The sequence below is a fragment of the Lissotriton vulgaris genome, unplaced genomic scaffold (assembly GCF_964263255.1).
Source record: "Lissotriton vulgaris unplaced genomic scaffold, aLisVul1.2 SCAFFOLD_1296, whole genome shotgun sequence".
Taxonomy (NCBI): domain Eukaryota; kingdom Metazoa; phylum Chordata; class Amphibia; order Caudata; family Salamandridae; genus Lissotriton; species Lissotriton vulgaris.
Window position 1 is genome coordinate 600,901 of NW_028242470.1, and position 72,089 is coordinate 672,989.

The window sequence follows — 72,089 nt, forward strand, 5'->3', positions numbered from 1 at the left end:
GAGTCAGTACAGCTGCGGAGCGACACGCGTCTGTCTGATCAACAGAAATTTTTTTTCACAAACAATAGCATCTGGAGGCAGTTACGTGATTGCTGTTTAAACGCTGCCGCCCGGCCCTCTGCATCCAGCACGCTACCTCCTCACTTACTCTAGTTAGACACTTACACACAGTCACACAGCAGAGGTGCTTTCGACTCCCCCCCCCCCCCCCTTGGCCTCCCACTCGTAAATAACAATCGCATAAACTAACTTTGCCCGTCTGTGATTTAAAGCGTCAGGAAACCCCTCAGCCCACCTGACCAATGTTCAAAAATCCCTTACTTAGCATTTACTTCATGGCAATGTCATTTTTGGAAAAGCCTCATGTTAGCCACAACTTCGTACCTTGACAATTAACCGGCAATTAATTATTATGTAGTTTGCAGAGGAAATAAGAGTCTGTCTTTTAGAATAGCGCGGTTGAAATAAAGCATCATTCTTTTCTGCACCAATAATAACACTCTCTGTGCAGCTGAGATTGAGATTTGTATAATTGTATCGAGCGCACATTTGCATAAGTGATTCAGAGTAACTGGCCTGTCTATATTTCTTGACACACTGGCCTCTAAAACTTCCTTTTTGTCTGCTGCACAGTGTTGATCCACGAGAGAGGTCTTGTCAAGCTAAGCAAGTGTCTGTAGCGTAACAACACGACAGTAGATGATGTGTTGTCAACTATAAGTATTTTATTCAATACACAAGGGCCCTCAGGGAGCGGGAAATAAACGGCAGTCACCACGGGAGTCAGCTGTCATCTGTCAAACAGATTACAGTGACGTCACATAAATACGCATTGGACATTCCATGGTGACAATGCGTGACGTAACATGATGGAAAGGGAAAACATACAATGAGCATAACCCCTTGCCAAAACAACAAGTATAACATGTACAACATCTCCCTTTCCCCATCAGAAAACACAAAATGAAGTTATATTCCATAACATAGTCCTTAAACTTTTTCGGCAAGTTGATAACTCTACCCACTCTGGAAGACAAACCCCCAGTATGATCAATTTCAGTGTTTCTCGTGCCTGCTGCAGGAGAACCAGTTCCGTCTACATTGGATTCTACCATAGAGTCTTCCTGGGCCAGAATTGTGTCCCCACTTTCAACAGAGGAACTTCTTGAACTTTCTCCCAATGTCAAAGAACATCCTTGGCTGACATCAGGATGCAACCGGTTAGGGCTACTAGATATGTCTTCCCATTCAAGGACACTTTCGTTAAGGCTCACATCTTCTCCTTCTACATTTCTCATTATTATCTTTTCTTGCCCATGTTTGAGCCTTACCACATCGTCTTTACTGCGCCATCCTTCCCCTTCTATGAACACAGCTCCACCTGACGCTCTACCAATCTTCATGGGTTTACTGAACCTTGTTTCACACTTACTCACCAAACCTGGCTTCTTTACCAACACCCAATCTCCAGGTGCTACACATTTGTCTTTTACTCTATTTACCTTATCAGAATACACTTTGTTTTTCATTTGTTTTTTCTCTATGCTCTCTTTCACCTAGAGTTCTTTCTCACATACTTCTCTCGCTTCGATTACTGTTCCTTTCCATCCACCTATTTTTGGTGTTATGATGTTGTTACATGCTCTTCCTCTCATCAAGAAAAATGGTGTATACCCAGTGGCTTCCTTTGGCGTATTGTTGTACGCATTGATTTTCACCTTAATGAATTCTCTTACATCCATGTCATTTGCAATGGCCATTTGAATCCCTTCTTTTATGAACCTGTTTATTCTCTCTACTTGGCCATTACTCTTCGGGCTGTATAGTGGTGTCTTTTCCTGTACAATTCCATATTTTTCTAAGAACTCGACCATTACTCGTTATACTAATTGTGACCCATTGTCTGATACTAGGACCTTAGGCTGTCCCTCACTTTCGAATACTTTTTAAAGAAATTTTATGACCACTTCCGTTGTGACCACAATCACAAATTTGTAACACACCCACTTTGTATAGTAGTCTGTCAGAACTATTAGGTACTTGCACCCATTTGGCAATATGTTGAATGGTCCTGCAAAGTCTATTGCTACTTTGGCCCAGGGCCCATCAGGGATTTCCACCATCTGCAGTTCATTCTTTTCGACTCTCCAATGCTTATCTGACTTTAAGCATTGTTCGCATTTGTCCACATAACTCCTAATCTCGCTGTCTACACCTGGCCACCAATAGTGCATCCTTAGAATGTTTTTTGTGGCAGTGGTACCTGGATGTCCTCTGTGAGACATCTTTACAATCTTTTGTCTGAGTTCATATGGCGGCACAAAAACTTCTCCCCTTTTTAAGTAACCATTATCTAATGTCAGTTCATCACTCACCTGCTGGTTTTTTAGTTCATTTAGAAGGTTCCTTACATGCGGCCATCCTGTTTGCACATACATATTTACTTTGGTTAGGATGGTATCTTTTGCCATACTCTCCTCCCACTCCTTGTCAGTTATTGACCCTTCGCACATAATTGTGGCATCAATGTGCGCCACCACGCACTCTGTGTCATCTTGCTCCTCTCCTTTTTGATCCTGTACGGGCAACCTGGACAAACCGTCCGCTCTACTGTTTTTCCCCCTTTTATGTGCTCAATTCTGAAATTTAATTCCTGTAGTTTTGACATTAGCCTTATCAGTCTAGAGCTTGCATTTCCGTTGCCTCGACCTTTGCCATCCATCATACATACTAATGGTTTATGGTCGGTTACAAGTGTGAAACTTTTCCCCCACAGATAGTCCTTGAGCTTGTGCACCGCCCACACACATGCCAAAGTCTCACGTTCGATCGTGCTGTAGTGTACTTCTGTGTCGTTTAGCCTCCTGGAAATAAATGCAATCGTGTTCTCTTCACCTCCTTTTTTCTGGCAGAACACAGCACCAATTCCCTCATTACTTGCATCTACAGTCACAATGTTGTCCAATAGTGGGTCATAGGGTTTCAGTGCAGGTGCATTCGCTATCTCCTCCTTGACTGACCTGAATGCTTGTACCTGCTCATCTTTCCATTCATATGCTACATTATTTTTTAACAGTCTTCTGAGTGGTTCCACTTTGTCAGCATATTTCTGTATGAACTTTGAGTAATATTCACTGAGGCCGAGGAATGACTTGAGGGTTTCCTTGTTCCTAGGTTCTGGGGCCTCCCTTATTGCGTGTACTAAATCGTCTTTTGGCAAGATACCTTCAACCGTCAGGACATGCCCTAGGTACTCAATCTCCTTTGTCATGAATTTGCATTTATCCTTTGAGACTGTCATACCTTTCTTTTCTAAAACATCTAAAACCTTTTCAATCAATTTTATGTGGTCTTGTTCTGTTTCAGAATGCAAAAGAATGTCGTCTTGAAAGGCTTCCACCCCTTTCATCTTCCCAAACAGAACGTCCATGAGTTTCTGGAAAACCCCTGAAGAGGATGCTAGGCCAAAGGGAAGTCTTACATATCTGAACGCTCCAAATGGCGTGATGAAAGTTGTCAATTTCTTAGACCTTTCTGACAGACAGACCTGAAGATATGCAGCCCTTAAGTCAATCAGTGAAAAGTATTTTGAGCCTGATATTGACTGAAGTATGTCTTGAATTTTAGGTAGGGGATGACAGTTTACAATTATGTTTCTATTTAGTGACCTCAGGTCTACACACAACCTAATGTCCCCTGTCTTCTTTTTCTTTGATACCAGGATAGCAGAAATCCACTCAGACTCTTCTGCTTCTTCAATTACACCCTCTTCCTTCAATTTCTCAAGCACTTCCCTCAACTCTTTTCTTATGGACAATGGTATTGTTCTTACTTTGTGCTTACATGGTATGGCGCCTTCTTTTAGTTTGATGTCATGGTTGAAACCTTTAACACAACCTATTTCGTTTTTAAACACCTTTTTATGTTTGTCAAGAGTGGTATCTAAATCTCCTTTGTCCTCCTCTATGCTTATGCTGTTCATCCATTCCTCTCTTAAAATTACCGGGTCTTTCGCCCCAGGCACCAATATCACCCCTAGCTGGGCCAGATCTCTCCATCCTACTAGTATCCTCCCTTTTTCAGCTACATAAATCTTTGTTTCAATTACTCTTCCCTTGAAACTTACGGTGTCATTGAAATATCCTAGCATATTTATTTCCTTCACCCCGAATGCTTTCGGGTTTACATCAGATTCCGTTAGTTGTACATTTTTCCATTTTTCTTCAAAAAGAACATCAGATATGGTTGTTATGGGCGCACCTGAATCTGCAGTAAATTTTAGCTCAACCTCACCTATTTTCACTTCCCCAACAGGACCCTTTATCCTTCCCTCCTCCATCTCTACATATAGGACAATGTCCGCACACATTTCTTCATCAAAACTGCCTACAGCATTTATATTCATGCTATTACTCATTCTTTTAGTTTTACACAAGGCAGTATAATGACCATATTTTTTACACTTAATGCACTTTTTGCCAATTGCAGGACAATTCTTGAAATCAGCTAAGTGCTCATTAGATCCACACCTGAAACAGCTCAATTGCTTACCTCCTACCTTCCTTTCACTCATACTTTTTTCATACGCTTTACCATCAACCTTCCTCTTGTCCTGTAAATAAAATACATTAGTGTTATTCCCCGCTGATGACAATTCTTTAGTGGAAACTAGAGATCTCTCGATACCCCTAGCAATATCTATGACTTCCTGCAAGGTCGGTCTTTTGCATGCCAACAGTCTCTCCTGCACCTTCTTCGAATAGCAATAGAAAACAATTTGGTCCCTTATGTACACATCTGTCATCTCCTCATATTCACATTCTACGGCAAGGATCCTTAGACATGCAATATATTCATCGACTGTTTCCCCTTCTTGTTGTTTTCTTAGAGAAAATTTATGCCTTGCAACCATAATATTGTTCTGCTCATCGAACTGTTTTTCTAACCTTTTCAATGCCTCCTGATACTCATTCAGAGGTACAAATGTTCCTGGTGGACTCTCGTATTCGGGCAGGCTATCAAAAACATCCTGACCCACTTTTCCTAATAGCCCAAATAACAATGAACACTTCCTTTCTGCATCAAAGGCTTTCCCATCTATTGACACAATGTAATTTTCGAATGCCCTCACCCACTTTTTCCATTTCATTGTGGGCTTACCAGGTTCATCTAGAAACCGAGGAGGTGCACATATGTTATTACATTCAGCCATGTTATGCTCAAATATGTTATTTTCTCCTCACAGCAGACTTATTGCTCCGTTGGCTTTGCTGTATTCTACTTTATTTATCCGTTATATTTTGTTTGGCTTACTTGAGTCTTTTAATGTTTCCTCATATTATTCAATTTATTTTTCCCCAAACGCGATGTCTCCGTTGCGAGTGCTGACTGCCTCGCATTCGTTTGATCTCAGTCAAAAATCAATTTCAAAGATGGCCGCACGCTGTACACGTACGATGACGTGTGTTGCCCTGGTCCAATCAGCCTATGCTCCCGGCATGCTTCACGCGACACAGCTGAGGTAACTGACTGACCCTTCAGCTGTTGCACTGACAACGAAGCGCGCCAATTACTGAGGTAACACAAGACTGATTTCACAGGTACAGCGGCGATTTCAGGATTGTCTAAGTCTTTAATCATTTCGCTCAGTCAGCTGCTCATTCTTTCCACGTAGATCCTTTTCCTATATTAAAGTCTCCTCTTCACTTTTTATTTTACGCGCTGACGATTTTCTTATAAGTTTTATTTATCTCTTCATTAAAGCTCTTCTCCCAATCAGCGCTCGTCATACACCACAGTGTACTCACTCCGTACAATTCTTCCGCTCAATATTTCTTCCCCCTTGGGTGCTCCTTGGTCTGATCACAAGCTTCTTCAATCAAACTTGCCGATCCTCCAATTTATGTCCGCAGGCCCTTGTTGTCGCCAGTCCTCGTCGCCAATTGTAGCGTAACAACACGACAGTAGATGATGTGTTGTCAACTATAAGTATTTTATTCAATACACAAGGGCCCGCAGGGAGCGGGAAATAAATGGCAGTCACCACGGGAGTCAGCTGTCATCTGTCAAACAGATTACAGTGACGTCACACATTGGACATTCCATGGTGACAATGTGTGACGTAACATGATGGAAAGGGAAAACATACAATGAGCATAACCCCTTGCCAAAACAACAAGTATTTATTTTATTTTATTTTGCAGACTTGTAGAGCGCATGGCTGCCCATAGGCGTCCCAGCGCTGACAAACAAGAACCTAGTGAGAGATGTTTTATGGGAACAGCCATGTTTTAAGTGCTCTACGGAATGAAAGAAGGTTAGGTTGAGCTCTGAGGTTAGGGGGAAGCGAGTTCCAAAGTTTGGCAGCGTTGAGGGAGAACAGTCGGCCGCCTGAGCGGGCTTTTCTGATCCTGGGAACTGAGGCTAAATTGCAGTTGGAAGAGCGGAGAGTTCTAGAGGTGGTGTGGGGTGAGATGAGGTTTTGGAGTATGGGAGGGGCCTTGCCGTGCATAATCTTGTGGGTCGTGCAGAGAGCTTTGAATTGAATTCTCTCTTGGATGGGGAGCCAATGAAGGGTCTTCGAAGACGGTTTGGCTGAGCAGCGACGATGGGTACCTGTGAGAATGCGGGCTGCCACGTTTTGGGCCGTTTGGAGTTTTGCTAAAACTTTTTGGGGGGCCCCTAGGTATTGGGCGTTGCCATAGTCTAAACGAGACAGTACCAGGCCGTGGATGAGGAGTTTGCGGGATTGAGTCGGAAGCAAGGGTAGAATTTTTCTTGCCGATCTTAGCAGACCGTGACAGGTTCCAGCGGTTTTCCGTGCTTGGGCCGAGAAGTCGAGTTCTTCGTCTAACCAGATGCCCAGGCTCTTAATTTCTGGTTTGGACACAGGGGGGGGGGGGCATTGCTGACGGCCATATGGAGATGGAACTGTATAAAGATTTGTTGCCCAAGAACATGATCTCAGTTTTTTCGTTGCTCAACTTGAGGTGGGAGCTACTCATCCATTTTGTTATTTCGATCAAGCAGGTATGCAGGTTGGGAATGGAGAGGTCTTGCTGGTTAAGGGAGACCACAAGTTGAGTGTCGTCGGCATATGTCAGGAGTTTGATGCCATAGGGGGCGACGACCTTCTCGAGGGGGGGACATATAAACATTAAAAAGGGTTGGGCTCAGAGACGAGCCCTGTGGAACCCCGCAGTTGATGGCTGTGGGTCTGGACGTAAAGGTGCCCTCTGTCACCTGGAAGAGTCGGTTTTTGAGGAAGGATTCTAACCAGGCCAGAGCCATTCCTGTGACTCCAAGGTGTTTGAGTCTTTGGTGTCAGATTGTATAATGTGGTCTAGTGGCTGGGGTGGAGTTAAGAGGGAGGGACAGGAACGGGAGGAGCCAGTGACCGGAACCAGGGCAGTTAGAGTAGGGACGTGGAACTGAACACACGTGTTAATAAAGAGCTAAGAGACAAGTCGGTGTCCGTGTATGATTGATGTAGGACGCGACAGCTGGCGACGAGAGTGGGATCCAGCAGCAAGCCCACCCAAACGAGCCCCGTCCCGCGGCGTGGAGCGTCCAGAGCTCCGCTGCAACTGCGATCCTGAGGCGTCACGGGAGAAGCCTAGGAGTGACCCAGCAGACCCTGGAAGCGGGAAGAGCCGAGAGAAGAAGAAAGCGCAATGTGAAAGCGCCGAAGCGCCAGAAGAAAGAGCGCCGAGTGAAAGCGCTCCTGAAGCTCCGTGGTTGTGGAGCTAGCGCGATCGCGCGCCAAGAAGGTATTCAAATCTCACCCTGAAGCGTGAGTCCTGGAGAGGAACAGAAGTGCCCACCGGGAGCTTACCCCGGCGGCAACTGGCCTGAAGCTCGCCCTGCGTGTGGGGCTGGAGCGTGGAGCTAAAAGCGCCTACCGAGTGCCCACCTCGGCGGCAGAAGCGCAAGTGAGAACGCCCACCGAGTGCCCACCTCGGCGGCGAACAGAGCGGAGCTCGCCCCTTGCCTGGAGGCTCGAGCGTGCCCACCGGAGCCCACCCGGCGGCAGTAGCAGTGAAGATCACCCCACGTGTGAGGGGTGGACAAGAGACAACCAAAAACCAACCGGGAGCCCACTCCGGCGGCAAGGGACGAAGAAAAGAAATCTCACCTGCAGCAGTGACTCTGGCGGTGGATCGCGGCTGAAAACGACGAGTGGTGAGTGGAAAACTGCAGTCCCGAGTGAATGTGTGGCTCCGGTCGAAGGAACGAGCAGAGACGACCCAAATCTCGTTGAAAACGAGATTCCCGGCGGCCATCTTGGAGTCAGGCAGCATTGGCCAATCCCCTGCGAGGGATCATCGGCGGCCATTTTGAAGTCAGGCAAAGAGCCTGAAACATCAATGAAGCACTGGAAATGCACTAAAGACAGCAAACAACCTTTGGCAAGTGTAAAGGAAAACAAGCACAGGCTGAGGCAAGAGGCAAAACACATAAACAAGCATTGATCCATGCAAAGAGACACAAGCATTGCTACACGCAGATCAACAAGCATTGGCAAATGGAATGACTACATTGAATGAACACTGGCAAGTGACGGACTATGTCAATGAATGCGCAGTGACAGATACAAGTGAGCAAGCATTGGCAAAAGCAATAACAAAGGCAAACAAGCACAAGTAAATGCAAGAGTTGCATTAGGACACGCAAAGGTGAATGCGAGACCAATAACAAAACGAGCATCAATTAACGCAAGATACAAATAAAGACAACCGTAAACACAACAAGCACTGGCAAGTGCAAGAGACACACTGAGAGCCAGCACAAGCAAGCACATGCTTCAAGCACAAACAGACATGAGCAAAAGCAAGCCTTGATGCAAACAAGCATAAGCTGGCACGAATATCGAATGGTACTAAAGTAAGCAAATGCAAACCCAGAACGCCACGAGCACGAGCCAATACAGACCTGAACATACCAAACACGGATAAATACAAGTCCCGAAGTCAGCAAACACAGGCGAGTGCACATCTTAAATGCACCAAGCAACTCCAGATCTGGAACGTAACGAACAAAAGCAAGTACCGACGCAACCCTCCAGCGCCACGCAAAGATAGATGATCAACGGCAAGGAGAACCCCAAATCACCTGCAGTTAGCAGGCCACCCCAATAAAAGTGGGAAGGTGCTGAGCCAAGTGTCATGTGTGGACCAGCTGAGTGGTGGCCATTTCCGAAATCAGGAAATCCAAGCCCAACTCAGTAAGGCCTCCTGAAACAGTCGTGCTAAAGGCGGACAGAATACAGTAGTCACCCAGGAGTGGCGAACCTGCCCGAAATCAAAGGAGACGGCTAGACACGGAATCCTGGCCGAAGAAAGTCAGCAGACAAGACGGGAAACAAAGCGAACAATTCTACGACGATAGCAGATAAAACACACCTCCCTCATGGCGGCGGTAAAAGCAACCCACCGGCCCAGTCCTTGCATTGAAGTACCACCCCCAGTGTCACAGACTGACGGTCAGAACTTGGGTCCCGAATGGAACCGGTGGCTGGATTCCCTAGACGATTTTCTTGATGCAATCGGTGAACACAGGGATGGAAAATGTTTGACGCTACTCCTCCAGCTAGTCGGTCATGAGGGCCGTCGCCTAATCAGATCATTTCCCAAAAGGGACACAGAGAGCTATGGAAGACTCCAAGTGAAGCTACGTGCCCATTTCCATGCACTGGTGGAAGTGGATCATGCTCGCATCGCTTTCAATACAGCGCGGCAGGAACCAGGAGAACCACTGCCGAGGTTCATTACTCGGTTACTAAGTCTGGTACCCTGCTGCCACTTCAACACATTTACTAATGAAGAAGCAGTTCGGCTCCGAATAATCGAAGGCTGTTCAAGCGCAGACACGAAGCGAAAGATTCTTCAGGAGCAATGGTCGCTAAAGAGAATCATCAGAGGGGCCGAGGCTGGAGTGCGAATAAAAGCAAAAGACTTCTCGAAAGACGTGCATTCCAATGCCAGACACATGGATGTCTGGAAAGAGGCACCCCTTATGCCTAAGGGAGAGGCCCAGGAAACAAACAAAGCTGAAAAGAGGGAGGGTGAATCAGAGTCAAGAAACCAGAGACAGAGCGTCATGGAACACTCCAAGTCACCATCACAAAAGACCAGGATGAATCAGGATTGCGAAAGTGATACTGATGCAACCTCATGGAGCTATTCGACCTCAAGGAGTCAGTCAACAGATGATGATACTGAGACAACCTCCCAAAGCTATTCAACCTCAAGGAGTCAGTCAACCGATGATGAGAATGGTTATGAAACAGATGAAGTGTCAAGCGGGACAAATCACACCCATGGACAAGATGGCAGATTGCTCAACAAGAAGGCAAAAAGACGAACTACGGAAGATGGGACCTATCCCGTCAATGCCGGAAACCAGCACGCGAACAACCCCGGCCATCCTCCCGCCATGCACCAAAGTTTACAGATGAGTCCGAGGAAGCATCAAGAAACGAGAAGAAGACACCAACCACATGAGGAGTGGCAAGCCACTCAGACACCGAAAAGGGAGAGGCATATGCACTACAGACAGTTGTGTCAACGAGAAAGCGAAGGAGGGACAATTGATGTCCCGTGAAAAGGGTAAAGACCAAATGCTCCGAGACCAAACTAATGAAGTAAACGATCCCCCCACAGCAACAACACAGAAGACACAAAAAGAAACATACCCACGGAAATGCTCCGTAAACAGCTCCGACCCCAGGAGCATGTCATCCCAGAATACCAACTCAATAAACGTATCAGTCACGACGCCCTCAAAAGAACGTTCTCAGAGGAAATCGACAACCGACTCCTCCGAGTCGGAAGACATGTCTGTCCGATCATTTGGGTCAACAGGATCATGGTCCCGACCACAGCCATGGCATCAATCACCCGGACACACAACAGAACCAAAGGACAACACGTCACGTCAGTCATCGCCACATCAAGACATGAACAATATACCGTCACCCCTGATGGGGTCAGAGAGGCTGACACAACGAACTGACGGAAGGAGAACAAAGAAATGGGACAATATCTACTTAGTGGTAAAGGACTATCCCGTCACCCCGCGGGGAAGACCGAACGTGGTGACAGAGACGAACTGCCACCGAATGAGAGACAAACAGACATATAACCAGGTGGTCAAGGGTCTCGCCAGCCTCAACCACGAGCGGGAAGGGAAGAAACGAACAGAGGCAGCCAATGAGGCCAAGAATCAAGACAGGACACACATCTCAGATAGTACATTGACGTCTGACGTGCCCGACGGTGCACAGATGAGCAGTGTTGCTCCCAACCTGACGAGACAAAGAGAAATAACCTCACAGGAGGGAGCTTGGAAGAAGACCGGAACATTGCCCACTCCCAAAGAAGATCAACTGTCAACAGAACAAGAGTCACCAAGGCAAGCAGACTGCCACTGCCGAGCTGAGCCAGTAGCAGTCACACAACATGAAAGAACCATGACAACTGCGGAACTGGATAATAAGCCGCCCATACACGATGGGTCACATTCTCAAAAGTGCAATCCCATAGTCAAGGATGTGTTGGCTAAGACGCCGGAAAGATTGATGAACGTCAGGACCACCACGGATTCGACGCTACTGATGCTTGAAGAACAAGCTGTCCGCCAACCCGCGTGGTGGGCTGAAGAATTGCAAACACTGTGGAAATTAAGTTCATTTTGTTAAGGAGGGGGGAGATGTCAGATTGTATAATGTGGTCTAGTGGCTGGGGTGGAGTTAAGAGGGAGGGACAGGAACGGGAGGAGCCAGTGACCGGAACCAGAGCAGTTAGAGTAGGGACGTGGAACTGAACACACGTGTTAATAAAGAGCTAAGAGACAAGTCGGTGTCCGTGTATGATTGATGTAGGACACGACATTTGGGTCAGGATAGAGTGGTTGACGGTGTCGAATGCGGCGCTAAGATCCAGGAGGATCACTGCCACTGATCCCCCTGAGTCTATGATCTTCCTTGCCTCTTCGACTACCGCCAGTATTGCGGTCTCGGTGCTCTGGCCTGGCCTGAATCCCGTTTGGGAGGGTTCCAGTAGTTTGTTAGACTCGAGGTATAAGGAGAGATTTTGGTTAACATGTTTCTCAGCTATTTTTCTGACACCTGGGAGTAAGGAAATTGGCCTGTAGTTGCCGAGTTCTAGTGGATCAAGGTGGGGTTTTTTGAGCAATGCTTTCACCATGGCTCTTTTCCAGCTGGGGGGGGACAATGCCTAGGGAGAGTGAGTCGTTGATAAGTTTTGTCAGATTAGGTAGAATAGTGGGTCCGACTAGTTTCAGGATATTCAGCGGAGCAGGGTCGGAGGGGCTGCCGCTTTTAATAGAACTGAGTATAACATGTACAACAGTGTCTCTCAGCCCCATCAAACTTCCTTCTCTTTTGTCTTCTTTGCTGCTATTAGTTTAAAAATGTAGTTATATTACAAAGAGGTTGTAGGTTAGTGACCTTTCATTACAGTAGTTTCCCTTTATTTTCAAAATACGTTTAGAGCTTCTCATTGTTCAAAATATAGAAATTTCTGATATTTATTTCTTCCAATACACTTCATTCGATGACTTCTCGTGCTCCAGTACAGGGGGGCAGTGTCTGTCCTCCGCGCATGCTCAGCAGTTAATATAGGGCCCGAGAGCTGTGTCTGTCCTCCGCGCATGCTCAGCAGGTAATATAGGGCCCGAGAGCTGTGTCTGTCCTCCGCGCATGCTCAGCAGTTGATATAAGGCCTGAGGCCCGAGGCCCTACTCTGTCCTCCGCGCATGCGCAGTGGTTCACCTAACAGACCCACAGTAACCTTTCTTCAGGTGCTGCGCGGTGGGATCATAGTATCAGTTTTCCGCACATGCGTAGTTGTTCATCAATAGACAATCTCGCGGCCATGTCTGTCCTCAGCACATGCTCAGGTGGTTCATCCAACAGACCCTCCGTAACCCTCGCATGGGTGCTGCGCAGTGGGAACGAAATGAAAGAACTCCGCGCATGCGCAATTGTTAATCACTAGGCAATGTTCAGCCGTAGTCAGTCCTCCGCGCATGCGCAGTTAATGCAAAGCCTCTACCCCCCCCCCCCCCCCCCCCCCCCGCGCTGATAGGTTGTTTGGCACAGGCGCCATTGACAGGTCCCTGGGTGTCCAGGTGGGTCTGGGACAAGGTGTCTCAGTTTCTAGTTCCTCAGGTGCCCCATGGCGGGTGTTTGAAGAGTGGATACAGTTAAACGGAATTTCAAAGCCCCTGGCTTCTTGTTCCAGGTATAGTTGAGTGCATTCTGTCTTCTCATTTTTCTGCTCAATGTAACAAAATGTTTACAATATGAACTGATTCTAGTGTTATTTCTCACAGAAATAGCTCGATGTTTCCACAAAGCAAATGGTGCAAGCACATTAGTTGTGAAGTGTTCACAGCTCTGGGGCCTATTTCCTTTCAGTGCTTAACTCTACAAGATGCTTACACTGCAGAGTTATCAACATTATTTAGATTCTAATGGGAGAACTGTGAAAAGTAGTACATTCTACCTGGTCTTTTCTCACTGGTGCATTGCCCCAACCCAGAGAAAGATGTGTGTTCGCGCCCGTGGATTTGTAAGCGCTGGACATGTGTATTGACCTGCCATTTGCACATTTGAGTCTAAATGACCAACCTGTGGCCTGCTGAGTTATGTGCCACCCTCTTTGTTTTATCAAAAATATATGTTTTGCTTTAGCACGAAAATGCAAAAGGTGCACATGGAAAAGAGTTTGTTTTAAAAAGGTCGATATTGCTCATGGTAAATTGAAACTAGCTTTTGCAATGCAATAGGTCTCGCATTTACCAGAGTTTCGTAAATGCGACACCTATTGCATTGCAAATGCCTGTTTGTAAAAACGCCCATGCAGCGCATTAACTTTAATGTTGGCCGGGCCCCTTTTCTTAGACGAGCCGTGTCTAAAGAAAGGGGTGGGTCGCCATTAAATTGAAAGAGCAGTATGGGGTGCTTTTACAAAACAATCATTTGCAATGCAATAGGTCTCGCATTTACACGAGTTTGAGCTATTAACATTACAAATAACAATGCCTTTTATTTTTGATTCGTTTTTAAAACATAAATAAAAGGCATTGTCATTTACAATACCAATAGCTTAAACTCGTGTAAATGCGAGACCTATTGCAGTACAAATGCTTGTACATAGATTGGTAAACAGAAACAGCTGTCTTTTACTCAATGCAAACATGGAATGGGAGACAGATGTATTGATACAAAAATAGTCAGACACATCCACACAGCTCCCATTTAACGTCACAGCTACACCTGCCAATATTTGGAATAGCGGTATTTCATTTATTTCTTTTACCAATCAAGTGGCATAAAGTATGCAAAATGAAGCCGCATCCACTGTAGTTAAATGAAGTAAGCCACCCCTTTCCTCGGGGCAGTAAAACAATGCAGCAGAAGAGAAGTGCCCACATGCTGCTGCTCTTGACCTGCTGTTCGCGGGTGTCTCCGCTCCAGATACAAGCTTCCTAGGACCAGTTTCTGGCATTTCAGCCATCTTCAGCCAGGCTTGCTCGAATCCAGTGGCAAAGTGAGCAAGGGACTCACGTCCGAGCATACCCTGCCAACTTATGGCGAACAAAACAGTACAAAAGTGGGTGGTGATGGACCGCTTTGTTCAGCTGAAATGCCAGAAACCGGTCCTAGGAAGCTTGTTTACAGTCCAGGGAAGGCATGGCTTGGCATTTCGGGCTGGACTGTTCCCATAAGGCACAGGGTCAGACTGATTTACATATGGCCATGTCTGAACTGGGGTGGCAGAGTGTGCTAAGGAACAGTGATGGATTAAATCCAGAACTGTTGACTGGGTGTGACTGTTTGATTGGTTCAGATGCTCCGTCTATCACCACCCCCTTTTGTACCCATTTGAAACCAGGCCTTTTTTGCCTTTATTACGCCACTCCCTTCATGGTGACACCACTCTTTCCTCATGTGCTTCCGGGGCGAGCAATATTCCTCGCCCCAGCCAGCACATGGGCAGGAGGTCTCTGACCTGCTGTGCCCTCGTCATCGTCCGTCCCTTGACGAAAAAAAACCAGTCAGAGTCAGATTGACTGAATTTAATTTGTGACACACGGGGCAGTGAGCAGTTCATCGATTTGACGCTGCTGCATTGCGTGCGTGTGGTACGTGTCTCTCTTGTCTTCCTCCCCGTCCCGACTCCCGAGGCTAGTGGGGCAACGCCCTATTCACCCCTATTTACCAACCGCCACTGCTTATACCACGTGCAATTCATCCTCTCCAAAGCCAAGCCTCAAGAATTCCTGGGTGTGAAAGGTGGCTGATCCTGATTGGGTGCTTGATAGTTTTCCAGAAACTCATGTTCTTGATTGTTCATGTTTGTCAGTAGTTAATTAAACATGCCCAGGGGTTTTATCTCTTTAGTTGACCGAAGCTCCAATAAAAGTTTCTTTGTCCTTGCAAAAAAATATGAATGGCGAACGAGCCTCTGTCTGTCAAAGAATGGAAGGGCTGGGGAACTGTCATTCATCTCACTGCTAAGCAGAGCCATGTCATGCTTCATCCTCCGTCAGGCCTCTGATTTTGACCAACATCCCTTAGAACACTGGGACTTTAGAGCCCATCCTTTTAATGAGAAAAACAAAACTACAAGTCCCATAAGCAATAGTGGTGGAAGGTGTCACGCATGACCTGGGACAACTTCCGATTCAGCACATCCAATTCCATTTTTTAAGAATTTGACACAATATTGAATTTATAACCTTTGTTTTTTATGGTCATGAGTCACTAGGATACTAAAAACGTCTTTTATTTTCAAGGTCAATTAAGTAATGGTCATCAGCTTGGAAGCTCAGTAAATTCTTCAGTATTTGTCATTGATCTCCATGTGTGGCTGGTTTGTGTCTGCCCCTGCATCGTTCCCGATAACTCACACAGGTAAGGACCTTGTAGCAGCAACATGATACCCCCATACTCGTCTGTAAGAAGTGCGCTCTGAGGCAGGTATCCGATAATTTTTGTGAAACAAGCAAGCACCAATATCTGCTTTGTACATTTGTTAAAATAAAACACAATCAAGTCAATTCAAAATATACTTTATTCGGCATAAAGCAATACCATAAAAGTACAGTGTTAAAAAACAATATCTCATACATTATAAAAATCATACTAAAAACCTGTTTAACATCAATACATAAAATATAAATGATTCGGCACGGGGATCATCTTATAGAAATGACAAGGAGGTACCCGGTTAAAAATGTTTCATCCATAGCATAGTGCAAATCAGAGCAAATATTGAACACACAGGACCATTATTCCTCCCCTCTACTGGTTCTGAGTTTCATCGCTAATCTTAGAAAATGTACCACACAGAAAAGCGTTAAAGGTTCAACTGACAATTTCAGAAACAGTAGGGGCACTTTAGCTTGTTTGAACTTGACCTTCCTTAAAATACCTTTTAAAAATAGTCGCCTAGGGTAAGCGTAAAATGGGCCTAGTAGGACCAAATGGAGTGTATCCTGTGGAGACCGTTGGTCACAGCCACAGGAGCCCTTACTCTCCAAATGCTTGTATTACCCTGCTGGTACCGCCAAAGTATGGTGTAACAAATCTAGCCTGAAATGGGTCATGAGAAATCTGTCTTGAGGATTGTAAATAAGACACAAATAAGGTTCCATGACCAGGCACAACTTTGTTAACTGATGAGTTCCTACTGATGGCTTAGTCAGCTCTCTTGCTTCCCTATTTGACTTGGCTCTGTTTAAAAATTATGACTGAATACAGCCCTTATCCTTAGATAGCAATTTGGTCGGGTGGGTAAAATATTCAACATAACCCATGGCTAACAGGTTTTCCTTGATGTGTCTACTCCAAGGAATATTGTAACCCGGTGCCCGTGCAATGCAGTCTGATATTATTTGTTGACTTAACGCCGACTCTGGGTTTGTCCATACCTTAATCCAGCATGCGAGGGGCTTCCATTGCAGCCTATCGCACAGATGGGTTATACCCAGATCCTCATGAACCACGTAGGAGGATGTGCTTTATGGGACTTTCAGTACTCGCCTCAAATATTTGTTTTCTTCTGTTTGTAACTTAAGCGGGTCTATAAAGCCCCAGACCTCACTCCCATATAAAACTTTGGCACAGCTTACAGAACTGAAGAAGTTCAGGATTTGTTCCTGAGCCCATCGGCCTAGCCTCTTTGCAAAATTCATAGTTACCCCTGTTGAGTTAATTAGTTTATTGCATTTCTCCTCCACAAGGGCTTTAAAACTATGGCGACTGTCGAACATGATCCCCAGATATGAAAATGACTTGACCTTTTCCAGTCCCTGTGTGCCTATTGTATACTTAGTTTTGCTGGATGGTCCTTCCCTACCTCCATAACATATGATTTTATGAGGTTCGGTGACAAATCTAAGCTATCCATAAAATGGACAAAGCCATCTATGAGGCGCTGCAGTCCACGTGCAGTGCGGACCAAGAGTACTGCGTCATCTGCATACAGTAACACCGGTATCCCTCTCCTATCCATCTGCGGGCAGTCCACCCCTAGAGCTACCAGCGCCTGGGTCTAACCATACATATATATATATATATATATATATATATATATATATATATATATATAAAGGAAGGGGGCCAAAATACATCCCTGCCTCACTCCCTCACTCCCCTTGAGCATGGGACGTGGTCTGTGACTTTTCCCTCCTTATCATATCTGACCTGGGCAGAAGTATTCTGATGCAGTGTCCGTGATATATTTACCAGACCAGGGTCAACTACCAAGTCCCCAATAGTCCCCACAATTTCTTCCGATTTACCCGATCAAATTCCGCGGTGAGGTCCATGAAAGCCATGTACACCGTCCCCTCACTGGCTACGGTGTACTTGGCTGCCAGGAGATATAAATTAAGGCATTGATCTGTGGTGGAGCGGCCGTACCTAAACCCATACTGGGTATCCGTAATGATCTCATGCTCCTCCGCCCAATCAATCAATCGCTTAAGAATGGCCCTACCTAGCACTTTCACGGTAACATCAATTAATGAAATAGGCCTATAGCATTGAGGGCTATTTCTGTCCCCTTTTTTAAATATGGGGACTATTGTGGCCGTAGACCAGGATATTGGCATCATTGTTTGCACTGCGGTATTTATTACTCTGGTGAGTATGGGCACCCAGAGTTCTTTCTGGCTTAAGAGGAGATCTGGTGGAATCCCAACAGGTACTGGTGCCTTGTTACGGGTTAGCCCCTCAATCCCCGCCTTTATTTCTCCCAAGGAAAAGGTAATCTGGGGTGGGTTCACACTTTCCAGTTCCAATGCTACCATGGTTATACAGGCCCTTGTAATGCTCAAGCCAGGTTTCTGGGAGGGTGTGGCAGGCAGGCAGGCTTGGGTTTATTTGAATCCTGAAAGCACGGTTCATTAACAACTCTCCAAAAAGCAGTCGAGTCCTTTGTCTCGGCCGCTTCTCTCAAGTTTTCCCATGCCTGGTTCTGCAATACGGTTCTGCGGCATCTTAGTGTTTTATTGTACCTAGCCCTGCAGCTTGATACCTTCCCTCTGTCCCTAGGTACGCATTTCAGAGCCGATTTCAGATCCCTCAAGGCGAGGGTGCAGTCATGATCGAACCACCTTGGTGCACTGTGTTCCTTGTTGACCTTCCTGCCCCTAAGTAAGCCATCTATTTCTTTGGCTGCTCCCTCAGATGCCTTGTTCAGGTCTGCCCCCTCAACATCCAAGTCCAAACACTTCCAAACATTGGACTCGGCATGTGTCAGTAAGATTCTGTAAAATGCCTCACTGTCCGTGTTGACCCACCTTAGTCTCCTACCTTGGTCAGTGGCTTCAATCAAACCTCTGGCCCCCCTACGTTGTGATAGAAGTACCGCATTTGGATCTATGATGCACAGGAGAAGCGGGTTATGGTCGCTGAAAATGCTAACCTCTATCTCAAACTTTGTAACCTGACACTTTAACATCGGTGTAACGAAAATAAAATCAATTATAGTGCCCTTCGCCCTGCCTTTGAAAGTAGGGGTGACCGTGCTATTGCCCCCCCACCAATCAAATCCATGGTATATGTTAGGGCATGCCTGCCCAGGATCTTATTCAGTGCTCCTCCTTCCCTTGGGTGATTCAGGTGCCACCCCTCTACAATCGGGCAAGCCGACCAGTTCCCCTCACTCATTCTTAGGAAGGGGCATGGGTGACAATTGAACTCCCCTGCTAATACTAGCTGGGAGCACAGTGCCCCTTGCTCCTCCATGCCTGCCAGCCGAGCCCCTAGTTCATTTACGCTTTGGAGAGTTTGTCCTGGAGTAATGGCATTATAGAAATTTACAACAGTTAAATTAAAACCCTTATTACGATATGTGAGTCCCAGTGTTCAGTCCGAGGCCCATCTAAGTTCACTCCACCTTCCTGAGATTCTGAGATCGACATAAATAGTCAGACACCCCTTTGACCTCTCCCACTATTTGACTGCCTGCCGTGACAGTTGTAGGGTTAGTGGGCATTACAGGAACTTCACCCAAATTCTCTGCATCTTTCTCTACATTTCTCCCACCGGGCTCCATAACTCTCACATTGACATTGGAATCATCTGACTGTGTGCGCCCTGGACCTTCATTGTCTCCTATTATGAGTGACCCATCCCCCTCATGCTTTCTCGTCTTTCAGCCCCCCCACCAGTCAATCTATTTCATTTTGGGATGAAGCACAGTGGAGAGGGGCAAATCGGTTAATGAATGAAACTAGCTGCCCCCTCCCATCTGATTCAATCCTATTCCTCCTATGGTCACCTTGCATATTCCTATGGGCCATATCCTATATAGAAAGAAGCCAAGGGGAGCAGTCTGATACTGGACCCTCCATCCCCTTGGTATTGACCCCTGGATTGACTATGGAGGAGCTCATTGACTAACTCTGAATATCTGAAATTCAAAATCACACAATCACCCGCAAAGCTCTTTCTGCTACTTCCGATCCAAGCCACCCTCATTGCCATCAGAATATGTCTGTGTTGTGTGATATTGAAACCCGTGTTTTTGACTAGCCAATGTGCTGTCTTGTTAATTAGAGTGCGAGGGGATTCCTCCCTCTAATCCCCGTTAGTAGGAGCCCCTATAAGGGCCACTGTGTAAGGGCTTGAGGCTGGGGGGAGATCCAATGTCGGTAAACCTCTAGTGCTCTGCACAGCGTCCGCTATTGTTAACTCCTCTTCACTGACTATTGCCCTTCTTCCCTCTGAGCCCCTCTGGGCTGTGTCAGGACAAACCGTATTAGGTGGCCCCATTCTTTTTATGCTTAGGGTAGTCCCACTCGTTTTACCCGCCAAGGCACCCTTGTTGGTGCCCTCACTGTCTTTGCCCAACCGTCTTCCTTCGCTGTGCCCCCCTCCCTGACCCTCATAACTAGTTGTGGACTTTGAGTATGATGGGGCTTCTGCTCCCCCCTCCTCCGGTCCCCTAATTCTACCTGGCACACTATTCCCCTGATCGCATAGCCGAGATAGTTTTTCCTCAATAATCTTAATTCTCTCCAGCACCGGTCCCAAATGGGTGGAAAAAGGAGCTCTACGTTTGACCTTAATAGATCTTCCATTCCTTGTCCGCTCCCCATCTTCCCACAGTTTGAACATTGCGTGCTACAAATGGGTCCCACGGCAGTGTTCACTCTGCTGATCTTTACGGCACCCTTCTGTTTGGATTTTGGCTTTGAAACAATCGGCCCCCTCCCCCCCGATCGTGTGCCCCGGGTCCTGCATCAGCTAGAGGTGATACCAGCTGCATAGTTCATGTGTCTTTTATTGCACCTTTTGATCTTGTGATCACTTCTCCATCCCCCTTACTATGGTTCCTATACCTGAGTTGGCCCTAGAGGCTACCAACTCTGATGGCCCTTGTTCTGGCCTGTCAATCACTGGAGTGGACGCGCTGGAATTCTTCTCCACCTCTTCAATACTAATGTGAGACCGGTCAGGGTCAGAATCCGTTATAAGTGGGTCATCAGGGTACATAAGTGAGCCACCCTCCTGTGTCATATGGGGAACATGAGCCGTAGCACTAGTGATGCTGCCTCTATCCTGCTTTGATTGACCTTGGAGGATACTTTTACTTGGTGTTTTAGACCTTGCTATGGGGCCCATTGGTGATCGCTTATGTTCGAGCAGTGTATCTAGCGACAATCTTTTTTCTGTGAGCTGAATTTCGTGGACTAACAGTGATTCTGCTCTTTGAAGAAATGCATCAAGGGTCCCTGTTCGATACTCCCACCGGTTACAGCGCAGATGTGCTATAGAACTATGGTCAGGTCCTACGTTACATACAATATGAAAGGCACTAAAAATGAAATAGAGTCCACAAAGCACAAGTCGCTGCCTCCCTAACTGCTTGTAGTGTAGTTCCTATTTTCCCAATAGGCCCTGCGCATTGGAATGACATAAACAGTAGTATCGACGTAGAAGTGCGGATCTTCCAGGCCTCCACTGACTATGCTAAACTTAATTGGGTTTGTTACCAACTAGCTCAGAGGTCACTGGAAACTTTCTTGACTGAATAGGAAGTGATCAGCTTCCCTGGTACAGACAAGAAGGGATTCAGTTTTCCAACAACCGTGCAACATGACAACTTTGCTCCTCAGATCAAGAGTCAATCTCTAGGGTCGTGTGAAACAATAGACAGTTATTTTACTCAGTCAGTGGTTGTGCAGTTTAATTTCACAATATGTAGAGAATAGAGAGACGGGCGTTTCCAATAAAGGGTAACATTTATTGAACAGTCTTTCTTCTCGTACAAGAGAAATGAATTGCCACAATTGCAAGACTTGTTATTATAAAAAGTACGTACAGTAAGATGAGTATGGCGAAATAATACTGTAAAAGCATTGATATGGTTTCTTAGCCATACAATGGTTTAAAATTAATAAAACATATAGACATTCATATATACATTAGGCTAAAATACTCAACTGGTGCTTCTAACTACGCCTACCCCAGTGTACCTGACCTAAGCCTAATACTTGGGAGGGGAGTAAGTAGCTTTAAGTTAAGTTGGTTTTGCCAAGGTTTGCTTCAAGAATTCTCTCTAAGGGTTTAGTCAACACCTTACCTCTTAAATAGAATGATGGAGGTCTGGTATCTCCTTCAGGGGGTCGATATCCCAGTCACTCGCAAGAGTGGCTTGGAAACGCCGGAGCTGGATTTCTCTGCAGGAGAAAAGACAGCGTCTCTCTCAGCGCGCCGAGGAAGAGGAGGAGGGGCAGCGTCCGCGGGCAGCTTGCATCTGCTGGGCTCTTGCAGGGGGACGGCTGTTCAGCTCCTAAGTTCACCACACCATCGTTCGCTCGTTAGCAGCGATAGCAGTAGCGATAGCAGCTATGGTATCATCAGCATAACAGCAACTTCAGCAGCAGCGAGACAGCGTTTGCTTAAGGCAAACATGGTCATATTTATACCTGAAAGGTGCCTTCTTTGACGTAAGTTTTTGGACATAAGACGTCAATAAAGATGTCACTAGGAAGTGATCGTCTATCAGTGCTCATTAGAGTTCTATTACTAATCAAAACATAGCAAGCGGGGATTTCCAGGTTGCTGAGTTTTTATCTTGTTGAAGAACTCGGAGTGGTAATCTAGGAATCCTAGATAGTAACTTCTGCTATGTCATTGCACTAATTGGTTGCAAAAGAAGTGGCAGAGAAAGCGATTCTGAAATGTGGCTCTGTTCGTGTGAGGCCAGAGACGAGTTTCTGAATATTGCACTTGAACGGTTATGCCAATATAGGGAATAAATGGATTTATAGCCGTATAGGGGCATAAGGTCACAGTATCGATCAGGGTCCTAGATTAGAACGCTACATGCTAAAACTGATGTAATCAGCTATTACTTCCACTCATTCACTGGATGACGTGTCCACAATGTGTATCCGGCCGTTTACTTACTGCCACTCTGGGTCTAGCGTCCGTCCCTATGGGAGGTGTCCTGTTTTCAGACTCAAGGGGGGTGGCGCTACCCGGCCTCCTCCGGCCTTTGACGGGCACGCCCTTGTTCTGCGCCGCAGGAGCCCCGACGCTAATTTATCCTCGCTGCCCCGATGGAAATGTCGTGAGAGCGCGCTGCTTCCTGGGAACTGGAGTCCCGACAGTCCAGCGCTCCGCGATGTAGATGGGGCGAAGTCCGTCAAAGAAGGCAGCCACAAACAACAAGCAGGTCCCTGGGCAGCACAGAGCAGCAAAGGGCAGGCGGAAATGGCCAGTAGGTCAGAAGCCATCCCGGACATATACAAGATCACCCTGAGGGACCGCGGCAATCAGACCTGAGGAGGCATCGTCATCATCCAAAGGAACACCATCCGCATCACAACCAACACCGACGACAGAAGGGAATGGAGGCAGCACCAAGCACGAAGTAAAACAGGACCAAGTTGTATCAAAAAATATATTTTTCTTTTTATTTTTTCATATTTTCAAAGTGCACTGGACAGCCAACGCGTTTCGCTCCCCAACCGTGGGAGCTTCGTCAGGGCAAAGATACTGGTAAGTCTTGAAGACATGGCTTGGCAGTTCGGGTTGGACTGTTCCCATGAGGCACAGGGTCAGACTGATTTGCATATAGCCATGTCTGAACTGGGCTGGCAGAGTGGGCTAACGAACGGTGATGGATTAAACCCAGATCTTTTGACTGGGTGTGAGTGTTTGATTGATTCAGATTCTCTGTCCATCACCACCCCCTTTTGTACCGCTTTTGGCCGCCATAAGTGTGGCAGGGTATGCTCAGACGTGAGTCCCTTGCTCACTTTGCCACTGGATTCAAGCAAGCCGGGCTGAAGACGGCTGGAATGCCAGAAACCGGTTCTCGGAAGCTTGTTTCCGGTCCAGGGAAGACATGGCTTGGCAGTTCGGGCTGGACTGTTCCCATGAGGCACAGGGTCAGACTGATTTGCATATAGCCATGTCTGAACTTGGGTGGCAGAGTGGGGTAAAGAACGGTGATGGTTTAAACCCAGATCTTTTGACTGGGTGTGAGTGTTTGATTGATTTCAGATTCTCCGTCCATCACCACCCCCTTTTGTACCACTTTTGGCCGCCATAAGTGTGGCAGGGTATGCTCAGACGTGAGTCCCTTGCTCACTTTGCCACTGGATTCAAGCAAGCCGGGCTGAAGGCGGCTGGAATGCCAGAAACCAGTCCTCGGAAGCTTGTTTCCGGTCCAGGGAAGACATGGCTTGGCAGTTCGGGCTGGACTGTTCCCATGAGGCACAGGGTCAGACTGATTTGCATATAGCCATGTCTGAACTGGGGTGGCAGAGTGGGCTAAAGAACGTGATGGATTAAACCCAGATCTTTTGACTGGGTGTGAGTGTTTGATTGATTCAGATTCTCCGTCCATCACCACCTCCTTTTGTACCGAGATCAAAAACAGTGGCAGAGAAAATGAGGAACTAATGGCCCCTATCACTGTGTGAAAGTGTCGATCACCTATGGACCTATGCTGGTAAGCTGGGGTCTATACTTCAGGTCAACTTTGTTCATGCCTGTGAGAAGTTGGCCCGATATGCAGCGTTCGCTATTCTAGCGACCGCTATGTATCGTTCCAAACGACCCTTATGGTGATTGGTTGTAAGTCAACCTATAGACCAGCTATCCTAGTAGCGTGGATACGAGCAGTCTAAGGCTAAAGACTCGAGAGGGCGTGTTAAGCCAGCTGTTTACCACACATGTACCCCTTGAACACCACACAAGTGTTATGAAAATAAACAGGATATTTATTAAGATTCACAACAGCCCTGTACTATTTGTGAGGACAGGGTACTAAGCACAAACCAAATCTCTTAGGAAAATACTTCAAGTGCACAATTAAAACAAGTGTCCGAGGACACGGAAAGTTTAGTGGTCTCGGGCGGACCCGATAAGGCAAGTCGGAAGCCTTCAGGATTGTCAAGGCCTGCCATAGGAGTGACTGATAGGAACTCGTGCGTCCATTGTACGTTTAGATATAGGGCTACTATACCTAAAGCAAAGGGTGAGTACACGACTTCGCCCCAGCTGTCATGCAGCCAGTTGTGTCAAATTTAGGAGGCCAGCCAGGAGTGGCATAATACATGCTGCAGCCCCTGGCGGCCCTGGGTACACCTATGCCCTGCGTTACGGGGTCTGATAAGGTGGCCCAGTACCAATTGGTAAATGCACCTAGGGTACATATCGTAATTTAGAAAGAGAACAGCCAGGCTGTGGGTCTGATTAGCAGGCCCACAGCCAGAGAAAGTCGTAAACCAGTGAAACAAAAGCGAAAAATCTGGGTGATCATAGAATTGCAGACCCTACTCTCCTACAATGCCCTGTGTAGTCATGGAGCAATCTGTTGGCATTTCATCAGGCCCAAATATGGGAAAATGGGTAAATGTGACCTAATCTTCTCCACAGCGTGAGGAGCTCTGTAACTCAAAGCCCTGCATGGTGCATAGGTGATAAGGTGCCTATTACCATCTTACTACCACAGGTGAGCACTGTCTAACAGAGTGCACTAGATACGGTAGCCCTCCTAAAATTCAGGACATTTTGACTTATCCTTTAGTGCCGCATCAGAGGGCAACTGGTTTGAAAAGCACATGCTTCCTAGGGTGCCTGCGTTCAGTTAGAGATAATGTATGTGGTACTGAACCTCCAGAACAGTATACTGTGAGTTGATTTATATGAAGAATGTGTATACTGGACTGTCATTTTCCTCGATATCTCTTGTGATATGTAAAATAAAACACAGCACACCGGGAGGCCAACAAATCTATCATACATTTAATGGAAAAAAAATATTATTTTTTTCTTTTTTTAAAAAGTTTTCCAAAACCTTTATTGAGGAACAAAATCATGGCAGACACAATACACCAAGCAATTCCTCAGCTCACATCAGCAAGATACAATTCAAGTCAGTCATTTAGTAACAGGCAGATTACATTGAATACATTTAATGCAAAAATAGAAAAAGGCCAAGCAAACTAACAAGTGACAATTGACTTTGCAATGGACGAGAGCATCCACCCTAAAGCAATTTGAGTATATAATGCTAATGCTACACAATGTATTTTGAGAGACCTTCACTGGCTCCCGGTGAGAGCCAGAATCGAATTCAAGAGCATGTGCATGGCACATCGCTCTTACTGGGGAACAGGCCCCCCCATCAATTCCCCCCTTGTGAAAGCCTATCAGCCCACCCGTTCTCTCAGATCTGCGACCTCCCACCTCGCCTCAGTACCACGCATCAGGAAGGCCAGATGTGGTGGTCGATCGCTCTCCTACACTCTAGCCAGGATCTGGAACTCCCTCCCTCTCCACATCAGATCCGAACCCAACCTTCTCACCTTCCGGAAAACTCTCAAAACCTGGCTATTCAGCAAAACCTCGGCTTAAAACCTCACTCCGCCTCTCCCTTTCCCCCTCTCTGAACCAGTTCAAGCTCCCTACAGCGCTGGGACGCCCCTGGGTAGCCAACGCGCTTTACAAATCCTCATTCCATTCCATTCCATTTTTACACACTTTTCTCCTAATACAAGTCAATGAAACATGAACACATGATAGAAACAGTTACTGAAACGACCCTAATGAGTAGGAGGCATGATCTTCTCTTGAGAGGAATTTTAGGAGTCTGTGAGGTGCAGATAAAAGATACACAGACAAGCTGCAGAACTCACTGTTTCTGGAAATAACACTTCTGTTCGTCAATATTCAATTTACTACAAGATGCAGGAAAGTGTGCTGATGGACATCACTAAATAAAATGGTTCTGGGCCCTAATAGAATTAGGTAGAAGAGGAGTTGAAGGGTAGTAGAGAGGTAGAGGGGTAGTAGAGGGATAGTAGAGAGTAATAGAGGAGTAGAGGGGTAGAAGAAAGGGAAGAGGTGTAGAGGGTTAGGAGAGGGGTATAGGGGTAGTAGAGGGATAGAGCGGTTGTAGAGAGGTAGAAGAGGTGTAGAGGTGTAGAGGTATAGAAGAGGAGTAGAAGAGAGGTAGTGTAGAGGTAGAGGGGTAGAAGAGAGGTAGAGGCATAGAAGAGAGGTAGAGTGGTAGAAGGGAAATAGAGTAGAGGTAGAGGGGTAGAAGAGAGGTAGTGTGGTAGAAGAGAGGTAGTGGGGTAGAAGAGGGGTAGAAGAGAAGTAGAGGGGTAAACGAGAAGTAGAGGGGTAAAAGAGGGGTAGGGGTAGAGGGGTGGTAGAGGGGTAAAAGAGGGATGGTAGAGAGGTAGAAGGGTAGTAGAGGGGTAGTAGAGGGGTAGACGGTTAGAAGATGGGTAGTAGAAGGGAAGAGGGGTGGTAGAGGGGTAGAAAAGAGGTAGAGTGGTAGAAGAGTAGAAGAGGTGTTGAGGGATAGTAGAGAGGTAGAGGGATAGAAGAAAGGTAGAGGGATAGAAGAAAGGTAGAGGGGTAGAAGAGAGGTAGAGGGATAGAAGAGAGATAGAGTGGTAGGACAGAGGTAGAATAGAGGTAGAGGGGTAGAAGAGTTAGAGGGGTAGATGAGAGGTAGAGGGGTAGTAGGTTACAGGGATAGTAGGTTACAGGGGTAGTAGGTTTGAGGGGTAGTAGAGGTGGAGAGGTGTAAGGGGTAGAAGAGGGGTACAGAGGTAGAAGAGAGGTATGGTATAAGAGAGGTATAGTCGTTCAAGAGAGGTAGAGGGGTAGAAGAGGAGTAGAGGTAGAAGGGTAGAAGAGAGGTAGTGTGGTAGAAGAGAGATAGTGGGGTAGAAGAGAAGTAGAGGGCTACAAGAGCGGTAGAAGAGAGGTAGTAGAGGGGTAGGCGAGCAGTGGTAGAGGGGTAGTAGAGGGGCTAAGGTATAGTTGAGGGGTATAAGAGGGGTAGAGGGATAGAAGAGGGGCAGTAGAGGATAGAGGAGTAGAAGAGAGGTAGAGGGTCATCAGAGGGGTAGTAGAGGGTTGTAGAGCAGTAGTAGAGGGGTTGCGGGGTAGTAGAGGGGTAGTGGGGGGTAGTAGAGAGGTAGGCGAGGGGTAGTAGTGGGGTAGAGGGGTTGTAGAGTGGTAGAGGAGGGGTAGTGGGGTAGAAAAGGGGTAGAGTGGTAGAAGAGGGGTAGTAGAGCGGTAGAGTGGTAGGAGAGCGGTGGTAGAGGGGTAGTAGAGGGGAGAGGGGTATACGAGGGGTAGAGGGGTCGGAGAGGGGTAGAAGAAGGGTATAGGGGTATAAGAGAGGTAGAGGGGTAGAGGGTTAGAAGAGAGATAGAGTAGAGGTAGAGGGGTAGAAGAGAGGTAGAGGGGTAGAAGAGAGGTAGAGCAGAGGTTGAGGGGTAGAAGAGAGGTAGTGTAGATGTAGAAGAGGGGTGGTAGAGGGATAGAGAAGGGGTAGAAGAGTAGAAAAGGGGTAGAAGGTTATTAGAGGGGTAGAAGAGGGGTAGAAGAGGGGTAGAGCTGTAGAAGAGGGGTAGAGGGGTAAAAGGGGGTAGAAGAGAGGTAGAAGGGTATTAGGGGGTAGAAAAAGGGTAGCGCAGTAGAGGGGTATAAGTGGGATAGAGATGTAGAGGGGTAGAAGGGTAGAAGAGAGGTCGAGGGATAGAAGAGAGGTAGAGTAGAGGTAGAGGGGCCGAAGAGAGGTAGAGGGGTAGATGGGTAGAAGGATAGAAGAGGGGTAGAGGTGTAGTAGAGGGGTAGACGAGAGGTAGAGGTGTAGAAGAGAGGTAGAGGGGTAGAAGAGAGGTAGAGTAAATATAGAGGGATAGAAGAGAGGTAGAGTAGAGGTTGAGGGGTAGAAGAGGTAGAGGGGAGGTAGAGGGGTAATAGAGGGGTAGTAGGGTAGAGGGGTAGTAGAGGGGTACAAGAGGTGTAGAGGGGTAGAAGAGGGATATTAGAGGGGTAGTAGAGGTGTAGAGGGGTAGAAGCGGGTTAGAGGGGTAGAAGAGGGTTAGAGGGGTGGAAGAGATTTAGAGGGGTAGAAGAGAGGTAGAGGGGTAGAAGAGAGGTAGAGTAGAGGTAGAAGGGTAGAGAGAGGTAGAGGAGTAGAGGAGAGGTAGAGGGCTAGAAGAGAGGTAGAGGGATAGAGTAGAAGAGAGGTAGAGGGGTAGAGGAGAGGTAGAGGGATAGAAGACAGGTAGAGGGATAGAAGAGAGGTAGAGGGATAGAAGAGAGGTAGAGGGATAGAAGAGAGGTAGAGGGGTAGAGAAGAGGTAGAGGGATAGAAGAGAGGTAGAGGGGTAGAGAAGAGGTAGCGGGATAGAAGAGAGGTAGAGGGATGAAGAGAGGTAGAGCGGTAGAAGAGAAGTAGAGGGGTAGAAGAGAGGTAGAGGGGTAGAAGAGAGGTAGAGTAGAGGTAGAGGGGTAGAGTAGGGGTAGAGGGGTAGAAGAGAGGTAGGGATATATAGGCAAATGAAAAGGAATCTATCAACTTCAGGAATGTGAAAGAAAGCTCTCGTATTTTGAAAGCTGATGACCCATGAGGAGAGAGGAAAGCCAGATAGCTCCTCTGCTCGTGAGAGCGCGCCCGAGCGCGTAACCGTAAGCTCTAAGCCACAGTGGTAGAATATTCTGAAGCCCACTTACTAAAAGTCTCGCCAGTGCAGGGCATGCGCTGGCAGAGGTGAGACCTAAAAAGGTCGCTTTCTGACCCAAGCACTACCTTTTTGCCAAATTTGGGGTAATTCCGTTCAGTAGTTTCGGCTGTAGCCTTGCACAAATTTTCCTATGGGAAATTCTTTTTTTTACTCTTATTTTTAGGTCTCGGCTAAACGCGCGGAAGCGCGTCTCCGCCGAGATCTTTTGTTAGCGAGTGTGCTTCCCAGGAGACAGTTTTGGCCACGCGCATCCTTGGAGCCGATTTGAAACTGGAACGCGCGCTGTGGCCAGGCGCTGTCTCCTGGGAAGCTCAAGCACCACACACGCATGCGCATACACACACACAAGCGCCCATGCACGCACGCACATACATACATACATACAGAGACACCCCCCCCTGACACATAAACACACACGCGCACACACACAAGTGCACCGAGGCCCTCCCTCCCTCCCCCACCGTCGCACACATACATACACACACGAGCATACACGCACACACACACACACACAAGTGCACCAAGCCCCCCAGCCTTTTGGAACTTACCTGGCCAATGTTGGGGACTCTGCTCTCAGCACGCGGCGCCCAACCTCCTGCTGGCGCGGCCCCGGGGCTCCACACCGGTCACAGGAGCCCCGGGCGCGAGACGCATTTGACTCCGCCTGCCTCCTCTTCCGGTCTGGATGTGGCCCCGCCCCCGTCACAGGCGACCGTGCCTGACTTCCGGGGCGGCCGCGGTGGGATTCCGGGGGCATTTAGGATGCTCTCTCAGCTTGCACTGTTTTTTTTATCTGGCTGAGTTTTAGTACAATGGTAATTATCTGCAGTATTGTGAAAATTATCATGCAATAAGCAGCACAAGTTTGCACAGGCAAAGAAAAACGAAAGTTGGGAAACTTCACAAACTTCAAAGAAACGGGCATTTGCAACCTTTGCTCAAAACAAATTTGCGCCCATCCCTATTTCGGTCTTGCTTTCGATTGAAGTATAAGATGCGTCATCTTTCATTCGCTCTGTCACTTTGGTTCTCGGCCTGACACCAGAGACGATAGGGAGCGGTTCGCGTCGCGGCGAGGACTTTGAACCCGGAGCCCAGTTAAGGCACCAGTCACCGCCTGGCACTGCACACCTTCTATGCCTTTGTTTCATTTCCTTCTGAAAGCGTTTTATTGTGAAGTATGCACAGACGCAGCTTAATCGGGTGAAGTATGCACATGTGCCCCAGATAATGTGTGGTTTGACCGGCCGGAAATTGGTACGCCGCACTTTCAACAAATTCTTATTAAAAGGGGAAATGCGTCCTAAAAGCAAAGTGTGTTATCTGCTGGAAGGAAATATCCTTGTACTGAAGTCCAGTTTAGAGCTGTACAAGAGAACAAAGCAAAGAGGCCGATGTTATGAATTCCTGAATTAGGTCTCGGCCTGCATAGGCCGGAGCCATCGGGCATATTAAAGCGTTCGGCAAGTTCCTCATCCACCTGTACTCTTCTTTCAGGTAGATTTCCGAGGGGCGGGTGCAGCTTCTTCCCAAATAGCTAGAGAAAAGTAACAGTCGCTATTGACAGGCTCTAGTGCAGGAAGACACCCTCACTCAGTGTGTGGGAGGCATGGCAGTGGTTATGAAAAAGCATACACACGCTACAGATGTGATTACAAGAATGATTGTCAATGGCACAATTACATATGTACTATTTTAAAGAGTATTTGCACAGAACCATTACTTTAATTGTGAGTAAACAGTTCAAGGTTCACGAGTAAGGATTTTTTTGGCTTTAAACCTAAAAAAACTTACTGCAGATGCGATCACGTCTTTTGTGCTTGATCATGAAAAATAAAACGTTTAGGCTGGTATGTTATTCGCTTGCCAGATGTTATAGTAGTGTTGCTCGTGCTCACAGTGTTAAATTCTGCTAAAAACTTGGGTGGCTCATTTGACTGTGGATCTGTGTGTGAGTAGTGAGTGCAGTGTGCAGAGTAGTGAGTGCAGTGTGCAGAGTAGTGAGCGCAGTGTGCAGAGTAGTGAGCGCAGTGTGCAGAGTAGTGAGTGCAGTGTGCAGAGTAGTGAGTGCAGTGTGCAGAGTAGTGAGTGCAGAGTAGTGAGTGCAGAGTGCAGAGTAGTGAGTGCAGAGTGCAGAATAGTGAGTGCAGTGCAGAGTAGTGAGTGCAGTGCAGAGTAGTGAGTGCAGTGCAGAGTAGTGAGTGCAGTGCAGAGTAGTGAGTGCAGTGCAGAGTGAGAGTAGTGAGTGCAGAGTAGTGAGTGCAGAGTAGTGAGTGCAGAGTGCAGTGTGCAGAGTAGTGAGTGCAGTGTGCAGAGTAGTGAGTGCAGTGTGCAGAGTAGTGAGTGCAGTGCAGAGTAGTGTGCCGAGTAGTGAGTGCCGAGTAGTGAGTGCCGAGTGTAGTGCAGAGTAGTGAGTGCAGTGCAGAGTAGTGAGTGCAGTGCAGAGTAGTGAGTGCAGTGCAGAGTAGTGAGTGCAGTGCCGAGTAGTGAGTGCAGTGCCGAGTAGTGAGTGCCGAGTAGTGGGTGCAGAGTGCAGAGTAGTGAGTGCAGAGTGCTGTGTGCTTTTGAGTGCAGAGTGCTGTGTGCTTTTGAGTGCAGAGTGCTGTGTGCTTTTGAGTGCAGAGTGCTGTGTGCTTTTGAGTGCAGAGTGCTGTGTGCTTTTGAGTGCAGAGTGCTGTGTGCTTTTGAGTGCAGAGTGCTGTGTGCTGTTGAGTGCAGAGTGCTGTGTATTGGCAATGTAAATGACAATGCCATTTATTTATGATTTTAAAGAAAAAAAAAGAAATGTCATGAGCAATGCCAATAGCTCTACCTTTAATGATGCCGAGACCATTGCATTGTAAATGCTTGTTTTATTTTCTCAAAAACTACTGAACGAATTTACACCTTTTTGCCAAATTTCGGGTAATTCCGTTCAGCAGTTCAGGCTGTAGCTTGTCGCAAAATTTCCTATGGAAATGAACATGGAGAAAACGCGTTTTGGGACCCCGCTTTTTTCTCAGCCCCTGCTTGACGGATCACCCTCAAACTTTCAGGATAGGAGCTGACCTGGATAGACATCTTTTTGGGAAAATTTCAGGAAGATTCGTCAAACGACGCCAAAGTTATTCGCAAATCAAAAAATGTTTTGCTTATGGAAACTAGGTTTTTTTTTGGTCTGCTGAGCCCAGCAGGCCACCATCCCAGGTAGGGTTGGCATTCCCAATGGGCTCGTACATTGCGAGAGGCTCATTAATATTAATGTGCCTCGCAATTTGCGAGCCCATTGGGAATTGCAAATCAGTATTATAACAACTACTGTACATTTCATTTAGCGCCTCGCAATTTGTGACTCACAATGAGTCGCAAATTGCGAGGCGCAAAATGAAAGGGTCGTACATCTTGCCCAGGGTCTATTAACCGATCTAGTGTCGGTAGACCACCGCAACCATCGCTCGCTGCAGTGGTGGACCCCTCAAAACGTAGCAAAAGGGCAGCCTTTCATAGACCCGATTCCACAGACACATCGTTAACCGGTTGGGGTGCCCATCTTCTACATTACAAAGTCCAGGGCTGCGGTTGGACAAGCACAAACGTCTCCACATCAACTACCTGGAACTTCTTGCAGTGTTCCTCAGCTTTTCTCATCCAACTTGTAGGCATGACTGTCTTAGTTCACACTGACAACATGACAGCAATGTACTACCTACAGAAACAGGGAGGGACTCACTCTTTCCAGCTGTCGTGCCTTGCATAAAGCATTTGGGATTGGGCGATTCACCAGAAAATCTATCTCCTAGCGGAACACCTCCCAGGAGAAGACCATCAGATTGTAGACTTGCTCTGCAGACACAGGCAGCAAGTACACAAGTGGGAACTTCATCCCCAAGTTCTTCTTCCCTACATTCAAAAATGAGGTTTTCCACAGATAGATCTGTTTGCCACAGTACACAACGCAAAATACCCAAACTCTGCATCCAGGTTCCCACACCCAGCATCCAAGGGCAATGCCCTATGGACGATTTGGTCAGGGACATTTTCTTACGCTTTTCCGCCTCTCCTGCTAATTCCATTTATAGTTCGGAAGCTTAGACAAATGTCCCTCACTGATCTTAATAGCCCCCACATGTTCTCGTCAACCTTGGTACTCTCAACCTTAGAACTCTCAGTGGTTCCAAATCAAAAGCTACATCTCACATCTGCCAACGGATAGAGGAGGGCTAGCTGCCCCTTGCTTTGAGCATTACTATCTGGCTGCGCAGCTTCAATGGATCGCCCGCTGGCTGGCAGATAGAGGTAGAGAGGACACTGCTAAGACTGAGCCGCCGTACTCTTTGGGTCGTGTCACCAGGCTCTTCCACCCGTTGGCGGCGCCTGAGAGGCCCACCCCGCCACTGCTGGCAGTGGTGTATAGGTGCTTTCGTAGAGCCCTGTTCCTCACACGAGCGGTGCTCCCATACGCACCAGCTATACCCTTGTAGGGCTCTCCCGGGGGCGAGGGGGTTCTCACGCGCTCCATGCTGGAGCAGTGGGGGGAGGCGGATGTCCAAACATTAGGCGACCTTTTCATAGACGGAGCGCTAGTGGCCTATGAGACGCTGGTGTCTGAGGACGGACTACCTCCTGGGGGGTTCCTATTGCATCGATCCCTCGTGGCAAAGATGACGGCTAGATGGGGAGACTTGGCGACGGAGCCTGAGCAGCATTTAACCATGCAGTATCTCCACGTAATGGGGAGCGGCAGGCATCAGATCTGTTGGTTCGCTGAGTCACTCGGGGGCCACACAGCGACCAACTTGACCCCGCTCAGAGCCAAATGGGAGCAAGACATGGGACAGGCGCTTGCTGACAAGGAGTGGGGAAAAATCCTTAAAAGCCCGGTCCGCATCCCCCGAAATATGCGCTTTCGCCAGATACAACTCTTATTTACAAATTCTTTTTATTGTTGCATCAGGCGAATCATAAGTACTAGGAACAAGACATCGCGGGGGAGCGTCAACATTCCGCTCTACCCGCCCTTACGCAACTTTTGAAATAGTCAGTGACATTGCATTCATCTTGACGAACTTATTTTTCATTTTCTCCCCGAACTCCCCCCCCCCCCCCCCACCCCCCATCAACTATAAGTAGAGGCAGTAACTGAGAGACCTCTCCTCGAAGCCCCCCTTCCCGTCCTCCCCCCCCCCCCCTCCAGCAGCATGAACCCTTCTCCACCACTCCCCCCCGACCCTCATGGCTCTCTCGGTCCTCTAAGTTGTGATACATTGAGTACAAGCAATCCCCATGGCCCGTAACCTTCAAGGGTACAAATACTGGAATCAGCGACATACGCACCATCTCTGTGATTCATCCTACCACCCGCCCACTCCCCCCACCGGTCTCACCCTCCTACTCCAATCCATGGTAGTGCCTCCACTTGGCCCATATTTTTCTAAATATTCGGGGGCACCCTCTAGCTTTATATGTAACTCGTTCAGCTGCCATATACATATCTAGACCTCTTCTCCATTCCTCGAGATTTGGTTTCCCAGGCGCCCCTCACATTCTTGCAATGTCTCTTTTGGCGACCACCAGGGCCAGCAGCAGAAAAATGAGTAAGTATCGCGTGATATCCACCTCCGTGGACATTCCCAAAAGCGCCAGTTTGGGGTCCTTAGGTATCTCTACCTCCAGTACCGCACTCAATTAATTGAAAACCTCGTCCCAATATTCCTGTATCACTGTGCAACCCCAGATGATGTGGAAGAAGTCGCCTGTTTGGTGCTGGCATCGTAGACAGGTGGTGTTGTGAACCCTCCCCATCTGAAAAAGCCTCACTCTGTCAAAGTATACCCGATGAAGGACCTTAAACTGAATGAGGCGAAGCCTCGATTTTATGGCCACTTCTCGGGGGTGCATGAGTATGAGTTCCCAGTCTAGGTCCTCCATCGTGCCCACATCTGCCTTCCACCTCTCCCTGAGGGCCTGTAGATCACCCAACATATTATTTGTCAGTGTTTTGTAGGTCATGGATACCGCCCCCCTCTGTATCTGTTCTTGCAGTAGGCGGCCCTCAAGTGGTGCAAACTGGGGAATGTCGGTGAGAGATATGTTTTGGGCTCCCCATGCATGCCGCAGCTGTATGTATTTGTAGTACTGGGTTTTCTGGGGTCCAAATTCCTGCTGCAGTGCCTGGAAGGTTTTAAGTTCCCCTTGTGCTATGACATCCCCAACTGTGGAGATGCCAATGTCGTCCCACCTTTGAAATCCACGCAGCTTGTTCAGTTCAGTCAGCCACCTACATGACCATAAGGGTGTTTGGCGGGTGAGCCTTTCATGCCAGCCCATTCTAACCGACGCTCTGCGCCACGCCGTCAGGGTAATCTTAGTCGCAGGGAGAAGCTGGCGGCCCCCCCTCCAGCCATACAAGAAGTGGAACACCGTCTTATTGCCCCATTTAGATCTCTCTAGTGCATAGGTGGGGTGGTCAGCCGGGGCGTGTATCCAATCGTTGATCGGGGTGAGGTGTTCCGCCCAGTAATAGGCCTCCAAATTAGGCAATGAGAGACCCCCACTATATTGGTGGCGCTGCATAGTCGTGAGTGCCACCCGGGACTGCTTCCCCAGCCACAGGAAAGAGCGGAGATCGGTATGGATTTTCCGCAATGTCAGAGCCGGAAGGGGATAGTACTCATTCTGCAGGGCGTATAAAAACTTAGGGAGTAGGATCATTTTATACAGAGCAGCCCTGCCCAAAATGGTGAGCGGGAGCGGCCTCCACCTATCCATCTCCGCCTTTGCTGCCACCAAAACTCTGTCGACATTGGCCGTGTAGGAGCGCTGCTTATCTCGGGTGATAAAGACCCCCAAGTACCGGAAGCCTGCCGTGGTGTGGATGAGCAGCTCAGGCAGCTCCTCCCCTCGCGGGGCACCTTGTGGGTCGTAGAGGACCGACTTATGCCAGTTTATAGCATGTCCGGCTACCGCCCCAAAGTCGCCTAGTTCCCTGAATAAGGCCGGTATCGTCTTAGCCGGGTCGGTCACGTACAACAGCACATCATCGGCGTATAGGGAGATCTTCTCCTGGTCAGCGGCCGATTCCCCCCCATTGGAAGCCAGTCACATCTCGGTTTAGCCGGATACGGATCGCAAGGATCTCAATCGTGAGGGTAAAAAGGAGTGGGGACAGCGGACACCCCTGTCGCGTCCCCCGCTCTATCGTGAACTCTCTCGACATTCGCCCATTTATTCGCACTCTAGCCCTAGGTTTCGAGTACAGAAGTTTCACCCAGCGCTGGAACTTGGGCCCAAACCCAAACCTTTCAAGGGTTCCCATTAGGAAAGGCCAGTGGACCGCATTGAACGCTTTCTCTGCGTCCAAGGAGAGGAACCAATGTGGCTCACTCCTGTCACAGATTTCCTGGAGCCAGTTGTGGGTGCGTCGCAGGTTGAGTTTGGTGGCCCTGTCCGGCAGGAACCCGGACTGGTCTGGATGGACCAGGCCCGTTATTACCTGTCGTAAGCACCCTGCAAGAATTGTGGCCAGGATTTTAGTCTCAGTATTTAGCAGCGAGATTGGGCGATAGGAGGAACAGACTCCACGGGGCTTGCCTTCCTTGTGGATCGGGATTATGGTAGCTAGGGCCAGGTCCGGCGGGAGGCCTCCGGAGTCGAACGCACCCGCAAATAGCGACTTCATGTGACGCGAAAGGAGGTCCCCCGTTCGTTTGAAGAACTCCGCCGGGAAACCATTTGGTCCCGGAGCCTTCCCCGGTTTCAGGGCAGCCATCGCCTCTGCAATTTCATCCAGGGACAGGTCGGACTCCAAAGCCTCACTATCTTCGGGGGTCAACTGCGGAACCTCCACGCTATCCAGGAACGATTGCACCACCTCGCCGTCCCCTAGGTCCCTTGCCCTGTAAAAGTCTTCGAAATAGTTCGCAAAGGCCTCTGCTATAGTGCCGTCTGTGGACGCCCGCGCCTTACTAGGGAGCTCAACCCAATCCACCCACCTGGCAGCTCGCTCGCGCCTGCTCAGCCATGCCATGAGTTTACCAGATTTGTCGCCGACATCGTACAAGCGATGTAGGGTGGCCAGCGCCTGTGTACGCGCCTCGTCCGTGCTTAGCTCTCTATAGAGCCTTTGAGTGTCCAGCAGTAATCTGAGGTCTGCCTCCTCCTTCGTTCTGTGATATTCAGCCTCCCGGGTCAAGATGTTTGCCTCCTCCTTCGCTATGGCTTCCGTGCGTTTCCTTCTGGCCTCCCCTACCCTGGATTGGAAGCGGTCCCTCAACACCGTTTTCATGGCTTCCCATAGTGTCACCCCGGACTGTACCGATCCCTCGTTTTCCGCCATAAAAACTCTGATATCCGCTCTTATGCCCCCTAGAATTTCAGGAGTCTGTAAATCCCATGGCGACATATGCCAGTGTGCCTGACCCCTTCCCCTTCCCCGACCTATATGTACGAACAGCGGGGAATGATCCGAAATACCCCTCGCCCGATAGTCTGCCTCGTCCCCCGCCGAAAGTTCCTGTCTCGATGTGAAGATGTAATCTAGCCTAGAGAAGACCTTATGGGCCCCAGAGTAAAAAGAGTAAGCTACGCGGGCAGGATGTAGCCACCGCCAAACGTCGGTGAGACCGATCGTGTCCATTCTGCACGCCAAAGCCGTCTCTGCAGCCACTGTGTGGGGGTTCCCAGATCTATCGCGCGTCGCGCACATCACGTCATTGAAATCCCCCCCCACAATCTGTATCGTGTCCGCCGTGTCTAGCAGAATGGTCGTGATCTCCTGCATTGTTCGTGTCTGTAATTTGGGTGGAGCATATACCGACAGCAGAGTGTACCTGCGCCTCCTCCATGTCCCCTGCACCCCGGCAAACGAGCCCTGTGGGTCCAACCATGTACGTGTGACTGTGAAAGGTGCTGTTTTCCTAACTAGTATTGCCGTGCCCCGTGAGTCCATGGTGTATCCCGCGTGTGCCAGAACTATGTACTGCCTGCGCGCCAAAAAAGCACATCGGTTCCCCCTCAAATGTGTTTCCTGAAGGAAAATGATGTCAGGTGCCACTCGCTTAATATATGCAGTAACCAGGCTCCTCTTAATTTTGGAACCCAGTCCGTTCACGTTCCAGGTTAGCGCCTTAACCCCAGCGCCTTCACCGTGTGGTGTAGCTAGTGTATTCGCCATTGTTTCACCTGAGGACTATCTAGTACCGGGCCCCAGGGCCGGGACGGTAGCAAGGGTACACTTTCCTGAACTTGCTGCTGCATGAATATCTGTCTCCCTCCCTTCCCAACGTCCCAACACCCCAACATGAGGTAAACTGTAACCAAACCCCTTCCCGCACCCCCCACCCCACCTCCCTCCCCTTCCAGTTGCATCCCCATCCGGGTCTCAACTATCCGTGGGAGAAGGCCTGTCGCCCTCCCACACATCCCACCCTCAATCAACAGTAACCAGTGTTAAGAACACAGAAAACAGTAGTGGGGGTGTGCCAACTTGCTTGCTCCGCATCGCCGAGCCGCCATCTTTTCCCGTTCCCAGTACACCACAGTTCACGAATGTGAGTCTTGTGTGTCCACTTGACCCTCACGGCCTGTAGAGTCTTGTTCCAGTTGCTGGATTTCCTTAGCCAGAGGGTGTAACGAGTCACTCCTTGTGTCTTCCTCCTCCTCCCCGGATGCTCGGCCTTCCGATTCCTCCGCATCTTCTTCTTCTGAGCGGATTCCATTTCTCAGGCCACCCATTCTCGAGCCTGCCACTGAATCGGTACCTGGTGACGCCGATCTGCCTCGTCTCTCGTTCTGGACGTTCCTCGTCCTGTATGGGGTCCCCTGCGTCTTGTTCTGCGTCCTCCTCAATCTTCGACGCTGTGGCTTCGGCCTCTCCCACATCGGTCGTTCCCGTAGTTCCCGGTCGAGCGCCGCCCGGCTCGCCACCTCTCTACTGGTCAGGATAGGGCGCTCTTCAAGCCACTGCCATGCGTCGTCCGGGTGTGGGAAGAAGATGGCTTTGCCCTGATAGATGTCCTTGAGCTTGGCCGGGAAGAGGAGCATATACTGAATGCTGAGGGATCTCAGTTTTGCTTTTACGGCGTCGAAGGAGCGGCGCTGTTTCGAGACCTCCTGACTGTAGTCCGGGAAAATCATGATGGTGGTATTTTCGAAGCGGATCTCGCCCATAGCCCTGGCTTCTCGTAAGATCAGATCCCGATCCGCGAAGTTTAGGAATCGCGCTATGACCTGTCGTGGTCTCGCACCCTCCGGTGGCTTGGCCAGTAGCGCCCTGTGCGCCCTCTCTATGATAAAGCACGAGGAGAATCGTGCCGTCGGGAAGGTTTTTTTGAGCCAGTCCAGGAGGAAGGTGGTCATGCTCCTTTCCTCAATCCCTTCTCTAAATCCCACAAAGCGTAGGTTGTTCCGCCTTGACCTATTTTCAGCGTCGTCCACCTTCCATAGGAGTTGGCGGTGGGAGGCCTGGAGCTCCGCCATGTCCTTCTTAAGTTCAGAGACCGACTTCTCATTGTCCGTCAACCTCGACTCAGCCACCGTGACCCTGTCTGTCAAGTTCCGAAAGTCCTGGCGCAGCAGTGTCACCTCAGACCCTACCTCCCCTATCTTGGTTTCCAGGGCCGCTCGTGAGGCTTGGATGTCCGTTCTCGACGCCTGTATGGCCTCCAATAGCATGTTTGTGTCATTGCGTGCGCCAGAGTGAGTGGGTTGTGGGTCCACCGTAGGTCGCGGTGCTGCGAAATTGTCCATTGGGCCCTTGCTTGCCGTTTTGGGTATTGTCTCCCTCTTGCCCATACCTGTGTCTTCTGGGGGCCGGACGCCGCTGGGCCAGATCCCCGCTCCGCTGTGCCACCCCTGTGGTCGGACGTGCGTCTGAGGCAGAGGCAGAGCTACAGGGCGCCCCAACCGGTCAGTTCCCCTGGGCAGCCTCCCTAGAGACTCTGTGACCATGCACACATCCCGTCTCGGGTGCGGTAGCCGGGCAGTGGTCTCCCTATCGTGTCTCTGGAGGAGCCTTCTCTCCCCCTAGCCCGGGTCTCAGGGCATAGGTACCGGCAACAGAGTGCTGTGGTTGGGTGGGCCGAGGCGTCGGTCAGCCGCTCCTTTTTCCCCTCAGGGGGTGCCGGTTTCAGGACTACGGGGCCCGATCCACTCACTCCCAGTGGGCCCCCGAGACCCTGTGTGGCTCGATCGCCTGTCCCTTCGGCGTGTCTTACTGTGCTGCCTCCACGCTGGTGTGGCACCTCCGGTGTACACCCTCTTGCCCGATGCCAGGCCAATCTGGGCTCACCTCCGGGATGTGGGGCCTACTGTCTCTCCTCACTGGGGCTGGGGTGAACTCCGAAGGGGGCCCCGTCGCCTCCACTCTCTAGTCCTGGGAAGCCAGGGGGGTACTCCTCAGCCCGGGCCTCGTGTGCGGCCCCCCCCGGGAGTCTCACCGCCTCTGTGTTGCAGGCTCAGGCGGTGCAGTGTTGGCAGAAGGGGGGTCCAGACACTCCCGAACCGGGATGGGCCGCAGGGTCTCCGGGGCAGCACAAGCAGGCCTTCCCCCTCCAGGCAGGCCTCAGTGGTCTTCCGCGGCTTGATAGCTGTCCCGCCTTCGTCATTCAGCGCGCGGCCGCCATATTGGTAAAGGCGGGCGCCGCTTCTGTGGTCGATCCCCGGGTCAGGTGCCAGGCGTAGGCGGATCTCTCACCTCTGCATCAGGCTCGCCGCCGCTTTGTCTCCGTACCCGGTCTCAGCTGCTGCACGGCGACGGGATCAATGTGGGGATCTCTCCTTAGTCAGCACATTATCGCCATGGCGGCCGCCATCTTGGGTAGGTGGTCTGCAGTCACCTCTGTCCCGCTCCCGTTGTCCGGCGGAGACGGCGCGCGACCTTCCGCCCGGCTGGTGTCCACCCTGTCAAGCCTCCAGCAGCCCGCGAGAAGAGTCCGCTGGACCGCCGGCTCTCGGCGCACGCCGCTCCCTCCAGGTGCCTAGGCCGCCATCTCGGTCTCCGGGGGGCAGAGGTGTCCGCTCTATACACCGGAGCTAGACGAGGCAGACTCCGTTTCGGGACCACCGCGGCTCGTATCAGGTAGGTGGGTTCCAGTTCCGTACTGTTGGATGGCTTTTCTGGGTCTTGGGGGATATTGTATGCCGGATAATGTGCAGGCTCGGCCGGAGCTCTATGCAGGCACGTCTAGTCGGCCATGTTGCTGGCCACGCCCTCTTCGCCAGATACAACTCTTAGTTGTTCACAGGGCCTACCTTACACCGAGCCTCATCAATAGGTATTTCCACCGTTCTGATGCGTCCTGCCCCAGATGCGATGAACTGGACGCGGGACTTTGCCGTTGCTGTTTATGTTTCTACAGCTGCTAGATAAATGTAATTTCTCTGTGAAGGTCCATACTGGAGGGATCCACCCTGTGAGCATGTTACAGTGCAGGACTAAATCAAAAGAACTAACCTGGAGACTACCGGGCTAGGCCCTCCACGCACCGGTCAGCGATGAGCACACACCCCTTGCTTATGAGACACTGTCAGTGTGCCTTCGTGCTTATAATATGCCTTGATATGTAGTGTCTGAATGATGGACCGACGTGCCTGGTCTGCCGTGTTATGATGATTGATTTGTAATGTGCTTTGAACCTATGAAAATGCTAATAAACAGATTTGACAAAAAAAAGCTACATCTCACATCTTGTCTCCTCACCCAGAGCCATGGAGAAATCAGACATCCAATTCCCAGAGAACTCAACCTAGCGATTTGGCTCCTGAAGTCATAGAGTTTGGTTATTTACAACTACCACCAGACTGTATGAATATTCTAAAGGAAGCTAGAAAGCATACTACTAGAGCATGTTATGCAGCAAATGGAAACGTTTTGTTACCTATTGTAACAACAACATCAATCATCTTGATGCGTTTGTGCAAAACATCATTTGTTATCTGTTGCATTTACAGCAATGTGGATTCACTTACACATCCATTTGTTTACACCTGGAAGTCGTAGCTGCATACTTGCAAAATAGACAACACCTATCTCTCTTCAGAGTACCAGTGATTAAAGTCTTTATGGAAGGATTAAACAGGGTTATACCACCAAGTGTTTCCCCTACTCTAGAGTGGAACTTAAACATAGTCCTTACAAGGCTAATGGGCCCGCCTTTTGAACCAATGCACAAATGTCAGTTACAATTCCTATTATGGAAAGTTGCTTTCCCCATAACGATAACCTGATTAAGGAGAGTTGATGAACTTCAGGCATTAACTATACAAGAGCCTTTCTTTCAACTTCACAAAGATAGAGTGGTACTACGTACTAATCCTACATTTCTCCTTAAAGTAGTTTCTGCTTAGGGGTAATTCTTGTGTAATATCAAATTAAAATAATATAACATTAGCATTTTCATTATTTATTGAACCATTGTAATTCTTGTATAGAATGTATGTGCTGCAATGATAATAGAAGCAGATAAAAGTAATTAGCAAAATAAGCACATTGAACAAAATCAATAGTTCCACCATCTTTTTAAAACAATGTACATATGCAAGCATAGAAGAACTGTATGTAGCATTTTTCTACTATGCTTTCCCGTGTGTGTGTCTGTTGGTCCTTGTGTGTCTGTCTCCCATTCCCTGGAGGGAAAGTATGTAGCTCCCCGTTGTAGAAGAGTCGGTCAAGAAGGAGCACACTGCATTAAATAATTTCTTGGTATGCACTTTTTATTAGTATTACAGGAAATCACAATGATTGATTGTCTCTGTTATATTCTTCTTTCCCACAGGGTCTTCCACTTCAGTCCCTTAGGTGAGCCTCGGCCGCTGTCGTCTCTCGGACAGAAGGAAAAGACTCAGGTAAGTGTTTTTACTTTATGGTTTAATCAAGGGAGGATGTGAGGGATAACTTATAGCTATGCATATATATGAAGGGAGTGGGTAGAGGTTGGAGCAACCAAAAGAAAAAGAGTAGCCAATGATTACTGCTCTTGTCTTTCTTTTACGTCTCACTTATTTCCTTTTCCCTGGGTCCCTTTCACCCCTCAGCCTCCCCTCCCGTCCCTCTTTGACTCAGCCCCTTTCCAAAAGCCCCGTAGACGCTCACGCACCTGGAAGAGCCACGTCCCTCCGGGGCAATGGCATATTGACTCCATGTCCTTCAGTGAACTCTGGTCTCCTTCCGTTTCGGCTTTCCCTCCTCTGCCAGGTTCGGGTGTTCCGCTTGCTGACAAGCTGTGAGCTTCCCTGGGCTCCGGTTTTCTCTCTTGGAACACTGTTAGGCCTTCTCCGTCTTTCCGGTCTTCCCCCGCTGGTTTCTCCGCCTCGCTGTGTGTAGCTGGACCAACTACTGACCAACCTGACGCGCTCTCCGCCCCGCCTTCTTCAAGCGTGTATCCTCTGATGTCCGTCCTCTGCTCCGGCTTAAAGGGGCCGCCTGCCGACGCCCCTCTCTCCACTTCTTGATGACAGCAAAGCGGTCAACTGGTAAAAGGGGACTGTGAATATAGGAGGGGAGAAATATATGAAGGGATGGCATGGCACTCCTTATCCTCTATCCCATCGTCTACCACAGGGGCTACCTGACACACCCCACCCCCAGACGTTTCCTGTTCGTGGAAATGAGGGATGCGTGAAAGAAAGCCTGCATTGCCGTTATCAGACCCTTTTCTATGACGGACCTCAAATGAGTAGTCAATGCCATCTCGTAGAATAGTGAAGAGATGTGGTGCAGCGGCCAGGTCAACTGACTTCGGAGCACAGAGTTCACAGATCCATCCCGGGCTCCGGTGGCAGATCAGCTCAGCACCATGTGACTCTGGGCAATAGCTCAGTTAATTTCCACGACGGCCCCCATCGCCTCGAGACCTGTAAGGGTGAGTAGTTCGTGCTTTACAAATACAGATTTATTTATTTTTATTTTTAACCACCTGAGGACACTGGGATTATATCCTTTGTTATGACTCATCCACAAGAGGGGGGCATGATCAGTATACAGGACAAAAGGAGATCCATCCAGATAATAGTGTAACTTCTCCATTTTATAGCTAAGCACTCTTTCTCAACCGTAGAATATTTCCAGTGGAAATAATTTACGGTTGATAAAGAGGACCAGGCACTTAAGGCCTTCTTTTGTGTGTTGGGGAAAGAACGGCTCCCAGACCTACTTCTGAGGCATCTGTTTTGTAGGATAAAGGGTTCCCTCAAGTTGTGTAAAATAAGGATAGGGCTGGACGTTAAGGCTCGCATGAGCTCGTGGAATGCCTTTCTGGAGGCTTGTGGGGGATTTACCAGGTCTTTGTTCCTTTCCTCTTACTTCAGTAGGTCTGTTAGTGGTGCTGCTATTTCAGAATAATTGGATATAATCCGGCGGTGGTAGCCTAGTAAGACCAAAAGGGATCTAATACCTTTTTTGGTGGTAGGGAAGGGGGTGTCTAAGACTGCTCTCACTTTGTCTTGTTGGGGAGCGATATCCCCATCCCCCAATAGATAGCCCAAATATTTGACTTTGGTGAAGCCTATCCTGGACTTTTTGAAGTTCATGTGGAGCTCTTCAGTCCCAAGTGCTTGGAATACCTTCCCACAATGGACGAGATGTTGTTCCCAGTTAGGGCTAAATATTATGATATTGTCTATGTAGGCTAAGGAGTACTCTTGCTGTTGGGAAAGAACTTTGTTCATAAGTCTTTAGAACATCGCTGGTGCTCGATGTAACTGAATAGGCAGTACAGTAAACTCGTATAACCCATTAGGGGTGCGAAAGGCGTTTTTTTCTTGGTCTTCCTGTTTAAGTGGTACCTGCTAATAGCCTTTTGTAAGATCAAGTGTGGTTTTATATCGGGCTTTGCCTAATTTCTCGATTAGCTCATAGGGCCACATGCGTCAACATTGCCATTTGCGATTCCTTTTTAGCGAAAAATAAGGAATCGCTAATAAGGAATCACAAATGGCTATGCGTGAAGAAATTGCTAAATAAATTGCGATTTCTTAAAATTCCTTAATTGTGGCTCGCAAATTACGAATCGCAATTAAGGAATAGCTCCCCATTCATTCCTAGGGGCCTAGATGCCCCTAGGAATGAATGGGCAGACATTCTCAATTTGAGATTAGCAATTAGCGAATCGCAAATTGAGAATGCGATTTCAAGGGTGCAGGGGTGTCCAAAGGACACCCTGTTGCACCCCTGAAATCAATCTGTGCATATATGTTGTACACACACATGCCCTAAGGACATGTGTGTGCTCAACATGAAACTTTGAAAAGTGCACAAAAGTGCATTTTTCAAATTTTTCGCAAATTACCATGAGATTCAACCTCATGGTAATTTGCTCCCCCTAAGTGCGAATTCGCTATTTTTTAAAGTTTCATGCATTGCATTTAAGGAACCTCAATTTGAGATTCCTTAAATGCAATCGTAGTTTAAGTAATTGCAATTTTAGGAATCTTAAATTGCGAATATAACAAAAATTATAATGCATCCCAAAAATTCAAATTGCATTCGCAAACGGCCGATTTTTGCCAATCGCACCATTTGCGAATGCAATTTGAAATGATGCATGTGACCCATAGACTCTTGGTAATGGGTATTAGCCAAATTCCGAGACGGCATTGACTGCTCCGAAGTCTATACAAAAACGAATGGAACCATCCAGTTTCTGAACTATGACAATGGGGGACGACCAGTTACTGCTGGAAGGTTTTATGACTCCTAGTTGTAATGTAATGTAATGTATGTGTCTTGTAAAGCGCACTGCTGCCCTGAGGCGTCGTGGCGCTGTAGACCGCTGGGGAACCCGTCCTGGCTATCCCTGTGAGATGCTCCCTACTGGGTATCTCCAAGGTGAAACCAGGCATCCCCGGCGAATGTGGGGGGCCGTTGTAGAGATGAGGCAAGCTAATGCCCAGAGTTGCCGAGTGTGATCCCTGGTTAGAGTAGGCACCGAGGCGAGAATTATCGAGTCCGCTGACCCTGGTCCACGACCCTGCCGCGTCAGGAATTGAACCCTGGTCCCGGGCCTTTCTCTGCTTCCGGGTCTGCCGCCTCTAACCAGTGAGCCACACCACTCCACATGTAACATGCTCTCTATTTCGGCAGCAACTGCGTCCCGCCTATCGGTTGGTATTCTGTAGGGGCGTTGTTTTATTACTTTGTTTGGTGGGGTAACAATTGTATGCTCGACTATTGTTGTTTTTTCCGGGAGGTCGGAAAAAATAGAGGAGAAGGACTCTAAGAGGGCCTGAAGAGACACTTTTTGTTCCTCAGTCAGACAACATGTAATGGGTGTTTTTGGGGAGGGGTCCCAACCATTTCCTTAGCAGATTTATGTGGTATATCTGGGTTTTAGTTGAGGAAAGGCATAACCGGTAAGTAGTGAGGCCTATCCTTTCAATAACTTCAAATGGTCCCTTCCATTCTGCCCGTTTATGGGGTATAGAGGAAGGTAGGAGTACCCAGTCATGGACCTGTAACTGTTGCCACCACTTTCCTTTATTCTAAGACATCTGCTGACTTCTTTGAGCTTTTTCTAGGTTGTCGTAAGCAAAATCTCACAGTTTCTGTATGCTGTTTCTTAGGCTTTGGGTGTTTTCTAGAAGGTTTCGCGTGTCTTCTTGTTTCTCTTGTTCCCACGCTTCTCTTGTCATTTCTAGCAAGGTTTGTGGCTGTCTCCTGTAAAGATGTTCAAAGCTTCTCTAAACCTGGCTTCTAATAACAAAGAGGGTGAGGGGCAACAACATGTCCCATTCTTTCCCTTCAGTGGTTAGCATTTTCTTCATGGTTTGCTTTAAGGTGGCATTATATCGCTCCCACAGACCATCTGTCTGAGGGTAATAGGCCGATGTTCTTATTTGGGTAATATTCAAGGTTTTACAGACTGTTTCATTAAACGAGAAACAAAGGGGGTTCCCTGGTCTGTCAAAATCTCTCAGGGAAATCCTACCCTCGAAAACCTTTCTAGTAACTTTTCAATGATAATTTTTGAGCTTGGTGTTCATAGGGGAATTGCTTCTGGGTATCGAGTTGTGTAATCGACAATAACCAGTATATAGATATATCCTTTTTTTGATTTTGGGAGAGGACCCACTAAATCCATACTTATCTACCTAAAGGGTTATTGATGATTGGTAGAGGTTGTAAGGGGTTCTTGGTTGAGGGAGTTTATAGGGGTTCTTCTTCTGACATATTTAACACTCCCTGCAATATTTATCTACATTGGCGAATATCCCTGGCCAATAAAAATATCTCAGCACAGTCTGGGTTGTGTTTGCAGGCCCACTGTGACCTGCTAGAAGGTGTGAATGGGCAAAAAATTATATTTGATCGTGAAATCTCTGGGGAACCACTAACTGTGGGGGAACGTCTTATTTTCCTATATGGTAGTAAATTGTTTTTGATGATGAATGAGGGAAATGAGGACGGTATCACTGGGTTCTTCGCTTGTTGCCAGGCATTCTGGTGGGTGGGGTCTTGGAATTGAGCATACTGAAATGACTGGTCCGAAAGCCAGGGGGCTTGTGTGAGCAGCTTACAGGGGGGTGTAGAAGTCTCCCTCAGTGTGTTTTTGAGCAACAAGATAAATTGTGGATTGTCTGTGCCCAAAATGAGTTGTTTGTGTAGGTTGTCTAATAATCACACCCTAACCAGTAGAGTACTGACATTGGGTAACTTGATGGGGATTTTGGCTATTGGATATGTTCTGATGTCTCCATGAACGCAGCATATGGGTGTCTTTTTATCTGGGTAGATCTGAAAGTCTTTCACTAGTGTGCTCTGTACGACGGACTGCATACAACCCGAATCCAATAAGGCTGTCACGTTTTTTCCATTGAGTGTAAGACTTGCGTAGAAGCCAGAACCTATTTCATCTGTATATAGGATGGTTTTGGGTATACCACTGACATCCATTGGTTATCCGTCGACTTCTTTTGGGGACAGGTCCTGGCTGTATGGCCTCACTCCCCACACTCGTAGTTTCTCCGCCTCGCGTTCCCGTGCTGCGTGTAGCTGGACCAACTACTGACAAACCCGACGTGCTTCCGCCTTCTTGAAGCATGTATCCTCTGACATCCGTCCTCAGCTCTGGCTTAAAGTGGCCGCCTTCCGATTCCCCTCTCCCCCCTCTCCACTTCTTGCTAATAGCAAAGCGGCCAACTGGTAAAAGGGGACTGGAATACAGGAGGGGAGAAATATATGAAGGGATGGCATGGCACTCCTTATCCTCTATCCCATTGTCTGCTACAGGGGCTCCCTGACACCTGTCTTGCTCACAGGTTGGACATCCCTCCTCGCAGATTAATTGGCGCAGCTGGGTTATGGTTTTGGCATGGAGTGACCTTGCAATGACAGCAAGTTCTCCTCTGCCCCAACCCAGAAATGCTTGTTTATTTATAGCAAAAAGCATTCTTGTTCCCAAGCCGAGACCTTAGTCAGGCCGCCCTTGTTCATGATCTATTGATAGCTGCTTCGTCTCAGGGACAAATAACAAACCGTCACATCTGCACAATGTATGTTCAGATCTTATGAGTTGGTCAAGGTGTAGTGATAGTGTTCTTAGCAATATCCCGTTTGGCTACCATTATGGCAGTACCCAGGAGGAGCTTGTTTGCCCTTGATCCGTCTAGGCCGTCCATAACACCCAGGAGTAGATTTAGGGGCTTGTGTGGCACCTCCCAACGCAGGATTCCCGTAAAGTCAGATTCCAATGCTTCCCAGTGTCGGGTAAGATGCGGACACGTCCACACCATATGGTAAAAGTCAGCCAGTTCCAACCCACAACGTGTACATGCTGGGGTGGCTGTTAGGCCTGCCTTACCGGACATATCTTCAAGGACAAACTTGGGCCCTGGCCCATGTGGTAATCATTCAATCTAACGGTCCCAACAGTCACAATATAGCCTACATATCCCTTCGAATAGATCAGAAATGGAGTTTCCTACTGTTGGTATACCAGTTGCATTGGACGTTGCTTTGCACATAGTCATGAGCTCGGTTCATCCTCTTAACCAGCAGAATCAGCATTCCACTTCATTGAGCAGGAAAAAATCATCCAGTAAGACCGCGGGTGCATATGTTGCCCCTATGGAGGGGAACATCGGCAAGGGGCTCAGTGAAGAGGGTGCGCTTGGGTGTGTTGGAGGAATTCGGGAGGATGCCGGGAAGGATATTGTTGTAATGGTGGAAAAGGCTTGATTTTGTGAAAAACCCAATTTAAGGGAAGACTTTACTCTCCCAGACATTGACATTGAAGCTCACACAAGGGGGTGGGGAGCCATCAACGTACACCCTGTGAAGAGCCCTGTGAAGAACGGGTATCCAATGAGCAGTCCGAAGGAGAAGAACACTTGTATTGTAAACTCCCCCCTCAGGCGTCTCTCTTTGCTCCTATTATATTGTAGTACAAGTCCCCTGAATGGTAATTCTGTGGATTTTCATCTATGATGCTCATGATGTTCATGATGTATTTTTGCCTTGCTCACAACCAAAGCTGGGTAATGAGAGGGATGGTGTGTTTTCGGAATACTTTGTCTGCATTGAAAGACTTTTAAGTTCTATTTTATCTTTATTGGAGAAATCTGTTTTTAGTTCAGATCATATGCTGGAAATGATCTCCGTAATGTTGTTTGAAGTACAAAAAGTAAATAAATTTGGCACCATTATTCCCCCCTCTATTATACCCGTGCGATTGGACGAACAAACTGATGTTAGTCCCCTTTTACTTGTTCCCCGTGTAGAGCAGAGAGATGTGTCTGTTCAAGCAGGTACACTTCTCTTCTCATTGTCCTCAATTGAATCTTCCTGTAATCTTGAGAATTAAGAGCTTTGTTTAAGCTCACTCTTTGAGGAAGCTGCAGTAGACCTTCCTTTGGGACATGTCCCACTAAAACTTTATCCTTTGTTCATGAAGGGGAAAAGGGGGGCCGGTGGAGCCACTGAGGAAGCAGAGAAAATCGAGGGTTACGTTGGGCAAAAAGGTGGGGGAGGGACAGAGGGGGAGGCCCCAACTCCATCTGCCCCACAGGCCCAACCTCCGAACTCTTTGGCGAACTTGGGAATGAAAGCAGGGAAGAGGGGAGGGCTTGCAACAAACTGCAAAGTGGAAAATAGGAAGAAGAAACAAAAAAGGATAAGACGATTCCCTAAACGAAAAATGTCAAAGTTACATTTTCCACAGATCCCAGATAGCCAGAGTGTTGCTCAGACTGCTACGGAGGAGGGTGGTTCTAAACTGCTAATTGGGGAAGGTGCACCCAGGAACCCGTTACAGTACTTCTGTCTCCTAATGGGAGAGTAGGGGCCACTGGAGCAGTAGTGGCGCCATCAAGTCTTCCGCTGCAGTCCCCTTTAGTACCTCATCCTCTTCAGCTTAGTGAGGGGGATGATCCCTTGGGGAGGATAAAAATACTGGGAAGTGGAGACCCTATATTTCAAGCATGGTCCTCAGCTCGGGAGGTTGAACCAGATGGTAATCTAGAGGTGGGGTCTCACACGCAGATTGAGTTCAATGCGAAGGTACAGGCGGTTAATAATGGTGATAGGGTGCCTCTATGGATCCCCCAAAGAGATGCCTTAAAGAAAGCCAATGTGGTGCAGACCGCTTCATCGCACATAGTGGATTTCATCTGGTTAATTGAGGCCGAATCCGATCCGATATACAGAGGACTCATTCTCAAACATTTTCCTGAAATAGAGGCATTGAAGTTGTTAGAAAGCAGAGATATTCTAAATGTGAATATTATTGACCACAAGAATGTTTCCTTTTCTAGAGTAACCTTCTGTTCTTTGTTAGTGGCCAACATAGCCATACAGAACTGTGAACACTTTTTAAAACGAGAGTTAGATATAACTTCTGTATCAAATTCTGAGGAATATTATACCAGGTGTAGTACAATCCTACGCTCACAAGATCTGAGGCCGGTTAATTCTGTGGTGTTGGACGCTATGGGCCTCGACTTCGAGTTTCCTATGGGCAATGCTAAAAATATTATGGTCTCACTGAATAAAAAGGGTCGATCAATAAATTTGGTGTCTGATTCTGTAGTTGCGCATCATTTCCCTAATAAAGAAGATGACTTAGCCCAGTGGAGTTGGGTAGCAAAAACCCTGAATACCAACTGTCCAGAGGTAGAAAGAAGTGCTCCTCTGAGGTAGCCAGGGGGGGCTACTTCTGTCCTGGAATATGGCCTGTCTGGGGCATGATGAGGAAAAATGTAATTATTTAAAATCTTTAAATCCTCTGATTATATACCTACAAGAGACTTGGGCGTGCAAAGATTTTGATTGTAACGGGTTTTTTACTTTCTCTTGCTACGTTAAGCACTCTGAAAGGGGATATTTAGTGGGGGGGGGGGTCTCTATTTTGCTTAAGACCAGTATTAATTGGAATCAGAAAGTTTTTTACCATCAATCAAATCTCTCCATTTGCCTGAAGTTGGCATGTTTGGGAGAGTTCGGTAGGTCCACCTTCTTCCTGGTGGCAAATTTCTATATCCCCCAGGGAAAAATTACGACCATCTGTTGAGTTCACTCTTTTTATATATTAATGAGATAGCCACCATGGAAGAATGCCCTTTAGTGGTATTAGTGGGAGATTTAAATGCAAAAATTTCTAATTCGTCGCAGGCAATATATGCTAACCCAAAAAATAGGAAATCTGGCACATTTCCGAATCCTTTTTACCAGATAAAAAAAACCGGAAGAACGGGGATTCCTTCTGCTTGATATCATTAGAAGCGTAGACTTGGTCATCCTAAATGGGAGGATGCCAGTCGATAAAACAGCTCAATTTACCTTTCATTCTTCTCGTACACAAAGCCTATTGGAATACGTAGCCATTTCTTGCCAAATGTTTTGGGCCTGTGAAAATGTAGAGGTTATCCTGTCACTATGGAATGATCACAGTGTCATAAGCTTGACTTTGGCCTTTTTCCTATATGCGCTGAATCGAGGGCACTTGTGCCAAGGCTCGATGGTTTTTAATAAATCTAATGGTCGTTCATTTTGGACACAAAAAAATACCGTTGAGGTAGGTGCGATAGTGAAAAACACTTTCACAGAACAGCATGGCAATGTTTCCGTTAATAGCATGCAATATTTTGAGGCACAAATGAGGGATGTAAGCTCAGTATCCTCTGGCCGACGTAGAGTAAATAAAGTTCCCTCTATCCTGAAGGCTTTAAACCATGAAATTAACAATTTAGTTCGGAAGCAATATAAACAATTTTCTACAGGTGTGCAACAGGAAATTAATCGCCTAAAGCGAGTTAGAGGCCGTTATAAATTAAGAGTAAAGAGAGATGAGATGGATGCTAAATGGATAGGGTTGAGAGAAGCAGTGAGAGCCAAAGATTCAAAAAAGTATTGGCACCTGATCGCAGAGTATTGTGATTCTAGATAGAGGGCACTCCCCAATACGATTCCAGAAAGTGAGTGGGTGGACTATATTTCACTATTATATAAACTTAAAAGCTCAGTGCCTTTTCAGATGCCTGTAATAGAGGAGGCTGTCGGTGTTGATTATGGTCCCCCGTCAAGGGCTGAAGTGATGGGCTATATAAAGAACGCTAGAACCTCCGGTGCACAAGGACCGGATGGTATACCGATTATGCTAATTAAAAAGGATCCAGCTGCATGGGGAGCCTTCCTGGTGCCTTTTTTAACTTCTGCTTTCAATCAATTAGTATTCCCTCCTCTTGGAAGCTGAGTTTCATAGTTCCGCTTTATAAAGGGGGCTCAAAAAGGTCACCAACTAGCTTTAGATAGATCACGCTGCTGGACGCTGCGGGCAAATTATTTGCAAAAAGTATACTTCAGCATTTGCAGCAGTGGGCCCAAGATCAGAACATCTCACCACCAGAACAGGCAGGTTTCAGAAAGAACCGCGGAACGCTGGATAATATTGCGGTCGTCGAGACCATCGTGGAGAAATTTGTATTCTCGAAAAGCATGTTAGTCTACACAGCTTTTATTGATTTCTCCATGGCGTTTGATTAAGTGGATCGTCAGACGCTGTGGAGAAAGCTCCCTCATCTTGGTATGCAATACCATCTCCTGGGCCTCATAATAGAATTACACTTGGTGTGAAGTGATGATGGGTGGCTCGCAGGGGCTTTCCTGTAGGATTAATACACAGAATGGTCTCAAGCAGGGTTGCCTGTTGGCCCCTCTTCTGTTTTCTTTTTATATTTATATAGATTTTATAGATCACCCCCGCCAACAAGTTCGCCTGTGAGGAGAGATACTCAGAAGTCGCCCTCCATCAGGTTGTCACCAAGATGGTACAGGCCTTTCCATCACTGGGCACCAGACAAGGAAACAGCGGCAAGGTTTGCAGCAGATCGAGACAAACCAGTGTCTAGGCCCAGAGAACGATCGCGCACCCCGGTGTGCTCCAGGAGTCGGAGGTCCAGGTCTAGTAGCAGAAGAAGGGAAAGCAGATCTCCCACTTCTTCCTCTTCCCCTTCTCGATCTCATAGGGATTATTCTCTGACCTTGACGGACAGTCCTCCATCCAGAATATCTCCCATGGATGACATCTTTACCTTTCAAGATACCTTGGGCCGAGGGGCTCTTAAGCTGGGAGTTCCCATGGCAACGCAGCAGACCAAAACCTCAGAGACTTTGCATCACAGGTCTGCGCCCAAACCTCTGCTACCCTTGGTTCTGGAGATTATAGAACCGTTTATGGAGGTGTTCCTCATGCCAGCCACAATAAAGGCCACTCCAGCGAGGATTCTCAAGAAATATCGCTCGCCAGAGGAGGATCCACTCTTCCTCAGAGCCGATCCACCACCAGACTCGGTCATCATTGCAGCTGTGAGAAAATCCTATGCTGTAGCTTCCTCCTCCACTGTACCTAATGATAAGGAGAGCAAGTCGCAGGATTCATGGGGAAGAAGAGTCTGCAACACCTCAGCTTCAATCCTGAAAGTATCCAATGTGGAAGCGCTTTTGGGCCGCTATGATAGGTCCCTATGGGATTCTCTGCAGCGGTTCATCGAGAAACTTCCGCAAGAGGATCGAAAGGACTTTGAGGAGATTCTCTTGGAGGGCAGCCAAGTCGCCAACTAAATCATCAGCGTTGCAGCAGACGGTGCGACCCTCTCAGCGCATGGCTATGCTCACGGAGTGTGTGCAAGAAGGTCTTCCTGGCTACGTCTTACTGCATTGAAACCAGAAGCTCAATCCCGGATCTTGACCTTGCATTTTTCAGGAACATCGTTGTTTGGGGCTAATGACTGTTGTCCTCCAGCTATCATCAAAGACATATTTACAGCACTGCCACACAGCATTCTCCCTTTTTTGAATGCATCTCTCACTAAAGGGGAGGTACCGTCTGCCTTCAAGGTTGCCACAACAGTTCCCCTTCTGAAAAAGCCAGGGCAGATCCTTTAACCCCCTCTAACTATCGCCCCATTTCCCTTCTCTCTTGCCTGCCTAAGATCTTGTAGGCACATGTGGGCAGATGTCTATCTAATTTTGTTGAACAAACGGAATATTTGGAGCCAAACCAAGCGGGCTTTCGGCCAGCCCATTCAACGGAGGCAGTAGCTCTTGCCATCCTGGATACTCTAAGAGCTAATTCAGATGGGGGAATCCCTCAGGCCTTGGTGCTTTTGGATTTGTCGGCAGCGTTCGACACGGTCGGCCATAACATCCTGTTGAACTGTGTCGAATAAGCAGGCATCCAAGGTCCTGCCTACAAGTGGCTTAAGTCATTTCTCACTGGCAGAACGCAAGCAGTGCGACTGGGCAATTTGACTGCTGCTACGGTGACCACCTCTTGTGGTGTACCGCAGGGTTCGTCCCTGTTGCCATTATTGTTTAACCTCTATCTGAGGCCTCTGCTCTATTCCTTAAAAAATCGGAAGGTCACTATTTTTAATTATGCAGACGACCTCCAAATGATTTCCCCCCTAAACGCCCCTAATGCGGCTGTGGAATTTCAAACCACCATGCTCCACATTCAACATTGGATGGACAGTAACCATTTGAAACTCAACCCAGGCAAGACGGAATTGGTGTTGCCTGGGAAGAGTAAGGACTGCTGGGGTCCACACTTCTGGCCTAGCGAACTGGGCCCCCCCCCATCTCCCCTACTCCGTCCTCGTCTGTAAAAAGTTTAGGGGTAGTAATTAATGCTGACCTCTCACTTAGAGGACAGGTGGGTGCGGTGATCTCCACTAGTCTCTATCGGCTTCGTAAAATTAGGAAAATCGCTCATTTGCTGACTCATTCAGCTCTGATCCAAGTGGTGTTGGCGCTGGTTCTTTCACACCTGGATTTTGCAAACTCCCTTTATATTGGTCTGCCTCAGTACCTATTAAAACATCTGCAAATGGTTCAGAAGCAGGCGGCCAGATTAATATACAAACAGCCAAAATGGCATTCTGCCAGGTCCCTGTTGATCAAGCTCCACTGGCTTCCTGTGGAGCAATGTGCGGCATTCAAGCCTGGGTGCCTAGCTTTTAAAGCACTGCATGGCAACAGTCCAGAATTTATCACCTCCATGTTCATCAAACATGTCTCTTGACGCAATTTGCGCTCCTCCTATCTGCCTCTCCTATCTGTCCCGACTATAAAACTCAAACACGCTGGAGGTTGTAGATTTTCTTACTGGGAACCTACTCTCTGGAATTCTCTTCCGGTAACAATGAGAAGCTGTGACAACCTACTTGGCTTTAGAAAAGCACTAAAAACTTGGCTGTTTGGGCTAGCCTACTAATCGGGTCTATCGTAACAACTTAAGCAGGAGTAGCGCCATGAAACCTTTGGGTGACCGTGCGCTTTATAAGTAAATGATAACATAACATAACATAACATTTAAAAGGTGTAGTGACAGGGAGGAGCCATGCGGCACTCCCAAGTTAATTTGACTTTAGAGGTAGAGAAATGTGCAAAGCGTACAGCTTGAGTGCAATCCTCTTGAAAAGACGTAAGCCACTTAAGGGCCATGCCCTGTATCCCTGCATTACTAACATTATCCACTAAGAGGACGATGAATACTGTAGTGGAAGGTTACTCTCATCCTCTTTCATTTGTGGGGGAGGGTGTCATGAATACACGTGCCTCTTTTGGACATAGTTAGTCCCACTTGTTGCTTGGAAAATATTGTGGTTTCGACTGGAAGTGCAAAGAGTCCCCTGCCAACCAGGCCTCCTGTGCCAGATCTCCTTCCCTAAACAGTACCCGTCAGTTCCACAATTGGCACCCCTTTGGCTCACATATAAGTTCCTAGTAAAAGGTACCCCTGGTACCAAGTGCCTTGTGGTTAAAGAGGGACCCTGGGCTGCAGCACAAATGATGCCACCCTAAGGGGCCCCTCACCTAGCACATGCACACTGCCACAGCGGCCTGAGTGTCTTGTTGCAGACAAAACAGAAGAGCTAACCTGTGTGCCATACCCATGAACACTGCTAGAGGGGTGTCTTACCCATATCTCAGGCAGGGAGTTACATTTAAAGCTCACATATTTATATTGTGCGGCTCATCACCCGTGAGGGTATCCAGACGCTGTCTATGGTCACGGTGTGATAAAGTGATTTTCCCAGAATCACAGGATGTTGCGCTGAAGCAGAGACTCGAACCCGGATCTCCAGTTCCCGAGTCAGCAGCTTTGTCTGCTGCACCATATCTTATCCCCCCTGTGAGGGCATATCTGCATGAAATGTCCCTGATGCCCCTGCAATATCTTAGTCGATTCCTGGATATTGTGAGTGACCAGGGAAGTCATAGTAAGGACATAGGCTGGGCACTCGTCACTATGAGTTCGCGAGCTCCATGATGGCTTCACTGAAATATGTGATGTTTGGCACCAAGCATCTCAACATAATAAACTTGCACTGATTCCATAGTAGTGTTAAAAAAATTACACACAGAGGGCCCTTAGAGGGGTCCCCTGAAACCTACCAATCCTTAGTGTGGTCATTGACTGGCCCGAGCCAGCCTGTTACTTTCATTGCAGTTTCTTTCGCGACTTCATCCGCAAACGCATTTCCGCGACCAACATCATCGGTAACCTTTTTTTGAGCACTGCATTTCACAATCGCAACTTGTAACGGCAAGGTCAGTGTCTCGAGAAGCTCATTCACCAACTGACCATGCTGGATCTTAGCACCATGCGAAGTCAGGAACCCACGTTCTTTCCACAATCGTCCAAAACTGTGAGCCACACCAAATGCATACTGGCTGTCCGTGTACACATTCACTCGTTTTCCTTTCGCCAACACACACGCTCTTGTAAGTGCAATCAACTCTGCTGCTTGCGCTGAATTGTGTGGGATGCGTGCAGCTTCAACAATCGTATGCAAAGTCGTCACAGCGTATGCTGCAGTCGTATCACCATTCGGCAACTTGAAATACGAACCATCAACCCACAAAGTACCATCACATTCTGGAAGAGGAGTATCTTTAAGATCTATCCTCCCTTTTGTTTCTTCTTCTGTCTTGAGACAGCAATCATGCTTTTCAACCTCATCTGTCTCTACTGGAATCAGCAATAGCGTGGCTAGATTCAGAGTATTGCACCTCTTAATGTGCACATGACTCGCTAACAGTGTCAGCTCATAACCCGACAATCGAGCACTAGTTAAGTGCTGTGTCTTTGTTCTGTTTAGCAGAGTGTCCACTGCATGCGGGACCATCACAATTAGCATGTTATTCATCACTAACCCAGCAGACTGTCGAATAGAAACAGCTGCTGCCGCAGTGGCTCTCAAGCAACTCGGCAACGCCTTAGCTACCGGATCTAAAGTTGACGAAAAATACGCGCATTAATATGATGTAATGCCCAAGAAAGCACGTACTTCTCTCTGTGTCCTTGGCACACTCAATTTTGCAATTGCCTGAATTCTTGCTAGGCTCATTTTCCTTCCCTCCTTCGATAAGAGATGACCTAAGTAGGTCACTTCTTATCGACAATATTGCAACTTTGATAGAGACACTTTGTGATGAAGATCAAACAAATGACGCAACAACGACAATGTGGCTTCCTTACAAATCTCCTCAGTATCTGCAGCGATTAGCAAATCGTCGACGTACTGAATAAGAGTAGCGCCGTCAGGTAAAACAATTGTGTCAAGCTGTGTTTTCAATGCCTGACTGTATATCTATGGACTTTCACAGAAGCCTTGAGAGGCGCGTTTGAAGCGGAAGCTTCGGCCTCCTAAACTGAAGCCAAAAATATCCCTGCTCTCCTCGGCAATCGGGATGCTGAAGAAAGCATTCTTCAAGTCAATCACTGAGAACCAAGTTGCGGAGGCTGGAATCATAGTCAATAGGGCAGTGATATCAGGGACAACTGGAAATTGTGGCACGACTATTTTATTGACCTCTCTAAGATCAATCACAAACCTGTAAACAGGCAGAACAAGACTATTACAAACGTTGCCCCTTGTCTCTTCAATTACATACTTTTCAATCAGATCGTAAATTATCGCTAACAGCGCCTTCTCACCTCCGCTAGAGATCTTATATTGGGGAATGCGCGGCATTCTAACATTGGCTTTCAATGTCACAACATATGGTGGTATTTCCAAGAGATCCACATCATTAGGACCAGTAGCCCAAAGAATATCCGGGAGAGAAGACAATTCTGTCGGAAGTTTATCCTTCGACAAATACATCGGTGAAACCACTCTCTTACCCAGTGTAAGTTGTACTCCCGAAAGAGAACAGTACAAAGTCGCATATAATCTTTTCAACAGATCCAATCCCAACAAGTTTTCACCATAACCTGTTGTAAGAATAAGGGGTGCTTCGAATTCACAAGGTCCAACAGAAAGAGACATGGGACAAGTAATCGGGTTCCTAACCGGGGCGCCAGAAAAACCTACTGAAACATTCATTTCGCCAGACAAAGGTGCGCCAGGGAGTTTTGAGTGCATTATAGAACTCTTGGTAGCACCAGTATCCACCAGAAAAGGTTCCGACACACCTGATGTAATCACCTCAACATAAGGTCCACTCTGATCTACTGGAACTGAAACAACTCCCTCTCTTTGTCCAAGGCTGTCCTAGCAATCATTACTTCCCATATTCTCATCTTCTGCATAGTAGTCATCAGCATAGTACTGAGCTGTTCTACCAGACGCGTTATTCTGCTGGTCAAAACTATTCATTGAATTCTGAGGCGGGAAGGAACGTGTGTTCTGGGGGAAATTTCCGCGCCCCCTACCTCTAGGGGCTTGTTGAACACCTCGACCTCTCGCACCAGAAGTACCATTCGTGCGCTGTAACAAATCTGGACAATTACCCTTGAAATGACCCTCTTCTTCACAATACGCACACTGATTGGGTCCATACGGTAAACGTTGTTGAGGAAACTCGTTTCTCTGCGAGTTCCTCGAATACTGCTGAGGTTGCTGATAATCGCGCTGACTATTAGTACGGGGTGGATAAGCTTGCTGCAGGAGGACTTTAGTCTTCAATTCCTTATTTTTCTTATTCGCTTTCTCTAACTCATCTTTGCGCCTATTCTCATAGTACTGGACGTAGCTAAAATCTGCGCTGACGTGGAAACAGCCCAAGCACTCTCAGAATCCTTCAACTTATTGCACAATTCAGGAAGCAAATTATGCACAAATTTGTCGACAAACAATCTCTGGCCACCCTCGGTAGCCATATCCTGACCACTATGATCTACAAAGGTCTCTTCAAACCGTGTAAAAAAATCGTACACAGTCTCATCTTTCTTCTGCTTACATGCAGACAACTTGTCCCAATTAACACGCAATTCGGGCATCAAAGTCTTCATATAAGTAATAATTCTACCAGGGAGTTCAGCAATCAAATCATCAGGCTTAGCACCGCCTACTTGCCCGTTGTCAGCATTTCTAAGATTAACCCACGTTTCACCTAATTCCTGCGCATGATCTGTATGATGAATCTTACTCCAAATAGGTTGTGGAACAACATTTCCAAACAACATGTCGATGTCCGCCAAATTCATAATACATGAACCCACAGTCAACTCTTTATAGTACCCTGCTGGATTTTTGCGCGGGTCAGGCAAAGACTGCTTAATGGCTAAGACTTCAGCGCGTTTCCAGGGGACATGCACCCATACACGCTGGAAATGAGCCGGTACAGCTGGTGGATTATTACCTGCACCAGCGACAACCGCTTCTTTCCATACCGGAGGGACCTCTCTCATTGGATATCGTCGTGCTTTTCTCTTATCTGATGAGTCAGACTCAAACAAACGCTCAGGAGTGTCACCACGGAACGACAAAATAGTCGCAACGGCTCTTCCAACATCCTGGGGACCCACAATGGACCCTTTTGCAAACTCCGAACGCACACGATACAACTCATCGGGAGCTTTACCTACTTCTGCATCCCACTGTTCATGGAGAAATCCACACATCGTCTCAAAAACGTACCGTTGCTTCGGTTCTTCCCATTGAAGGAAGACATCCATAACACCCTCCAGATCATACTGAGAAGCATACGTAATCCACTTACGCGCCAAATGATCCAAAACTGTACGTTCATCTGTGTCGGGCAACTGACTAAGCGACTGTCTATGCTCACTAACTGGAGACATACTCAAATGTCCCCATAAAGGAGAAAGAAGACAAGACAAGGCAGCAGTCATTTTCCGTCTTGCAGAAGGAGAAGGTGAAAGAATAAGAGAAGACGGAACAATAGTAGAGGAATCCAAGGTCGAAGCAGAAGGAGTAGTGTAAATAGGCGTAGGAGTAGCAGACGAAGTAGGAGGCAAAGTTGGCGGCCCTTGAGAAGGCTGCGCCAAAGGAACAGTAGCCAACGGAAGAGGAGCTGGCTGTGGAGGAATCGCAGGTGGCACAACAACTGGATGTTGCGCAGCTAAAGGTGGCAGTGGTGCCGTAGCACTATGTGCATAAGGGGGTGGCGAATTTAACAGATGTGACATTAAAGGAGCTTTCTCAAGATCTTTCCTCGTTTCCTGTTCTTTAGTTGGCAAAACTGGGTAGCACTTATCTATCGCTAATTTCCTAATCCTATGCATTTGTTCGCTCTCTTGCTCTTCCTCATTATCCCTAAACGCAACAGCAGCTTGTACCATTGGCATACCTCGTTTATTTTTTTCGCTAATTTAATTTCTTTCTGTTTGGCTTCTTTGCGCCATATGCGAAAAGAGTCAAACATTGCCGGCCGGGCTTTCTTCTTAAAAAGTTTAACCTCAAGATTATCCAAAATCTCTATGTCAAAACTACCGTATGGGGGCCATTTTAAATAACCATCTCTTCTGGTGCAGCGGGTCCATATTTCATTATATGCAATGGGGTCTACGCCATGTTTCACATATAGTTCGTAGGTTGAAGTTCCAATCGGAGGAACCGGACACGAGTCCTCCAATCGGGAATCCCTATTACAACCAAGACAAAACAAATTTCCAAGTCTGCTAAGACCAGGCATCTTGGTCCTTGGTTTTGGCACTTGCAAGTTCCAAACAAAGCGATCCTCGAAGGGATACCAAACAAAGCTAAGGACTGAGAGACGCTCCACTTATACTTAACTGAGGTATCGATGACGTCACCAGAAGACTCGTCTATCGTTTCGCTCTAAAAATCATCAAGGGTCTAAAACAGGGCGATAGGCAGGGCAGCAGTCCTTTGTAGCCGTCGGGACGCGGGGAACCTCGCAGGAAAGACTTTCGGACCACGTCGACATGCAGGGGTCGATGAAGTGGTAGGCCGTCCTCCAGAATTTTCACACGAAGCTCCTCACGAACCTCTGGCTTGGACCGGTAACACTGATACCGCCCTACGTTGGGCGCCAACTGAAGTACCGGGTTTTTAAGAACCCAGCGGTGCCAGGGAGAACACCCAAAGACTTCGAGTCCTTCCTGTTTCAGACTACAGAAACACAGAGTCTTCTTGGTGAAGTCAAAGATCGTATTTATTGGCAGCAGCCCGTAACAGGTATCCTAGAAGTACAACAGAATGTATGTTCTCGGGAGACTGCTCAAAATTACAAAGCCAGACTTCTCCTTATATACAAAATAATGTGCTTCAGGCAAACATTCCTTATTTTACGGTAAACCATTCACATATTTTCGCTACAAAGAAAAAGCAAAGTCATGATAACAAGCCCACATTTCAGTTTGTCCAGTCCATAATCAATTACCCGGCAAGGCCAAGAACTTTCATCAGATATTGACGGACCCCTAATAAAAACGGGCACCTCCTTCTCGTAAAACAGGTCATAAAGAAGAAACAGGGACAAGTGTGTGTGAGATTAGGCATGGCTTGTGTGCGGTGATCGGTTTATGACATGTTGTGCCTTCATTCTGATCTCGCTCGGCCACTGGGAAAGGAACTGCCCGAACAGGTTTGGCTTCAGGCAGTGGAGTTAGCTTGCCCAGGTCACAGCGGAGTCAGCAAAGGTGTACGTGTCCTTCAGGTTGGTTTCGGCCTTAGTCATTGCCTTATGTGAGGGCAATCACAAAATGGCTGCCGATCACAAAATGGAACCCGAGGATTCCGGACGAAAAATCCGATTTTAGGGTGATTCCGTCACTCAAACATGACGGAAATGCTTGTGCATAGTATTCAAACCATTACCGGTCGGCTGATACCAAAATCGTCGTGATACGACGATGTATATGACACGGGTCCAGAATTTTCAGTACCACAGGAGATCAGATGCCTCTGGTCTCCGGCGGAGTCCCGGCTTCATTCAACCTTCTGGAGCAGTGGGCGATCCGGCTTGCACTGAAGGCATTCCTTTCCTCTGTCCGGGGTAGTGTAGTGCAGGTGTTCACGGACAACACCACCGCCATGTGGTACTGCAACTAACAGGGCAGGGTGGGGTCGTGGACCCTTTGTCAGGAGGCTCTGCGCCTCTGGACATGGCTGGAACGCTAGGGCATCACCCTGGTGCTTTAACACCTGGCAGGTTCCCTTAACGCCAGGGCGGACAAACTCAGCCGTCGGTGCATGATGGATCCCGAATGTCGTCTGAACTCGGCGCAAGGTCTCTTTCGGCAGTGGGGAGAGCTTTGGTTAGATCTATTCGCCACCGAAGAGAACGTGCAATATCATCCGCCCTGCGTTTTGGAATTTCCAAGACGGCACTCGCTTGGAGACGCTTTTCGTCGTGAGTGGCGCTGCGGTCTGTTGTACGCCTTACCGCCTATACCACTTCTGCCCAGAGTGCTGAAGAAGATCAGGCAAGACCGAGCCAAGTCATCCTTGTGGCTCCGGACTGGGCACGAAGATACTGGTATCCCGAGCTACTCAGCACGTCAGTCGATCCCCCGATTCGTCTGCCTCTTCAGGAGGACCTTCTGTCGCAGCAGCAGGGGACGGTCCTCCACCCGAACCTGTCCAGTCTCCACCTACATGCGTGGAGATTGAGCGGCGACAGTTGAGGCCATTTGACTTGATTCCTGAAGTCTTTAATGTGATTCTGGCAGCCAGGCGTTGCGCCACAAAATCAGTATACGCCTACTGGTGGAACAATTTTGTGGCTTGGTGCACAGCAAAGGCTGTGGATCTACTTTCTGCCCCCTTTCATAGGTTCTCCTCTTCCTTCTTTCTCTTGCCCAACAGGGCTCTGCTCTGGGCACTATCAAAGGCTATCTCTCTGCCTTTTCAGCCTTCTTGAGGCTTCCTGATCAGCCTTCTCTTTTCAAGTCCCCAGCTGTAAATATGTTCTTGAAAGGCATTACTCACATGTTCCCTCCTGTTCCTTTCGTGATGCCTCAGTGGGACTTGACCCTTGTTCTAACCTATTTGATCTGCGCTCCTTTCGCGTCACTTCACAATTGCCCTCTTCGTCTTCTGTCTCTTAAGACTGCATTGCTGGTTGCCATCACCTCTGCCAGGAGAGTGAGTGAGCTCCAGGCTCTATCTTCTAAGCCTCCTTTCCTCTCTGTCCATCCGGACAAAGTTGTTTTGAGAACTCGTCCTTCTTTCCTGCCCAAGGTGGTTGCAACCTTTCATATCGGGCAGTCTATCAGCTTGCCCACCTTCTTTCCGCCTCCGCATCCCTCGAAAGAGGAAGAGAGGCTCCACCATCTGTACCCAAAACGTCCTCTCACGTTCTTTCTAGAACGCACACGCCAGTTCTGGGTGGACGACCAGCTCTTTGTTTGTTACGTGGGCTCTAAGAAGGGACGGGCGGTGGACAAGCGCACCACCTCAGGGTGAGTCGTGTTGTGCATCAAGGTCTGTTACTCCTTGGCGAAAAAGGAGCCTCCTGTTGGGCTGAGGGCCCATTCCACTCGGGCCACGGCAGCTACTACTGCCTTGGTCAGGGAGTACCCTTACAGGACATGTCAGGCAGCTACTTGGGCCTCACTGCACACGATTGCTAAGCACTACTGCCTGGACAGCCAAGTCCGGAGAGATGGTTTTTTCGGCCGTTCTGTTCTCTGGGACTTTCTGGTGTGATATTGGTTCGCAGACCCACCACCGGGGTTGGTATTGCTGGGGTATCTATTCTAAGGTAAGGAATCTAACACTAACCTGTTTCTTTCAGATGCGCAAGTTACTTACCTTTGGTAACGATATATCTGTAAGAAACAGTAGTTAGTGTTAGATTCCTTACCGCCCCACCCATCCTCCCCGTTCTGCGAACGAATATCTAGGGTTAAGGACATCCCTTTCAGGGCCCTAGTTTTATGGCACCAGTGTCGGTTTCTATCATGGCTCTGCGTCCCTGGCGCGTAAAGCTATATGCAGAACTGACGTCAGCGCGCGAGGGCAGCGTCTAAGTACTCCGACGTCATCCCGGCGATCACGATGCCAACGCTGAATGCAGAGCCGCAGACGATGCCAAGCGACGCGCAGGGGTACTGCTGACGAAAACTTTCCGGATCCAGCCTGACGCCTGGGGATATTCTAAGGTAAGGAATCTAACACTAACTACTGTTTCTTACAGATATATCGTTACCGAAGGGAAGTAACTTGTGCTTTTGTACTTGACTCTCAAGTTAGCGAGGGCGAGCAGTCACATAATTCTCAGCTTTGTAATGACGGCTGCTTAAACTCAGAGCTCAACAATAGATCAACAGACTTGATTGAATAAATGACCAGCACACTGCTTATCTTGCCAAGACACAGGTACTTTGTAAAACTCTTTTTATTGAACTAGTGCTCAATCGATGGTGTTGACACCGAAAATGCAGTGCACATTAGTGAGAGTGCTAAGACCAAAATGGCAAAGTCTGCAAATATGGAGTGAGTATCATAGCTTGGCTTGTCCTGATACTCCCTGGCCAAAACCCACTACATAAAACTAGATCGCAAAGATGGTACATATTTAACTTTCACTACTTCATGGCGCGTCACATGGCCCGGTAGCTCTACCATCTCTCCCATATCTTTTACCATTTACAAGGGCAGCCCCTGCTGAGATACACCCTGTGTCCACCCGTTGACACCAATCAAGATCTACTTCCCAATCCTCCACTCTGGCGGGGGGAGAGCTGGCTCCCCATCCCCTGCAATATTACGCTTGCCAACCGCCGAAGCCAGGGCCAGTCATATTCTGCTAAAACTATGCCATGTCACTTTACTTGTGATATTCAGGAGGTGCCATTTGACCCCCATGGGGGATCACTAGTCCCATGACCTGGGACATTATTCTCATGATCTCTACCCAGTAGCATTGAATTACTGGACAGCTCCACACCACATTAAAAAAGCCCCCCCCCCCTCACATTCCCCCTACACAGAGAGGTGGCCGCCCACCCTATTCGGTGCAACAAAGCTCTGGAGTAGTAGGTCCTATGTAGAATCTGTAGTTAAATTAGAGCAAAACGAGTTCTAATTGCCACCTCCCTGGCACCCTGAATGGCCTCAACCCAATCGCCATCGCCAAGTGTGCCTAGATCCCTCTGCCACACAGCTCTCCGCGTCCCCAAGGGATCCAGAGAACTGTAGACCAACTTCCTATAGATGGTTGAGATTGCTTTTTCAGTCATGGGATTAGTTAGCAGCTGGTCCTCCAGTGGGGATGCTTCAGGCAACTGCCCCCCTTCCTGGATGTGACCTTGCAGAACGTGATCCACCTGCAAATGTCAGAACCGTTTTTAGTCACCTAATTTATACTTTTGTTGTAGGCTCGTGAAGGACACAAGCACCTGTCCCCTCCACACATCGCCCAGCCGTTCAAAGCTAATCAATCCCCATTTTGTGAAGCCCTGCAATCCTCCCAATGCACTTAAGAGATCACCATCATACAGTGGAGTAATTTCAGTCAGCTTACCTTCTCAGCCTAAATTCTTGGTAGCCTCTCTCCACACCCTTACCAATGGTTGGGTATGAGTAGGTAGGGTGCCCTCAAGCTTTCTTCGATAGAGCACCGGGGTGGGGTAACCTCTCTTGCCCATGGCCAATCTATCTACCCGGTAAGCAGGATCCTTACAAATACCCAATTGTTGACTGCCATCAGCTGCGTGTCCCAGTAATACTTGAGAATGCTCCGGACCGCCAGTCCACCTTAATGAACTCCCCTCTGCAGCTTACTCAGTGTGACGTGCCACCATCCCACAACAGCAGCCAAAGTTCCCAGACTACCTTTTGAAAGAAAATCTCTGGTGGGATCTCAAAGGAAGTTTTTTGCACGATGTACTAGAGGCCCTGGAGGGTGATCACTTAAAATAGGGCGACCCGGCCCAGTAAGGAGAGCGGGAGTGCCCACTAGTGTGGGGCATCCATGCGAAGCCGATCTAATTTCGGGAGTACGTTCCTGCCTGTGGCTCTCTTGTAATAAACACGCCCAATATTTAAAGCCATGTAGTGCCACCCGAACTGTGCACCTAGAGTGCAGCTGCAGGGTCCCTGCCACCAGCAGGAATATTAAGGCCTTCTTCTAATTGATCTTATATCCTGAATAATCTCAAAATATATGAAAAATGTGTAGGATTCGTTCACTCAAGAAGGCTGATTGCGTGTCCTGTAGCAAAACGTCAGTGTAGAAGGAGATTCTCTCCCCCCACTCCTGATCAACTGGAGTACCCCATATGAGAGGTCCTGGCGAACCCACGCACGTGTAAAGAATATAGGAGATAAGGGACATCCCTGTCGGACGGCAAAGACTCGGGAGACTGTGTTATTGACGCGCATGCACGCTAGAGGGGCCACATACGAGAACTTGACAGCAGCACCACTGGTTCAGCAAAGGAATTCCCCGTTGCATTTGGTACTCCATTAAGGTGTCGGGAGATTTAAGCGCCTTCCCTGGTGTGGCATAAAGACCGATTAATCAGGATGAACCACTGTTGAAATTACTGTCCGCAGGCAGATCGCCAGGGCCTACGCAAGAACCTTAGTCTCAAAATTAGGCAGGGAGGTAGGTCTATAATACCCACACTCAGTTGCTGGTTCGTCCATTTTTGGGATGACCGCCACCTCAGACGTTCTTTGGTCCTCCGGGAGACTCCCTTATTTTCAGGCAGTCTGAAACCTCCTCTGTTAACATTGGCAGGGTCAGGTCTTTCAGGAAGTCTCTCCCAGTATTTCCGTCCCCTTGTTGTCAGTGTCCTCAAGGATCCAGTTCCGTCCTTTGTCTTGTCTCTCTAACCATGTAAGCAACTCATTGGCTTTATCACCCACATCATAGAGACAATGCCTGGTAGCCAGCGCATGAGTGCCCGCTATTTTCCATTACTGCTCTTAATGTGTGCTGCTTCAGTTGATGGTGTAATGGGAGAGAAACTGATTCCCCACTTGCCAGACGTGCCTCCAGGAAAGCATATTCCCTGTTCTGAGCCTCGCACTTCAAGTTACGTTCCTTCGGCATTCCCCCAATCAAGGCTTGTGTCTGGCCTCGAATCACTGCCTTGAATTCATCCTATAGCACGCAAGCTGATTCAACAGGCCGCCCGTTCTCCTTAAAATAGAAGTCTGCTCCATCTCTCATACGAGCTTTCAACGTCTTGTCTTATAAATATCATGGATCAACCCTTGGGGGTAGCATAAAGTCCACAACCGGACCATCGAGTTGCACCTCCACCAGCGAATGGTGGTATGTGTGTAGCGGCACTATAATCAACTTTATGGACAGTCTGGGTGAAAAGATAGTGCAGGCATGCCAGACTACCATGTGCAGCAGACAGGTGCGTCCGGTTCTGATACCCCCTTCCCTCTAGGGGCATTTAGGAGTATATAGTATAGGTGCAGTTCTGTCACTCCAGTCACCCCAATGCGTTTATGCTCTGTCGTAAGCGTCTTACCCTTTCACAGGATGAATCAGTCTTGTCTGGGTCTCTTTCCTGTTTCCCGGCACTTGAATGGCACGCCCAAACACTCGAGAGAGCAGTGACCCACCAGCAGGCTTTTGTGGAGTGCTTTTGTCCTGGAGGTAGTGCTGCATTCAGTAGGGCACCCACTCTGTTTTTTCTTTGCAGTTGCCTGAAGATCAACAGTCCCAAGGTAGCAGTCACACTAGGCCTGTCGTTAAGTGCAGCTCCTCTGGAGGCCCGACCGTCAGCAATTGAGCCCACACTGTGGCCGGGTGGACCACACGCGTAAACTCAGATAGGGTGTCCGACACTGGAGTAAGTGTAGTCCCTCACGGGCCTCTGACACATAGTAGTCTGGAATTCAGCCACTAAAAGCCCAACTCAAGCTTTCCAGGAAGCCAGTAGATTCAGACCCTGTTTTGTTAGGAATTTGGCAAATGCAACCTTGAACGGGCGGGTTGGCAGCACACAATCGTCCAACTGGGCCTCAACAATCACGTTGTCGTAGGGTACTATTTTCTGCCCTGAACTGTTGGGAGAGTCTTGGGGGTGGAGGTGGGGGGTGTCCCTTAGACTAGCACTCTCACATTGCATTTATCCTACGCACACCAACGCCCTAAACACACACTTGATGTTAGCTCAAAGTTTGGGCACATGTATAGAAATGGAGCATTACATGGGTGTGTCAGTAGGACGCCACTCTGCTGACCATGATGCAAAGATCACATCAGGCTATTGATCCTTACAACAGGGTGCATTGCCACCACCGCTCTAGCTGTTAAACCCATGACAGTCCTCTGACTTAAATAAGGGCACAATTGGTGTGACCCTCCAGGTCACAGGACCGGTTCAAGACCTCTCATAGTCCCTTGTTAGAAGTTGCACAGTGCTGGAGTGGCAGAAAAATCTCATGTATTTTTTTTTTTTTTACTTTGTAGTGGATTTACCCCAGTAACGTCCAGTTACAAGTTTGACGCCATGGACTGGGCAGTTGCCACGAGGAACAGATTCTTCTGCCTGTCAAACCACATGCCATTCACTATTTCATAGTGTTTTTCTGCTTTTATTTACCATGTTTTTTTAAGCAGGTGGTAGATATATGCCTGTGGTTGGTTGGGGGGAGATAGGTGAAGCAGGGGAGGGAAGGGGAAAGCATTTTCTAACAGCGGGAGTAAGGTAAATTTTATTTGCATGATTAACAAAAATCTTACGATTACTGCATTCTTACAGGAAAAACACACCAATTTAAATACAGACCAACAATTTTAAAATTTCAAAAAATCCAAATTAGTTTTCTTAAATAACAAACACAATTTATAGACATTACATCAGACCGTCATCTTTCCAGGACTTAATATCAATTGTGTCAATTATTATTTCTGTAATTTATGTGTGATGTCATAAAAATAGTCCTAAATGTTGTCCTTAATTATCTTAGACTTCCAGATTTCCTGTGGGCAACTCACAAGTATCCAACTTCTTTTTAACAAGTATTAAAAATGTAGTAAAATTGGCGTTCATTTTAATACCCGACGGTCTAAAAAAAACTACCATGGCATGTCTGCAGGTACGAGCACCTCTGCCAATGAAGCAGTTTTTCAAATATCGTTTTCTTTCTGCCATCATTACTACACATATACAACAAAATGCAAAATACTTTCGTCCCATAGGCTGCACATAGTCGGCTTATATGTTCTCAACCAGGGCACTAAATGTTTTAAGCCAGGTAAGTTGCCAAATCGTGCTTTCATAAAGGTGTTTTTGGTTTGTAGAGACCATGGTATTTCTAACTATGGTTGGACCTTAAGACTTGTATATTCCTGGACCAACATCCATGCGTGAGATCTCTTAATAAACAGTTCTTTGTCTTTTAAAAGTGACATTTTTTATTTTTTTTTATTTTCAAAAACCTTTATTAAGGAATATCAACATGGCAGACACAATACACCGTGCAGAACCGCCGCGCGCGGTAGCAAGATAAATTAGAATACAGACATTGAGTTGCAATTGGGTTACGTTTACAGCAATTCAGTAAAACCAGGAATGTCAAAGTCACAGAACCACAGTCCAGGGCTACAGCCTCCCAAGGGGAAGCACGCATAGAAGCACAATAACAGATGAAAGTCTAAAGCAGCAGGGGTGCAGATGGGGAGGTGGGAGCATTCACTAACCAACACCGGCGGCCGCCGCCGACCCAGGGCCGGCGGGGAGCACGGTAGAGGTAGCGCCGCTGGGGTGGGAGCGGGAAAGAAGATAGATGACCAGGGGGGCCCAAATGTCGACAGGGCGGGACCTGGCAGGCATTAAATTGCCGGCGTGCCACTTAACCACGCCCCCTTGGTGGCCACGCCCCACCCCACTCCTACATAAATCATGTGTCACTTCCGTACGCGCAGCGGACGGGCGCAGCGGGCGCGCCGTTTGGGCGCCGAAGGCGCGCCTAAGGCAAGCCCGTCTGCGCCCGTCCGCGCCTGGACCGTGCCCAGGGCCAGACCCCCTGCCAGTTCCGCTGATTCTACCCGCACGTGTTGGACCAACACCCAACTACATCTATTAAATTCCTCCCCCTGCTCGGCCACTATCCTCTGCAACCCTGACCATTTGGAAAATGTTCCTTTCCGTTGCCCTCAATGTAACTTTACTCTCCCGTCCTACCTACCTCGTTTGCCTTCTTATCCCACATCGCAGCTCTCTTCGTCTCACCACCGGACGCTGAAAGCAGGCCTGGTCAACTGCCGGTCACTCCCCCGTCATGCCAACGATATCTGGATGTCAATTTCCTCTGACGAGTGGGATATTTTATTTCTCACTGAGTCCTGGATCACTGATTCCTCCTCTCCGGATATCTATCTGGCCATCCCCCCAGGCTACGACATAAAATGCATCAACCGGGCTGGAGGAAAATCTGGAGGCGGACTAGCCGTCATCCTCAAATCCCATCTTCAGCTGACCACTACCAAACTTACCAACATCGGTATAATTGAAGCCATGTACTTCTCTGTATCTGACTCTGCGGCAGTTATACTGGCTGGCACCTTAGTCTACAACCCCCCAACTGCCGCCTCCCCTTCTCTTACTGCACTTACCCACCAGCTGGCTGACCTATCCCTTAAACACCAATATTTTCTAGTCCTAGGTGACTTTAACCTCCACGTAGACAACCCTCTCTGCGTGAAGGCGAACAATCTGTTGGAAACCATGGATAGTCTGAACCTCACACAATTAGTCACCGGTCCCACTCATGTGGCTGGTCACACCTTGGACCTTATTTTCGCCAACTTTTCGACTATCACAGTCCTCCCCCCCCTCCCCCTTACTTGGTCCGACCACTATCTTATCCCCTTCTCTCTTGCCCTAGGCCGGAAATCTGCCCCCCTGGCCCCCAGGAAGGAGTTG

General features: G+C 48.0%; 1 long non-coding RNA gene across 1 annotated transcript; it reads left to right on the top strand.

Moving 5' to 3' along the window:
• The first annotated feature begins 13,115 nt into the window (after positions 1 to 13,115).
• Positions 13,116 to 43,383, top strand: LOC147668956 (uncharacterized). The gene is made up of 3 exons (XR_015303771.1): positions 13,116 to 13,265; positions 15,826 to 15,943; positions 43,311 to 43,383. It is a non-coding gene; the product is annotated as an uncharacterized LOC147668956 (long non-coding RNA).
• Positions 43,384 to 72,089: the final 28,706 nt, after the last annotated feature.